Source organism: Pocillopora verrucosa, chromosome 11, assembly GCF_036669915.1.
Source record: "Pocillopora verrucosa isolate sample1 chromosome 11, ASM3666991v2, whole genome shotgun sequence".
Classification (NCBI taxonomy): domain Eukaryota; kingdom Metazoa; phylum Cnidaria; class Anthozoa; order Scleractinia; family Pocilloporidae; genus Pocillopora; species Pocillopora verrucosa.
Window position 1 is genome coordinate 3,346,794 of NC_089322.1, and position 72,089 is coordinate 3,418,882.

Consider the following 72,089-nt stretch of genomic DNA (forward strand, 5'->3'; position numbering starts at 1 on the left):
GAGCGGTCGAACGAAAAAAATTATTTCTCGAAAACTAAAATAAATTTTTACAAAAAAACTACACCACAATTATTAGAACATATTGGGCTACAAAATATGAAAGTAGGAGGGAAAATAAATTTGGGTGACTTGCCGCTGTTTGTTTCATGCATGCTGACATTAGCTCTTAAATACTTGACTTCTATGAAGCGCCGCCGAGTCATTCAAATGGTTTTTACATCTTGGAGAATTCCTTTTCTTTTCACTCTTACTTTTGTTTTATTTTCGATGAGACTCGATTCATTCTATCCTGCGGTGACTATCGTCGGCTATTTGTATTTGCTTTTCGAGATAATCTTGTGCGTAATTTTAATCTTATTTCTTGCATCCATGTTTCTTGTTGTTTACAAGCAGAACTCTCGAGATCGCACGTTAGCTAAGCAATTGAATTTTAATCATCGTGTCGTTAAAGTTCAAACTCGAAACAATTCAGCCGTAAAATGGGTGGTTTTGGTAACGTGTGTGTTTCTATTGTGTTTCAGAATATTCTTGCATTGTAGTTTATTATTTTTAACTGGTCATAAACGTGGTAACGATTTTTATTACAATGTACCTGTACAAGTTATTAATTCCGGAATAAACCCAATAGTTTACGCTTTCTTCAAAAGAGATAGAAAGCAAGAATACAAAAAACATCTCTTCAGAAGGCGTCGTTAATTATATTAACAACTTAGTAGTTCAAGCAACGCAAGAAAAACTTAAACTGATGCATCAACTTAAAACCCTTCTATATTCCGAGGACATCCGATTCTGGATCTATCAGTGATGTCTTAATTAATTTTCATCCTAATTACTTTTCAATTAAAGGCTCTAAAAAGCTCTAACGAAGAGTAGTCACCTGTTTAAGAAATACAATGTTGATATTGCATTTATTTCCAAGATTTAAGACCACATATCGAATACATTGAGGCCATACTTCTTAGATTATAGAAGCTTATTTGCATTTTAGTCTTTGAAATGCCTGGGTCTTGCGTTGTATATTTTAATGAAATAGAGTTTAAAAATATCATTTTCCTCCGCAATTTTGCTGTGTTTTTACAACAGTGCACCAGTCCGCTGTATGTTCCCTTCAGTGGTTTAGAGTATTATATTCTGGTTGATGAAGTACATCAATAATAACTTTGAAACGATAAATGCTGAAAAACAAGAGCTGAATTGTCTGAATTTTGTCTATGACAGTCGATTTGCATACGTGCAACTTCCCCATGAGCTGTGTTTGATTTAGCGTGGAGTTGACCATCACCTTCGATATTTTAGTTTCATTGATATAAATACCTTTAATTTCCCCTGTTCGTTTGGAGATTTTTCACATTTGGTCGCGTAGTTGACAACAATATAACATTTTCAGCACTTTTTTATTCTATAGAAACTTTTCTCGGAGATTCTTATTAAAGAGACTTCGTTCGTCTTAAAATGAATTATTTGTCTATATTTTAGTCATTTTAGTAATTCGTCGGTCTACGTCATCAAATGCAAAAAGTTTTCAGGAAATTTTAGAACGTTACATTTTCTTGATAAGTCTTTGTGAAACATTTTTAATTTCTGCTTGTGTATTAGCAAACAGTTTTTCATAGAAGAGTGACGCACTTGACTCACAAGCCTTGCACATGATGTCCTTTAAAACGAGCATGAATGATGTACACGGAGATAAAAAGTGAAATTTTGGCAAAGTAACCGACGAAAACACCAAGCCGGCAAGTAGCAATGGCAAAGGCAAAAAAGGGTCTGGATTGAACATTGAATTGCCGCGCGCTGAGAGGTAGGGAAACATTCCACTACGTTTCGTGTTTTTCCCCATATTACTTTCGCGCCATAGTCGCTCCCGAAGTACTTTACGACAAAACAGAGCTTCGAGGCTTCTTTACTTGTTAAAAAGTCTTTAACTTGATAGTAAAGGGAGACGATCTACACTTAACACTGACCGATTGATAATTTTGTTATTATTGTTATTTAAAATATTTGGCGTTGGCTAAGTTTCGTTTATTCGCATATTTGAACCATCATGCCGTATTGTTATTCTCAAAAAAGAACTGCCGTAATTTCCTTTGAATTAAAACATCAGAAGATGAAATAAAAAATTTTCCGTGTTTGTTATTAGTTTCTGATTGGTTCGTTCTTCTTGGAAACCAATAAACAGACGTCAAACTCCGTGCACGAAGCGTCTGACAAGAACGTTATAAAGTGATTGATGTCTGCAGCCCAGAATAGGACTTAATTAAACAATATATATCTTGCCTTAATTAACTCTTGCATAGGTTAGATGAGGCCAGATGGTTGAATACACACTCTATATGTACACAGTTAAATTTTCCATCCTTAAAACCTTCCAAAACATTCTTGGCTTGCCGAAGAAAGCAATTGTCCTAGACAGGCATTTAGAAGAAATTCCATGGAAACGCGGGTCGGGGTTCACGGCTGGTTCCTCAGCATTCTCACGATGGTTCTAAATGGATTTGTCATCTTCCTCGTCTGCAGTAAACGTCACCTTCGCACCAAAACCAACGCATTTGTCGTGTCTTTAGCAGTGGCTGATTTTGGTGTTGGGATGATTACCGTTCCTTCATACTTTTTCTGCAGCCTTGCAACCGAATGCCCTCAAGGCTCAAATGAGGAATTAATTGAGGCATTTTTAAATTTGTTCACTCTTTACGCCTCTGGAACAAACTTGCTTAGTTTAGTACTAGAACGTTATGTTGCTATTGTGAAACCTTTGAAATACTTGACTTTTATGAAGCGCCGTCGAGTCATTCAAATGGTTCTAACATCTTGGGGAATTCCTTTTCTTTTCTCTCTTACTTTAGTGTCGATTAAACATAGTGCAATCGATCGTGCCTGGACTATAGGCGGCTACTTACATTTGCTTTGCTTACATTTGCTTCTCACCACAAATTAAACGGAGATTGAAAATTAAATTTTGGCAAAGTAACCGACCAAAACACCAGGCCGGCAAGTAGGAACAGGAAGGGCAAACAAATGTCTACAAAAATACTAAGTGCTAAGAAGTAAGGAAAACATTCTACTACTTCTCGTGTCTTTCCCGTACATCACTTTCGCGCTCTAGCCGCTTCCGAAGTGCTTTACGACAAAACAGAGCTTCGAGGCTTCTTTATTTCTTAAAATGTCTTTAACTTGATAGTAAAGGGGGGCGATTTACGCTTAACACTGACCGATTGATTTATTTGAAATTATAGTTATTAAATATATTTAGTGTTGGCTAAGTTTCGTTTATTTTCATATTTGAACTATCATGCTGTACTGATATTCTTATAAAAGGAACGCCGTAATTTCCTTTGAATTAAAACACACTAGAATATGAAGTCAAAAAAGTTCCGCGTTTGTTATTTGGTTTATTCTTCTTGAAAACCAATTAACGGGCGTTTAACTCCGTGGACAAAGCGTCTGACGCTCTGTCATTAAGTGATGGATGTTTGCAGCCCTGAATATGACTTAATTAAACAGCATATATATTGCCCTACTTGTATTTTCTTTTGGAGATAATGTTGTGCATAATTCTAGTCTTTTTTCTTGCATCCATGTTTCTTGTTGTTTACAATCTGAACTCTAGAGACCACAATTTAGCTAAGCAATTGCGGTTTAATCAACCGGTCTCTCTCTCTCAAAATACCTCTGCAAGTTATTAACTCTGGGATAAACCCTATATCTTATGCTTTCTTCAAAAGAGATATAAAGCATAAATGTGGTAACGATTTTTATTCAACATAACTCTACAAGTTATTAACTCGGGAATAAAACCTAAAGTTTACGCTTTCTTCAAAAGAGATATAAAGCAAGAATGCGGAAGGCTTCTCTTCAAAAGAAGTCGCTGTTTAACAGCAGAGTAGTTCTGACGCAAGAAAAACATTAGCTGATGCAACTTTCTTAGATCCCGAGGACTTCCGGTTCAGAATCTATTCGTGACATATTGATTCTTATCTAAACTGCTGTTCAGTTAAAAAGCTTCCGATGGAACGAAGTTACCTGTTTAATAGAAGTACTGTTGATAACACACATGTCTCGAATATTTAAGACCGCATGTTGATTGTTTGGAGGCCGTACTTTACTGGAGAAAATGTTTTTCTTAACTTAATAATTTTAGCTGGCATGGCATATATTTTAGTCTTAAAACATCTGGTTCTTATAACTATGAGCTTGCGTAACTATGAGCTTGAGTTGTATATTTTAATGATATGCAGTAAAAAATACTATTTTCCTCCTCAATTTTGCTGTGTTTTTTACTGTATGTTCTCTTCAATGTGTTAGAGTATTAAGAGTGAATGTCTCTAAAAATCAAAGAAAAATAACAAAATCGCGGACATGGTTAAAAAATCGTTTCGTCCCATTTTTTGTCTACAGGTAGCTATAGGTACTACTTAAAGTGAAGTGAGGTTAGTTTGTGTAAATATTCATTTTAACGGAAATAAACCGTTACTAATTGCATGATCGAAAATGAGTGCGTGCGAGCTCTAAATTATGCAGTTTTCAGGCCGTCCTTGCATGAACTAAAATGCAACAGCAGGACTTCTCTAGGTATAAATATATAGACGTGGCCTTCCATTACCAAGATATAGTGATATTTTTTGTACCGTGTCCTTCCTGACGAAACCACGGGTTAATTACCAGTGGAAGTGTTCGCCATTTTTAATTCATGCCAAACCCGGCCTAATGTAGTGTGGCAAAAATGAATGTGGTAGTTTCTCAAAATCTCCAGCAATACTATCACGAGGGCTTATAAGGTGGGTCTTCAAATTCATCGTTTCATTTTTCTGGTATCTTCTGCTGTTTTGATGTACCAACCAACCAAACTTCACTAAAATTGTAAATGGCGCTATATTGAAATGAACACTGAAATCAACATTGCAATGACACAAGCAAAGCATTGTTTGAGTCGCAGCCGCACTTAGCTTTTTATGTTTGCTTTGACATCAATAGTTCCTTACCTCAGAAATCTTTTATAGGCCCTTGTTATTTCGCTTGGAAGATATTTTCGAAATACTGTCCTTTGCAATTTCGTGCGGGGGGGGGGGGGGGGGGGGGGGGGCGACCGGCTAACTCATTGAAGCCACTGAGCCGGGATGAGTAAAATAAAGTTACTTGTTCTTGTTATTTTCTACAGCGTGTCACAACCCAGTTACGTTTAGTCTACTTTGATCCTAATGTTGGTTTTTTTGACGTCCCACATAAAAAGGGTCCCGTACAAAACGGCAGGTAACGCTAGGGATTTGTCGGATTTTAATTTTTCACAGGTTCCTGTTACTCTGCGTGACATATGATAATCTGTCACGTAACGAGATCAACAGACAATTCATTCTGCCTCACATAAGAAATCTAAACAAATATATTGCCATCATGAACGAAAACGATACAACAAAGAAATAGACTTTACAAAATTTCACAAATATAAACCGTACAGTGAAAACCCTATGGAACGAAAATACCGATACAATTTTCCCGCGGAAAACAAATGTGATCAGTTAACGAAAGTAAACAAAAAACAAAAGCGTAATAATCGTCGGTGAAGGGAATAAAGACAATGGTTGCTTTAACTCCAGCAGAAAAGGAATGTCTTGTTCTTTACTTGATATTGTAGGTGGCGTTTGTAGTGCAGAGGAAGCCACAAGCGTTTTTTACAATTTTCAGGTGTTGAGACAGAGATTGAACTTATCTTAGCAAGAAGCGGGATTTTCATGAAGCCTGATACACGGAAGAGCTACTCCTCTCCCAAACCAGGAGAAAAGGAGAATGAGAATTAAACCTGTAAAATTAGAGCATTTTGTTTCTTTCATAACGAGTCCACACGTTATTCAAGATGTTCCTTTCGGGGAAAAACTTCTAAAATTGTCGACTGGCGAGATCATAAAAACACCCAATGTTATTAGAACAATTATACCAGAGCGTATTGTCCAACAGTATCAACGATACTGCTATGAAACCAACTTTGAGCCTATGAGTAAGAGAACTCTACAGAGAGTTTGGGCCGTGTGTTCTTCATCTGTTCGCAAGTCTCTGCAAGGACTTGATAACTTTTCAGCATCAGGAATGGAAGCAGTTGATGCTTTAGAAAAACTCGTAGACAAGCTTGTTGACTGTGGCAAGACTCAGCAATGAGCGAGGGAAATTAAGCAGCAATTTCGTTTTTCGAAGCAGTACCTAAAAGGCGACTACAAGGTGCGTGCATATTTTATAATTATGCGTTGCCTTCGCAGAAGTGATGCAGAAAACTTCTTACTATGATTCACGGCTACCTCTTTCTTTCCCTCCAAGTCTTCTTTATGCTTAATTTATGAAACAACAGTTTACAATTCACAGTAATACGCTTACACACAAGCATACAACGCTGAGAATCGGTTAAGTTATCTTTTTGAAATGTCGATCATGAAGATGCGCATGCAATGCTTTGCAGATATACACAGAATCACGCGCTTGTCATTTTACTTTTTATTTTAGGTACATGCAGTGGAGGCCTCAAAGGTTCCCGATCATTATCGAATTTACGCGCTAAGTGACCCAAGCAATGCTGAATTTCGGGGCTCCTGTGACCATCTCCACAATGAGTCATATGTCATATGTGTCATATGTGTTTTGAATTACAGGAAGTATTGTGTACTATAGAAGATGAGTGTTAAAGTGCGCTTTCGTCAGCAGAAGATCAAGCTGACATGCAGCATACAATCATACAGGTAAGGGATGATATCATTAGCTGGAAAGCCCATCAGCTTCGTTCAGTCCACCAAACTGAGGCGAAGCATTCAGTTTTAGCCAAACTCGACAGCCGATCGGTGTTGTTAGTCCAGGACTGGACAATGAAATATATGCCCCGAAAATATCGAGAGGCACAGTCAGATTGGTTTGCAAAGCGAGGTGAATCGCAGACACCTGTTCACGTATTTCAAAGCTCCGTCCAAGACAGTGTGACTGTGGCTTCGATAATGCTTGACTGCCTCACTACCCTGAAAAAGGAAATTCCAGAGCTGGAAATGGCTTATTACAAACAAGATAACACTGGCTGTTATCACAGCGGAAATTCAATCATCTCAGCTAAGCTGGCCGGTGATGCCATCGGAGTGGCTGGTGTAAGAAACGACTTTTCGAAGGTAATGATGTCATCAACACTCTACAGTTCAAAACAGCCATTAAATCTGGCCAAGAAACCACAGGAGTGAAAGCAAGTCATGTTGCTGCCAAACCGTCAAGCACCTCAGTTTAATATCAAATGGGATGGCATAAGCTTACTCAACAATTTTGAGTACGATGAAAGTGGCGCACGAGTGTGGAGAGCATTCACTGTGGGTTCTGGTAAAGTAGTGCCATGGGCCAAGTTCGAAGGAGTCATGAAGTAGCCCGAAAAAATTGGAAATCCTAGACTCGCCATCGCAGAATCCAAGTGGCGCACCGACGTTCAAGATTGTGAGACACCGGCATATTAAGGAAAGCTCTGTTAAAGCAAATTTCTCAACTGAAAGCGAAAACCAAGATCGAAGCTGTATTGGGGAATATAAGCCAGCTGACATGCTTTTCCCGTGTCCAGAAGAAGGATGTGTAAAAGCCTACAGTCGCTTTGCAAACCTCCAGACACACCCAGATACTGGAAAACACCAAATGATTCTCGAACAGGAAACTCTCTAAGATAAAGCTAAAAGAGAATATTCTTCCAAGCTGATGGAGGGACGCAGTCGAATACCAATGTTCAAGTTGCTGCACAATCAAAGAGTGACGGCTTGCCGCCTCTTCCAATGGGTTTGGCCCTGAAGACAATTAAGAAAAAGGTGCGTTTTACAGGGAAACAGACCCAATTCTTAACTGACCAATTTCAAAAAGGAGAGTGGACGGAAAAGCGATCCATAGAAAGTTTCGAAAACCATAAGCCTAGCAAGAGACCAAGCGGGGGGACGCCGATTTCAACCTGATGAAGTCCTTACGTCGCAGCAGATTAGTGGCTTCTTCAGCCGTCTTTCAGCAAAGACGCGATTAGAAGTTACAGCCGCCTGTAACCAAGCAAAAGCTTGTGAAGTCTCAGAAGTGGACATGGAGAGCGTCGACGAGGACGAGGACGAGAGTTATCTATCTGCAGTGTGTGCAAATGTGATGAGAGATGTGGCTATTCAACATCCGATTGTATCTTTCGATCTAAACATCTGCGAACTTGTATAAAAAACGTACACTCTCAACTTTAAGAGTGGATAGGCTAAGAGACATGTGCATCGACCTTGGGCTGGATATTTCTGACATTTCACCTCAGAAGAGGAAAAAGCCATTCATCGCACGACTCACACAATTAGTCCAGGAGTTTACATGCTCTTCCAAGTAACTGAGCACTGAACGTTTTACGAATAACTGATCCGCTGATTATAAAAGTGGTGCGTGTATTATTTACATGAAGGCGTTGCGTGACAGCAGAGTCCTACATGTCGGATTTCAGTCACTCGAGCTCGCCACTGCTTGTGAAACCTCCTTATCTTTGTGTTGGACGATTTTCAGTATATTCGAAACTGGCGAGTGCAGAAGGCGAAGTTCACCGGATTAGAAGTAAACGTAAACTAACGGTTTGTGGCAAAGTTAACCCGTTGAGTGCATTTCAACTGTTTAACCTGTTGTGTGTAGAATTATGCAAAATTATGGCGTGATTCTCAGGGTAGCAAAAGTCGAGAATTGTTTCTCCTGTCTCCGTATATAAAAATCAAGTGTAGTTATAGACATTTTAATATGTTTCCAGTCATTTTAACGGCCAGTGGAGATATAACTGACCAAAACAGTTATTTGTGTCCGACACGTTTAATTTTGTTATTATGCATCTCGTTATGGCGTCATGGTAATTTAACCAAAATTCGGCTGGTGGTCATCTTTTGATAGTCAAAGGTCCCAAAGAAATAAAACCCAAATCGTAAAGAACTATCTTTCAAGGCTTCTCTGTAGTGTTATTGTAAACTTTGAGACACTACCACATGTATTTTTGCCAAGCTATTCTAGGCCACCTTCGCCTTAATTTCAAAAGGCCGAAGATGTAGTTTCTTAATAGGGACGTAGCTCCGCCAAGAATAACATGAGACAAAAACTATCACTTTGTCTCGATAATGCAAGTCCAACTCAATAAATAAATAACTAGAAAGTCCTTCCGTTGCATTTTTGTTTCCACGACAAGTGCCCGAAAAGTGCATAATTTCAGGATCGCGCTTGGTGAAATTTGAGCTATTTACCCCCGGAAATGTTAAAACAAATTATTCCCGTTAAAGTGCATCTTTCAAAAATCCAACCCCATTTCCGTTTGTTTACTAGATAAGGCTACCCACAGGCAAAAAATAAACCAAATCGATTTTTGACCTTGTCCGCGACTTTTTCGATAATATGTGATTTTTATTGACATTTACTCTTAAGCTCTTGTTGATGAATTACATGATAACTTTGAAAAGACAAATGCTAGAAAAAAAGTGCTAAATTGATTGAATATTTGTCAACGACAGTTGATTTGCATATGTGCAACTTCCCCATGAACTGTGTTTAATTTAGCGGGAATACATCATCACCTTAAAGAGTCAATACCGATGTAAGATTCATGATATAAATACTTTTAATTTCCCCGTTTTCATTTGGAAATTTTTTTACATTTGGTAGCGTAGGTAACATTTCCAACACTTTTTTATTCCATGAAAACTTATCTTGGAGATGCTCGTCAAGGAAAACCTTCGACTAAAAATGAAAGACTTGCCAACTTGTCAGTGACAAGTATTCAAGTCATGTAATCCACCGGTCGTATGTCAAGAGAGATTGCCAAAGGCAAAATCCTTCAGGAAACTTTATAACATTACGTTTTCTTGATAAGTCTTTGTGAAATGCTTTTAATTTCTGCTTGTGTGTTTAGCAAACAATTTTTCAAAGAAAAGTGACACACCTGACCCACAAGTCTTGCATGCACATGATGACCTTTAAAACGAGTGTGAAAACGGGTTATTTGGTTTCAACTGATGCAAAACAAGTTGTGGATAAAATCATCTTATAAGACGTTTTGGTGTGTAGTATCGCTGAGTATTTTTACGAGTTGTGCCGTATTTTGACCAGCCCCAAACAACGCCCCTTCCGAAGTACTTTACAAAAGAACAGTGCTTCGAGGCTTCTTTATTTGTTAAAACGTATTTAACTTGATGATAAAAGGAGGCGATTTACGCTTAACACAGACTGATTGATAATTTTGAAATTATTGTTATTTGAAATGTTTTGTTGGCTAAGTTTCGTTAATTCGCATCTTATTTGCACTGTCATGCTGTACTGATAGTCTAAAAAAAGGACTGCCGTAATTTTCTTTGAATTGGCATACATTAGAAGATGAAGTTAATAAATGTTCCGCGTTTGTTAACAATTTCTGATTGCAATTTGCTCATTATTATTGAAAACCAATAAACAGACCTCAAACTCCGTGCACGAAGCGTCTGACAAGAACGTCATTAAGTGATGGATGTTTGCAGCCCTGAATATGACTTAATTAAACAGCATACATCGCCGTATTAACTTTTACGTAAGTTGGATAGGGCCAGATGGTTGAATAAAAGCTCTATATAAACACAATTAAATTTTTCATCCCTAAAAACCTTTCAAAACACTCTTGGCATGACCGAAGAAAGCAATTGAAAAGTCCTAGACAGCCATTTAGAAGAAATTCAATGGAAACGTGGTTTTGGGTTCTCGGCTGGTTCCTCAGCATTCTCACGATGGTCGTAAATGGATTTGTCATCTTCCTCGTCTGCAGTAAACGTCAGCTTCGCACCAAAACCAACGCATTTGTCGTGTCTTTAGCAGTGGCTGATCTTGGTGTTGGGATGATTGCCGTTCCTTCACACTTTTTCTGCAGCCTTGCAACCGAATGCCCTCAAGGCTCAAATGAGGGATTAATTGTGCTGTTTGTAAGGGTGTTCATTGTTTACACCTCTGGAACAAACTTGGTTAGTTTAGTACTAGAACGTTATGTTGCCGTTGTGAAACCTTTGAAATACTTGACTTTTATGAAGCGCCGTCGAGTCATTCAAATGGTTCTAACATCTTGGGGAATTCCTTTTCTTTTCACTCTTAGTTTAGTGTCGATTGAACTTAGTGCAATCGACCGTGCCGAGATTATACGCGGCTACTTGTATTTGCTTTTCGAGATAATCTTGGGCGTAATTCTAATCTTTTTTCTTGCATCCATGTTTCTTGTTGTTTACAATCTGAACTCTAGAGATCGCACTTTAGCTAAGCAATTGGGGTTTAATCATGTGGTCATTAGAGCTAAAACTCAGAACACGTCAGCAGTAAAATGAGTAGTTTTAATAACGTGTGTGTTTCTATCGTGTTACGGAATAATGATGCGTTGCAGTTTGTTACTTTTAACCGGTCATAAATATTGTTATGATTTGCATTACAAAACACCTCTAACAGTTATTAACTCTGGAATAAACCCTATAGCTTATGCTTTCTTCAAAAGAGATATAAAGCAAGAATGCAAAAGGCTTCTCTTCAAATGGCGCCGTTAATAAACAACAGAATAGATCCGACGCAAGAACAACAGAGTAGTTAAGGACAGCCATTAAAAAGAAATTCAATGTAAATGTGGTTTTGGGTTCTCGGCTGGTTCTTCTGCATCCTCACGATGATTGTAAATAGATTTGTCATCTTCCTCGTCCGCAATCAACGTCAGCTTCGCACCAAAACCAACACATTGGTCGTTTCTTAAGGGGTGGCTGATTTTGGTGTTGGGATGATCGCTGTTCCTCCTCGCTTATTCTGCAACCTTACAACAAAATGCACTCCACGCTTTGAAACCTTTGAAAGAATTGACTTTAATTTGCGCCAAAATTTACTTTGAAGTAATGTTTTTTTCTTTAAACCATAGAAGCTGACTTGTATTTTGATGTAAGAAACATCTGCTTCTTAAAGTTATGAGCTTGCCTTGCCGTCCAGTTCTATAACAGATCGCTTGATCCACGCGTAGCTCAATCCGACGATACCATACAAAAAATGGTTAGAATCTTAACGTTGACAGAGAACTACGCGCATCATTTCGTTGGAATAGTATCTGACAGTTCCTAGACAGAGGTCGTGCTTCGGGGACTTTCGACCGTCAACAATCTATTTGAAAACTTGACCTAGAGGATTTTCTTGCCCCGTTTTGTTATTACCTTTCGCGCGGCAATTTTTATGTTTGTAGCATCGATTATGGCCATTGTTGCCATCTGTATCGTCCTAACTCCTCTCCCTCCCACTACAAGGGATAAATGACGACCAGTCTCTTGGAGCCAATTTTTGTTCTAGAGAAGTCAAGAGAGTAAGTCAACAGTTGATATTATCTTTAGAGGTTGAAGTACGTACGGGTCGTCCGCTGGTACCCCGAAAGAAATGACCCTCGTGAGGATGAGCGAGAGGTTGTTAGTTGATGCTCGACTGCACGTTTCTTTCTCCTTTGCCTTCCTTCTCTTTCACCCTTTATCGAAAATTGGAAAAAGTACACCCATTCGTTCAACCATAATTTTCTTCGTCGAGACAGGTGTAGTTTGAAATAAAGGAGAAACCTCGCGAAATTGCAAGGGAATCGAAAAAAAATTATCGCGATTACAGGGAGTTTGAGCGAGCTGATAGTTGATAAAATAAAACAGAAGTAAGTGAGATAATCTGGAATTTAGCCGTGGCTCTTCGCAGGGCTACTGTTCAAGCGCTGTTTCCGAGTCTAAGTTGAATCTGGACAACGATTTTAATAACTGAGGAGTTATCTACAAGCAACAGTTGTGGTACTGCTACGGTTGCAATGATATTTTTACCTCTTTATTTGAGTCTATTAAGTCTTATAAATAGCCAATTACTGCTTACGATTGCACATCCGACCATAAAAATTGTCGTTAGTATTCAACCCGTTGTTCAAAGTCGGAAAACTCATTTGAATTACAAATCATTTTCAAAGATTAAAATTTATGAATTTTCTATCAGTCTTGCACGTGGAAAGAGCTTACGAACTAAAAAAGAAGGAAATTTCAGCGTCTTTTTCAGCCAGTTTGGGATCAAGAAAGAGCTCATTTCGATCTTATTAACTTGGATCGTCAGTTCTGCCGAGGGCGGCGACTGTTTCTTTAATTCTGCAGATAAGAGTGTTGAAAATTCGACGTCGCGAATTGATGGATGACACTCTGTCCCGACTTTTCCCAATGTAAATAACTCATGTATTAATACATATTACATAAGTTTGGTCTGCATTGAAAGCTCGAACCTTTATTAAGTGCGTGAACGTGTGCGATTCAAAACAAATCGCACTCGAAAACGAAAGAAAATCACAAACAAAAAAAACAAGTTCGATTTCTAGTATAGTTGATGTTTTGAATACCTATCAAGAGACTTTTTGCAATCTCCTGTAAGGCTATCTAATTTCACTGGAAGTTAAAACACGGCTCCTCTTAATTAATCGATTCTAAGGTTAACTTCGAGGGCTGAATGGTGGAAAAATGCTCAAAAATTTATTTGTAAACAAATTTTCATCAATAGCTGAAATTGTATAATTTTTGAACAGAAATCGCTAAAGAAGAAAAAAGAACTCGGAGCCGAATTGATAAATATCTTGGCTTTTGAGGAGAAAACCAAATTGAAATAGAGCGGTCCTACGTTGCTGCTTTTCAAGTTTTCTCTGGAATTTATTTTCTTAAAAATGTACGTACGTGTATAGGTCGGGTAGTTTGTTCATTTTCTTTCTCTTCTTTTTCGGTAAAAATAAGATTTTTTTTTTGCTATGCAGCCTGATAATCATCTGTCTTAGCTCTTGAGCCTAAAAAACCCAAGAAGTATTTTTCAAAGATTGGTCTCTCTCTAAATCGTTCCTATACCCATTATATAAGTCTTATACTCTGATAATAGTCGCTTTCTAAATTCGAACGTTTTTAGGTAATTTCAACAACACTCTTGAGGTCCAACTGCTGATGTTCCAAGCCCTAGGACCAAACTCAAAATGCCACCAAAATTGGCAGTATCTATTTGTACTCATGGGTGGAGAGGAACAGTATCTATTTATACTCCTGGGTGGAGAGGGACAGTATCCATTCATACCCTTGGGTGGAGAGGGACAGTATCTATTTATACTCTTGGGTGGAGAGGGACAGTATCCATTTATACTCTTGAGTGGAGAGGGACAGTATCCATTTATACACCTGGGTGGAGACGGACGGTACCCATTCATACTTCTGGGTAAGGGGGGACAGTATCTATTTTTACTCGTGGGTGAAGACGCACTGTAAGAATTTAAAAGCTTTACACAAGAACTCAATACAATGCCCTGGCCAGGCCTTGAACCCGACCCTTAAGATCAACCGCGTTTACCGTAGAGAGGATGGGAGCTTGCGGTCAGGTTCTCTTGATTAGCGTCGCAGGACGCGCGTTTCTCAGTCCGCCGTAAGATTTGAGAATAGCTGTATTTGCAGGGCTAGTATTTCAACTTTGCAAAGATATGGTAGACGACTCTCAGACTATGAACAACTGGCGACTTTGAGCAGTGTTACTTTTATGAGTAAAAGAGAGAAAAATACTTCTAGGAAAAGATATGGAGTGAGAGATGATCATGCGCACCTTTGATTTTTGTCGCAAATTTTGTCATCTAACGCTATTTTCGCCTCACCCCCTCCCCCCAACCTATTTACTCACCGAACCGAACCGATAGAGGTTTATTTCAGTCTTCCCACTTGTTTGAAACTAGGTGTTTTGTTAAGGTCGTCTCGATAGGTTTACATAGAAATGATCTACACGGCAGTGCTATCTCTTTTGAGCTTAGTTTCTTAGCCTCAAATGACACGTAACAACCTGTAGGTAACATCACAAAGTAGTACTGACACAATTTCAAAAAAAAAACAACAACAACAACAACAAAAAAACGACAAAAAATCGAGTAATTTTATCAAAGACCAAATATTTCACAAGCCCGTAGCAAATTACGAGTGCAATTTGTGGTCTTTGAAAATTTTTCAAGTGCCCCTTTACAAGAAACTGCACGAGAAATCATGTTGTTACCTAGTAATAATATACATGAAAAAGGCATCTCTCAAAGGCAAGGCAAACGAAATTTTGACAGCGTGCGCGCTAGTTGTAATTTGTATTCATGTTTCAGCTTTGGACTCATGTTACTTGACAAATGCACTTGGTTTCAGCCAATCAGAAGCGCGTAAATTTTTCGTGTGTATTTTTAGTATAGGTAACAACATGATTTCGAGTGCAATTTGGTGTTAACGAGCACAAGTAAATTTTTCAAAGACAACAAATTGCATTCGTATTACAACTTTGCACTCGCATTACATGAAAAATGGACTTGTCAGCCATTCAGAAGTGCGTAATTTTTTCAGGTATATTATAACACGCAGGTAAAGAGTGAAATTTCGGATCAAGTTACCGACGAATACGCACCGACCCGACAAATAGCACGCGTCTCGTGTTTCCCCCTTTGTGCTCCAGCTGCTTGCTGCTGCTTTACAACAAAACAAAGCTTCTTTATTTGTTAACGTCACTCATTTGATATTAAAAGGGGGAGATTTACGCTTGAAATTATTGTCACAGGCTAATTTCCACTATTTCACATCTTATCTGCACTCTGCTGTAGTTTTGAGAATTGAAACACATCAGATGATGAAGTAAAAAATATTCCGCTTTTGTTTTCAACTTCTGATTGGTCCATTCTTTTTTGACACCAACGACTGGCGTCAAATTTATGTGCAGAAGGCGTCTGACAGATTATTCTAGAATGATAAATGTTTGCAGGCTTGAATGCGACTTAACTAAACATTATCTATTGTCCTAAGTAAATTTAAAGAGTTGATGGGAGCGAGATGGTTCTATAAAACCCTTGTATAAACAATTCTTTTTGCCTAAAACGTTTTTGCTTAAAAATTTTTCTTAAACAAGAAATTCAATAAAATTGTGATCGTTATTTAACATCAGAGTAGTTCCGACGCAAGAAAAACATTAGCTGATGCATATACTTAAAACTTTCCTAGATCCAGAGGACTTCCGGTTCAGAATCTATTCGTGACATATTGATTCTTATCTAAACAGCTGTTCAGTTAAAAAGCTTCCGATGAAACAAAGCTAAGTCACTTGTTTAAGAGAAGTAGTGTTGATATTACATACGTCTCTATTATTTAAGAGCACATATTGATTATTTTGAGGCCGTACTTTACTGGAGAAAACATCTTTCTTGAATTACTCATTTAAGCTGGCATGTATTTTAGTCTTAGAAACATCTGGTTCTTATAATTAGGAGCTTGCGTTGTATATTTTGATGATATAGAGTAAAAACATTGCATTTTTCTTCTTAATTTTGCTGTGTTTGTTACTGTATGTTCTCTTCAATGTTTTAGAGTTTTAAGCTCTTGTTGATGAATTACACGATAATTTTTAAACGATAAATGCTGGAAAAAATTGCTGAATTGCCTGACTTTTCGTTAATTACAGTCGATTTACATACGTCCAACTTCCCCACGAGCTCTGTTTAATTTAGCGGGGAATTGATCATCACCTTAAATAGTCAATACCGATATAAGATTCAATGATATACATACTTTTAATTTCCCCGTTTTCATTTGGAAATTTTTTCACATTCGGTACCGTACGTAACAATGGTATAACATTTCCAACACTTTTTTATTCCATGAAAACTTATCTTGGAGATGCTCGTTGAGGTAGACCTTCGTTCGACTAAAAATGAATTACTTGACAAGTATTCAAGTCATGTAATCCATCGGTCGTATGTCAAGACAGATTGTCAAAGGCAAATACCTTCTGAAAAATTTATAATATTACGTTTTCTTAATAAGTCTTTGTGAAATGCTTTTAATTTCTGCTTGTGTGTTTAGCAAACAATTTTTTAAAGAAAAGTGACGCACTTGACCCACAAGTCTTGGACATGATGACCCTTATTTGGTTGCAACTGAGACAGAACAAGCTGTGGATAAATATATTTTATTATACGTTTTGGTGTGTAGTATCGCTGAGTATTTTTGCGAGTTGTGCCGTACTTTGACAAGCCCGTATGGCGAGTAAAAATACAAACAACGCCGCTTCCGAAATTCTTTACAACAGAACAGTCCTCCGAGGCTTCTTTATTTGTTAAAAACGTCTTTAACTTGATAATAAAAGTGGGCGATTTACGCTTAACACTGACCGATTAATAATTTTGAAATTATTGTTATTCAAAATATTTGTTGTTGGCTAAGTTTCTTTAATTTGCATCTCATTTGCACGATCGTGCTGTGCTGTTAGTCTAAAAAAAGGACTGCCGTAATTTTCTTTGAATTAAAACACATTAGAAGACGAAGTCAAAAGAAGTTCCGCGTTTGTTTTCAATTTCTGATTGCAATCGGTTTATTCTTCTTGAAAACCAATAAACAGACGTCGAACTCCGAGCACGAAGCGTCTGATAAGAACATTGTTAAGTGATCGATGTTTGCAGTCTCGAATATGACTTAATTAAACAGCATATATATTGCCATATTAACTTGTACGTAGGTTGGATGGGGCCAGATGGTTGATTAAAAACTCTATATAAACACAATCAAATTTTTCATCCTTAAACCTTTCAAAACACTTGAAAGAAAGCAATTGAAAAGTCCTAGACAACCACTTAGAAGAAATTCAATGGAAACGTGGTTTTGGGTTCTCGGCTGGTTCCTCAGCATTCTCACAATGGTTGTAAATGCATTTGTCATCTTCCTCGTCTACAGTAAACGTCAGCTTCGCACCAAAACCAACGCATTTGTCGTGTCTTTAGCAGTGGCTGATTTTGGTGTTGGGATGATTATTGTTCCTTCACGCTTTTTCTGCAGCTTTGCAACCGAATGCACTCCACCTTCAAGAGAGGGATTAATTGTGGAATTTGTAAGGATTTTCACTTTTTACGCCTCTGGAACAAACTTGGTCAGTTTAGTTCTTGAACGTTATATTGCTGTTGTGAAACCTTTGAAATACTTGACTTTTATGAAGCGCCGTCGAGTCATTCAAATGGTTGTAACATCTTGGGGAATTCCTTCTCTTTTCACTCTTACTATAGTGTGGATTACACTTAGTGGAATCGATCTTGCCAGGACTATGCTCGGCTATTTGTATTTGCTTTTCGAGGTTATCTTGTGCGTAATGCTTATCTTTTTTCTTGCATCCATGTTTTTTGCTGTATACTCTAGAGATCGCACTTTAGCTAAGAAATTGCGGCTTAGTCAACCGGTCGCCAGAGCTAAAACTAAAAACAAGGCGTCAGCGGTAAAATGGGTGGCATTGGTAACGTGTGTGCTTCTATCTTGTTACGGAATAATGATGCGTTGTAGTTTGTTACTTTTAACTGGTCAATCATGTAACGATTATCATTACAAAATACCTCTAGAAGTTATTAACTCTGGAATAAACCCTATAGCTTATGCTTTCTTCAAAAGAGATATACAACAAGAATGCAAAAGGCTTATCTTCAAAAGGCGTCGTTAATAAACAACAAAATAGTTCCGACGCAAGTAAAACATTACTGAGCTGAAGCATATGCTTAAAACTTTCCTAGATCCCGAAGACTTCTGGTTCACAATCTATCCGTGACATATTAATTCTTGTCTTTATCGCTGTTCAGTTAAAAAGCTTCCGAAAAAAAAAAGTAGTGCTGATATTACATCTGTCTCTAATATTTAAGACCAAATACTGATTATTTTGAGGCCATATTTTGCCGGAGAAAATGTTTTTCTTAAATTAATTATTTAAGCTGGCATGTATTTTAGTCCTAGAAACATCTGGTTTTTATAACAATGAGCTTACGTTGCATAATTTAATGATATAGAATAAAAAATATCATTTTCCTCCTCAATTTTGCTGTGTTTTTTACTGTATGTTCTCTTTAATGTTTAAGAGTATTAAGCTCTTGTTGATGAATCACATGATAACTTTGAAACGATAAAAGGCTTCTCTTCAAAAGGCGTCGTTAACAAACAACAGAGTAGTTCCGACGCAAGAACAACAGAGAAGTTGAGGACAGTAATTAAAATGAAATTCAATAGAAACGTGGTTTTGAGTTCTCGGCTGGTTCCTCAGCATTCTCACTATGGTTGTAGATGGATTTGTCATCTTCCTCGTCTGCAGTCAACGTCACCTTCGCACCAAAACCAACACATTTGTCGTTTCTTAACTGAAGGCTGATTTTGGTGTTGGGATGATTGCTGTTCCTCCCCGCTTTTTCTGTAACCTTACAACCGAATGCACTCCACGCTTTGAGACCTTTGAAATTCTCAACTTTAATTTGCAAGAAAATTTACGTTGGAGTAATGTTTTTCTTTAAACGAGAGAAGCTGACTTATATTTTGATGTAAGAAACATCTGCTTCTTAAAATAATGAGCTTGCCTTGCATAATAAAATAAAAAGAGTAAAAACATATCATATTCCTTGTCAATTGATATGTCCGGTTCTGTAAGAGATCGCTTGATCCACGAGAAGTTCAATCCGACGACACCGTACAAAATATGGTTAGAATCTTAACGTTGACAAAGAGCTGTGCACAACATTTCGTTGGCATAGTATTCGTCAGTTCCTTGATAGAGGTCGTGCTTCGGGGACTTTCGACCCTTAACAAACCCGTTTGAAAAGTTGACCTAAAGCAATTTCTTGCTTAGTTTTATTATTGATCTATGAACGAAGATTTTGCAAGGCAGCCGTTCGTGTGGCAATCTTCATGTTTGTAGCCTTCCCTATGGCCATTATAGCCGACTGTATCGTTCAGCCTCCTTTCCCTCCGCCCACAGGGGATAAATGACGACCAGTCTCTTGGAGCCAATTTTGGTTACAGAGAAGTCAAGAGAGTAAGTCAACAGTTGATATTCTCTATTGTTGGAAATGACACAGTTTTATCTCAGTGCCAACAATTACAGGAAGGATAAGCTCAACTGGTTTGGGAAGCAAGAGGGAACTTTTAAAGTTGCCATAGCGGGGGATGGTACACCCTTTGGAAAGGATGACCGAGCATTGGCTTGGTTAGTTAGTTTCCTAAACCGTGGTCAGCGTGTGTATAGCTCTGCAGAGAACTTTCTCTTAATTGGGGCCAGTTGCTCTGAAGACTGTGAGCCTGTTCGCAGATATGTGGTTCTGCTTGAAAGGCAAATGACTGAAATTGAGGGGAAAATGATTTCAGTAGAAACTGGTGGTAAGAAGAAGTTTGCGTCCTTTCAATTTGAACTGCTACCAAATGACATGAAATATATATATACATATATATATGTTTTATATATGTGAAAGAATCAGAGAGGACGCATCGATTCTGTTACTCTCAGTTTCGCGCCTAAGCGCTCGTCAGACAGAAAAAAATTCTGTCCGAGGAGCGCTTAGGTGCGAAACTCAGAGTAACAGAGAATCGATGCGTCTTCTTTGATTCTTTTACTAATATATACTCAGCTCTGTTACCACAGCATTGAGCACTTTATGCCAAGGCAGACTCTACCCCCACATTTATATATATATGTTATAGATATATTCAGAGATTACAAAAGATAATTTACTATTTCAATTTTTCATTAATATCCACTAGTGCATTGAATATCATTATGAAGAGTTTACAGTAATATATAGACATGTATCTTATCGATATATACAGAGATTACAAGAAATGATTTGCTCTAATCTAAATTTACATTAATATACAAAACGTTGCATGCTGAATGCATTGCCATCAGAAATTATTATTGTCTTGAATGTTACCATTACAATCGTTGATATTAAAATTATATTAAAAGTATTAGACTAAAAGGAGTGATCGTAGTTACTGTTCATTTCACACATGCCGCGGCCAGTCATGCTCATTCCAGAAGCTATAATGAAAAATCAATGGTGATTAATTCTTTCTGTAGGAATATTTTATTCCAAACTGTTTTTCAGAACTTATGATTGCCTCTACACGGTTGTTACCTTTGATTTTTCTTTTCAAAAAGGTATTTTTACTCAGATTTTGATTAGTACAATCAGAAAATACCTTTCTCACTCTGTCATGAGAGATGAAAGCAAACACACAGTTCTTTCGCGTTCGGTCAGCTATAACTCCGAAATTTGTCCGCGAAACAATAGCTTCCAAAATTTGAAAAAGCTCTCTGTGCAGCTTTTCCTCCACGACCACCTTCCAGGCGTGTCTGACGGAACATCGTGAAGACATTCGTCGCTGAAATGTCTTAGGCCAATCTATGGCTTGTCTTTGAAACATTGGAAAATAATCTCCCAAGATGTGCTTAAATCCGGTTCAGTTATTGAAGTGTCGAACGGAAACTGGTGCCAGCAACCCTCTTAAATCATCTAGGGCTTCGCTTATATTATTAATTTGACCATCTTTGCCCGAAAGTTCAGCTTCTACGACTACAAGCGCACCACGAACAGTGTTCAAAAACACTCCACTAGCGTCCGCCATGTTTTGTTAGAAAAAAGCCAGTTTGAAGTTAGCCGCTGACGCATTACTTGAGCCCGTCGATTTGGCCAAATTAGAGCCGAAAAATCCCCGGCGTGGTTGAACATTCAATTACAGAGTAACATGTGGAAGGGAGAACTTATATATTAGACAGTACAGCACGTACACTGTAAGACGACCTCATTCCCATTCGTAACCGTAATGAAAGTTTTCATTGAACCAAGTAACTCCTGAGGCAGCAGCGAGAAAATTGTTCGTTCATTGTTGTTGTATTGATCGCTTAATTTACTTATTCGGTTCCTATTTTCATTTTTAAACGTATTTAAATAATATACACAGTACATCGTGCTCGTAGTTTTAGTATTAAGGTAGCTGAAGATGGTTTTGATAACTTTAAACCAATTATATAATGTATTGACAGAATTGATAAATATCTTGGCTTTTGAGGAGAAAACCAAATTGAAATAGATCAGTCCCAATTTGATGTTTTTCAAGTTTTCCTTGGAGGTCATTTCTTCAAAAATGTACATACGTGCATAGGTCGGGTAGTGTGTTTATTTTCCTTCTCTTATAATTTTTTTAGTAAAAATAAGACTTTTTTGCCGTGCAGCCTGATTATCAACTGCCTTAGCTCTTGAGGCTAAAAAAAGCCAAGAAGAAATTTTCGAACATTGGTCTTTCTCTAGGTCTTTTCAAAACTCATTTCTATATCCATTATTAGTCTTGTACTCTGATGATATACGTTTTCTAAATTCGAAAGTTTTTGGATAATTTCAACAACACTCTTGAGGTCTGATTGCTAAAGTTCCAAGCCCGAGGACTAGACTCAAAATGCCACCAAAATTGGTATTTCGCCACATTGTTCAGATTTATATTTTAGGTTTCCTAATTTATTTTTTATCGTATTATAATGTTTTTTTTTTTTTTAAAGAGCTTTATTGCTCTCAGAGCCTCATTGTCAAATGTATCAGCTTTTGGCACTGTAACCAAACTGGAAGAGTTTGGTTCAAAAATTGATTTTCAAGAAGTTTTTTCTTTTCCATAATTCATTTACATATTTTTAATTCAAAAGAAAACTTGGAGTTTAATTGATTTTAAAAATATTCAAACTATTGAGACTAAAACCAAACCCTAGGAGTGTGCTCCAAACGTTGGTATTCCTCAAATTATTTCACACTTAATATATGTATCTCTCACCAACCGAATTCAACGCGCGCCAACGAATTGAACTTTCCCCAATATTTTCCTAGAGTCAAGTTTCTTTTGTTTTTTCTCAGATAACAACTTTTCTAAAATAGACCTATTTTACTTAATTCAATAGAAACCTTGAATATATTTTTGATATGAAGTTAGGAGCCTGGAGGCTAGTTGGCAAAGTATGTTAGAGCAGCTTTCAATTGGGTGTCGAAAAACCGAAACCAAATTTATCACAAAGACCAATCAATAAATTATTTACCCATTACACACTGTAATGACCATAGGAAACACATTCATCCAAGGCTAAGATAAATTTATTTTACATCTATTTCATGCTTTTTTATTAATTTCATACTTACTGTGTAAAAGGTTTCAATTCTTTTGCCAGATTGTCTCAGATGAAGCAAATTATCAGCCTATTTTGTCAGCTCAGTTTTTCAAAGCTATTTACTAGCAAATAATTTGAAAAATGAATTTTGTGACGAAAACGGCTTTTTTCTTTAAAAAACATCTTCAGGGACTCTATCTATTTACCAGCTTTCACGAATTTTCAGGAGCCCGGACTCATAAACTTTTTTTTATTTAGTTCGATGCGAAAAGAAACTTGCAAAAATGTTTTGGTTCATCACTTATTTGGAATTCCCGTCAAAACTTTGAATAAAAGCAGAGTATGTTGTCGCTTTAAAGGTTACCATAGATTTGGTAAAATGAATGACAAGAGGCATGAGTTTGATTTTCAGAAACCTAATTAATGTGACCATTTTCTACGCTATAACAGGGCTGTCAATGAATCTAATGAAAGGGTAATAAGGTGAGGTCTGTTCATGAGGCAAGTTCCCCATCCTACCCTGAACTTGGTTTTAAGAGCATGAAGCGACAGGAAGTACTGATGTTTCTCTTAGACCGGATTAGTCTATCGTTGATTACGTCATCTCGTCTTCTTGTATCCAGTGAATAGCGTTATCCAACCTTTGAACAACCGGTTCTTAGGTGGAGAGGGACAGCATCCATTTATACTCCTGGATCGGGAGGGAACGTATCTATTTAAATTCCTAGGTGGAGAGGGACAGTATCTATTTATACTCCTGAAAAGAGAGGGACAGTATCCATTCATACTCTTGGGTGGAGAGGGAAAGTATCCATTTATACTCCTAGGTGGAGAGGGACAGTATCTATTTATACTTTTGGGCGAAGGGACTCCCTGTGAGAATTAAGTGTTTTCCTCAAGAACTCAACACAATGGCCCGACCAGGCCTTGAACCCCGTTTCCCGTAGCGAGAGGATGGAAGCGTTACAGGACGCGCGTTTCTCAGCCTGCCGTAAGACTTTTTCGTGATGTTAGTTATAGGTACCCAGTTGTCGGCTGATTTGGTAGATTGAGGTGTCTCGTAGTTTTTTACGATGCTGTGATCACGTCTTTGTTGTTGCTTTTTTCAAGCACGAAATGCAACACTTTGTGCATAATCTTGAAGGATACCTGTCATATCAAGTTCTAAACGTTACATAGTCAGAGTTTCAAGAAGGACTTTTGAGTGTACGTGACTTGGGAAGGAATTAGCTGCATTACACTATACAAAATAAGCTTAATTATTAAGCATTGTGATTGGTAAAGCGTTCGCCTTTTCACGGCGATTCATTTTTTTTTTTTTTAGGATAGAGATTGCATAGTTTAGAACGTTCACCGCTGTTCACAGCAATTCTTGATTTTCTTTATCCAGGTAAGAAACTTGGACGACTTGCACAACCAACACACGGACTACCTCCGAAAAGCCATTTTCCGTTCCCTTCTCAGTCGAAATGCAGCGCCTGTGATGACCATCGTTAGTGACCTGGGCACGCTTATACTCAAATGACGCACGCAGCTGTTGGCGTCCCCATGGCAACAACACCCTGGCCCAGGGTACGTGACATTTTTGTCGTTTTGTCATCTAACGCGTTTTTTGCCTCACCCCCTCCCCCCAACCTCTCTACTCACCGAAACGAACCGATAGGGGTTTATTTCAGTCTTCCCACCTTTTTTTAATTTAGGTGTTTCTAAAAGTCGTCTCGATGGATTAGATAGCCATGATCTACACGGAAGTGGTATCTCTTTTGAGCTTAGTTTTTTTTCTTTTTTGTCCTTAAAAGTTACGTCAAACTAAGACCTTAAAAATAGTCTTGACGGTCGTTCGCTCGAGTAAACTTTGACTTCCAATAAAATTCGGGGAAAAAAAAAAGATCCAATCAGACGGATTGAGGTTTTCATATAAGTACATAGCTGTCTTGCAACACACAAGAAATGAACGAAATCTGTTTCTCGAGCGAAATCGGCCGGACCGCTCTTACGGAGAAAGGCGAGCGCTTTCAGGAAAGTTCACAATAAATTTTTAGTGGAAAGTCTTCGTGACAGGTTTTGCTCGTGTTTTTAACACACAACTTTTTATTGAAAAGTGGCGTACATGACCCACACCTCTTGCACGACGTTTAAAACGAATATGGAAACGAGCTCTTAGCCTCAAATGACACGGAACAACTTGTAGGTAACACAACAAATTAGTTCTGACATGATTTCGATTGAAATTTGGTGTTAAAAATCGAGTAAGAAATCGACGCAAGAAAAAATGCATAAACTTCGAGGCTTCTTGATTTGTTAAAACGTATTTCACTTGATAATAAAAGGGGGCGATTTACGCTTAACACCGACCGATTGATAACTTTGAAATAATTGCTATTGGAAATATTTGTTGTTGGCTAAGTCCCGTTAATTCGCATCTTATTGAAACTATCATGTCTCAAAAAAGGACTGCCGTAATTTTCTTTGAATTAAAACACATTAGAAGATGAAGTCAATGAATGTTCCGCGTTTGTTATCAATTTCTGATTGCAATTGGTTTATTCTTCTTGGAAACCAATAAAGAGACGTCAAACTCCGCACACAAAGCGTCTGACAAGAACATTGTTAAGTCTTGGATGTTTGCAGCGCTGAATAGGACTTAATTAAACACAATTACTTAATTAAAAATTAATTTACGTAGGTTGGACGGGGCCATATGGTTGATTAAAAACTCTACATAAACACAATTACGTTTTTCATTCTTAGAACCTTTAAAAAAACTCTCTTGGCTTGACCGAAGAAAGAAATTGAAAAGTCCCAGACAGCCATTTAGAAGAAATTCGATGGAAACGTGGTTTTGGGTTCTCGGCTGGTTCCTCAGCATTCTCACGATGGTCGTAAATGGATTAATCATCTTCCTCGTCTGCAGTAAACGTCAGCTTCGCACCAAATCCAATGCATTTGTCGTGTCTTTAGCAGTGGCTGATTTTGGTGTTGGAATGATTGCTGTTCCTTCACACTTTTTCTGCAGCCTTGCAACCGAATGCCCTCTAAGCTCAAAAGAGAAATTAATTGTGATATTTGTAAGGGTTTTCATTGTTTCCACCTCTGGAACAAACTTGGTTGGATTAGTACTGGAACGTTATGTTGCCGTTGTGAAACCTTTGAAATACTTGACTTTTATGAAGCGCCGTCGAGTCATTCAAATGGTTGTAACATCTTGGGGAATTCCTCTTCTTTTCATTCTTACTTTAGTGTCGATTGCACTTAGTGCAATCGATCTTGCCTGGACTATAGGCGGCTACTTGTATTTGCTTTTTGAGGTAATCTTGTGCGTAATTCTAATCTTTTTTCTTGCATCCATGTTTCTTGTTGTTTACAATCTGAACTCTAGAGATCGCACTTTAGCTAAGCAATTACGTTGTAATCATGTGGTCACTAGAGCTAAAACTCAAAACACGTCAGCAGTAAAATGGGTGGCTTTGATGACGTGTGTTTCTAGCGTGTTATGGAATAATGATGCGTTGTAGTTTATTAATGTTAACCGATCAAAAGTGTAACGATTTTCGTTACAAAATACCTCTAGAAGTTATTAATTCTGGAATAAACCCTATAGTTTACGCTTTCTTCAAAAGAGATATACAACAAGAATGCAAAAGGTTCCTCTTCAAAAGGCGTTGTCATTTAACAACAGAGTAGTTCCAACGCAAGAAAAACATTAGCTAATGCATATACTTAAAACTCTCCTATGTTCCGAGAACTTCTGGTTCAGAATCTATCCGTGACTTATTAATTCTTACCTTTATTGCTGTTCAGTTAAAAAGCTTCTGATGAAACAAAGATAAGTCACCTGTTTAAGAGAAGTACTGTAGATATTACATGTCTCGAATATTTAAGACCACATATTGATTATTTTGAGGCCGTACTTTACTGGAGAAAATGTTTTTCTCAAATTAATCATTTAGGCTGGCATGTATATCAGTCTTGGAAATATCTGGTTCTTATAACTATGAGCTTGCGTTGTATATTTTAATGATATAAAATAATAACAATATAATTTTCCTCCTCAATTTTGCTGTGTTTTTTACTGTATGTTCTCTTCAATGTTTTAGAGTATTAAGCTCTTGTTGATGAATTACATGATAACTTTGAAACGATAAATGCTGGAAAACAACTGCTGAATTGCCTGACTTTTCGTCAACGACAGTCAATTTGCATACGTGCAACTTCCTCATGAGCTGTGTTTAATTTAGCGGGGAATTGATCATCATCTTTGATAGTCAAAGCCGACATAAGATTCATTGATATAAATACTTTTAATTTTCCCGTTTTCATTCGGAAAATTTTCACATTTGGTAGCGTAGGTAACATTGAAGTAACATTTCTAACACTTTTTTAAATCTATGAAAACTTTTCTTAGAGATGCTCGTTAGGGAAGACCTTCGCTCGACTAAAAATGAATTACTTGACGAGTATTCTAGTCATGTAATCCATCGGTCGTATGTCAAGAGAGATTGTCAAAGACGAACGCTTTCAGGAAATTTTACAATGTTACCTTTTCGTGAAAGTCTTAGTGAAATGCTTTTAATTTCTGCTTGTGTGTTTGGCAAACAGTTTTCAAAAAAGAGCGACGACCCACAACTCTTGCACATGATGACCTTTAAAACGAGTATCAAAACCAGTTATTTGGTTGCAACGGATGCAGAACAAGCTGTAGATAAATATATTTTATTAGACGTTTTGGTGTGTAGTATCGCTGAGTATTTTTGTGAGTTGTGCCGTAATTTGACGAGTCCGTATGGCGAGTCAAAATACAAACAACGCCGCTTCCGAAATGCTTTGCAACAAAACATGGCTTCCAGGCTTCTTTATTTGTTAAAAACGTCTTTAACTTGATAACAAAAGGGGGCGACTTACGCGTAACACCAACTGATTGATAGTTATTGTTATTTGAAATATTTGTTGTTGGATAAGTTTCGTTAATTCGCATCTTATTTGCACTGTCATGCTGTACTGACTGGGGCCAGATGGTTGAATAAGAACTCTTTATAAACACAATTAAATTTTTCATCCTTAAAACCATTTAAGAAAGCAATTGAAAAGTTCTAGACAGCCATTTAAAAGAAATTCAATGGAAACGTGGTTTTGGGTTCTCGGCTGGTTCCTCAGCATTCTCACGATGATTGTAAATGGATTTGTCATCTTCCTCGTCTGCAGTAAACGTCACCTTCGCACCAAAACCAACGCATTTGCCGTTTCTTTAGCAGTGGCTGATTTTGGTGTTGGGATGATTGTTGTCCCTTCATTTTTTTTTCTGCAGCCTTGCAACCGAATGCACTCCACGCTCAAAAGAGGGATTAATTGTGCTGTTTGTTAGGGTGTTCATTGTTTACACCTCTGGAACAAACTTGGTTAGTTTAGTACTAGAACGTTATGTTGCTGTTGTGAAACCTTTGAAATACTTGACTTTTATGAAGCATCGCCGAGTCATTCAAATGGTTCTAACATCTTGGGGAATTCCTTTTCTTTTTGCTGTTACTCTAGTGTCCATTAAACTTAATGGAATCGATCGTGCCCGGACTATTAGCAGCTACTTGTATTTGCTTTTCGAGATAATCTTGTGCGTAATTCTAATCTTTTTTCTTGCATCCATGTTTTTTGCTGTATACTCTAGAGATCGCACTTTAGCTAAGCAATTGCGGTTTAATCAACCGGTCGCTAGAGCTAAAACTCAAAACAAGGCGGAATAATGATGCGTTGTAGTTTTTTATTGTTAACTGATCAAAAGTGTAACGATTTTCTTTACAAAATACCTCTAGAAGTTATTAACTCTGGAATAAACCCTATAGCTTATGCTTTCTTCAAAAGAGATATACAATATGAATGCAAAAAAGCTTCTCTTCAAAAGGCGTCGTTAATTAACAACAGAATAGTTCCGACGCAAGAACAACAGAGTAGTTAAGGACAGCCATTAAAAAGAAATTCAATGGAAACCGTGTTTTGGGTTCTCGGCTGGTTCTTCTGCATCATCACGATGATTGTAAATGGATTTGTCATCTTCCTCGTCTGCAGTCAACGTCAGCTTCGCACCAAAACCAACACATTTGTCGTTCTTAAGCGGTGGCTTATTTTTTCATAGTTAAGTTACCTGTTAAAGAGAAGTAATGTTGATATTACATCTGTCTCTAATAATTAAGACCACATGTTGATTATTTTGAGGCCATACTTTACTGGAAAAAATGGTTTTCTTAAATTAATCATTTAAGCAGGCTTGTATTTTAGTCTTAGAAACATCTGGTTCTTACAACTATGAGCTTGCGTTGTATATTTTAACGATAAATAGTAAAAAATATCATTTTCCTCCTCAATTTTGTTGCGTTTTTTCAACAGTCCGCCAGTCCACTGTATTACGCTCTTTTTGATGAATTACATGTAAATTTGAAACGATAAATGCTGGAAAACAAGAGCTGGATTCCCTGAATTTCGTATTGATGTAATTTGATACCTTGCATAATAAAATGAAAAGAGTAAAAACATATTATATTCCTCCTCGATTGATGTGTCCGGTTCTGTAACAGATCGCTTGATCCACGTGTAGTTCAACCTGACAATGCCATACAAAATATGGTTCTATAGAATCTTAACGTTGGCAGAGGGCTGTGCGCAATATTTTGGTTGACATAGTATCCGTCAGTTCCTAAATAAAGGTCGTGCACCGAGGGTTTTTGACCCTCTACAATCCCTTTGAAAAGTTGATCTATGAACGAAGGTTTTGCAAGGCAGCCTTTTGCGCGGCTATCTTCATGATTGCAGCATTACTTATGACCATTGTAGCCATCTGTATCGTTCAACCTCCTCTCCCTCCCCCCACAGGAGATAAATAGCGATTAATCTCTTGGAGCCAATTTTTGTTCTAGAGAGGTCAAGCGAGTAAGTCAACAGTTGATATTCTCTTGAGAAGTTGAAATGCGTACGGGTCGTCCGCTGGTACCCCAAAAGAAATGACCCTCGTGAGGATTAGCCCGAGGTTGTTAGTTGATGCTCGATTGCACGTTTCTTTCTCTTTTCCCTTTCTTTTCTCTTTTCCTTTCATCCTTTATCGGAAATTGGAAAAAATACACCTATTCCTTGAACCGTAATTTTCTTCGTCGAGAAAAGTGTAGTTTGAAATAAAGGAGAGGCCTCTATCGCGAAATTTTAAGGGAATAGAAAAAAAAATTATCGCGATTCCAGGGAGTTCGAGCGAGCTGATAGTTAATAAAATAAAACAGATGTAAGTGAGCTAATTTGGAATTTAGCAGTGGCTCTTCGCAAGGCTACTGTTCGTGCACTGTTTCCGAGTCTAATTTGAATCTGGACAACGATTTTAATAGCTGAAGAGTTATCTACAAGCAATAGTTGTGGTATTTCTACGGTTGCAGCGATATTTTTACCTCTTCATTACAGTCTACTAAGCCTTAAAAAATAGCCAATTATTGCTTACGATTGCACAAAACTAATCGAAAAGCTCGTCGTTGGTATTCAGACCGTCGTTGAAAGTTGGAAAACTCATTTGAATTACAAATCATTTAAAAAATTAAAATTCATGAATTTGCTATCAGTCTTGCACGTGGAAAGAGCTTATGAACTAAAAAAAGAAATTCAGCGTCTTTTTAAGCCAGTTTGCGGCCAATTGATGAACGACACTCTGTCCCGACTTTTCCCAAGGTAAATAACTCATGTATTAATACATATTGGATTGAAATACAGTGGTTTTCTTGTTTTCGTTATCGTCGAACATTAAATTACAGAGTGACAAGTCGAAGGGGGCACTAATTAGACAGTACAGCATGTACACTGTAAGACAAACTCCATCCCATTCGTAGCCGCCATGACAGTTTTCATTGAACCGAGTAACTCCTGAGGCAGCAGTGAGAAATTTGTTCGTTCATTGTTGTTGTAATGATCGCTTATTTAGTTATTCAGTCCCTATTTTTATTTTTAAACTTATTTTAACAATATACACAGTTTATCGTGCTCAGAGTTTTAGAATTAGGGTAGCTGAAGATGGTTTTGATAACTTTAAACAAACATTCTATAATATATCGACACAAACACACTTTTGTGCTGTGCACTCTGAGTAAAGGTGTTCTCCTTAATGTGAGCAGAAGAGGAAAAATAAATTTTCAAACTGGTAGAGCAATCTGTTCAATTTTTACGGATTTTAAGCGATTTTAGGCACTAATAAGAGATACTACAGGCGGTAAATTTTGCCGGTTACCGCTCTAAAGGAGAACGCTATATGCTAAAAAACCGTTAGATTTAAATAAACACTAATGTTTTTCTAATTTTTTTTTCAGTTGTTGGTAAACTTGTTCGCAGAGGTTATTAATTGCACTTGGCCGACTTTCTTCTAAGAATCAACTTTAACAACTTCTACAATGCAGAATGAATTCCTCACCACTGGACCTCGACGTCACAAACAAATATATTCTTAGGACTTGTGTTATCAGGGCCGTAGCTAACATGAGGCGATTGCCTCGTCTTGATTTTGACTTTTTAAAATTTTTTTTTGGAGAAACGTTTAATTGAGAAGATAATCTCTAGAAAAAATTGGATTGGTTAAAAGAGCATTTCTGAGCCTCTAGATTTCAAAATTTCTCGGGGGGGGGGGGGAGGGGGGGGGGAGGGGGGGCATGCCCTCAGAATCCCCTAGCGGCTCGCGCCTTCGGCGCTCCAAACTTGCCTCGTCTTGTTCTGGCTACGGCCCTGGTTATTTATTATGTAGTGCTTTGAGACACGTAACAAACACATAAAAAGGAAAGGAAAAGGTATGGAGTCAGAGATGATCATGCGCACTTTCGATTTTTGTCTCAAGTTTTGTCATCTAACGCTATTTTCGCCTCACTCCTCCCCTCAACCTATCTACTCACCGAACCAAACCGATATAGGTTTATTTCAGTCTTCCCAATTGTTTGAAACCAGGTGTTCCTGAAGGTCGTCTCGATGGGTTCAGATAGACATGATCTACAGGGTAGTGCTATCTCTTTTGAGCTTAGTTTCTCAGATTTGTTTGTTTTGTTTTGTTTTGTTTCCTAAATTATCCTTCAAAGTTACGTCGGGAAAATAAAGAGATCCGATCGGGCGGACTTTGGTTTTCATATAAGTACATAGCTGTTTTGAAATCTCTTTCTCAAGCGAAATCGACCGGATCGCTCTTACGGAGAAAGGCGAGTGCTTTCAGGAAAGTTCACAATAAAGTTTTCGTGAAAAGTCTTCGTGACAGGTTTTGCTCGTGTTCTTAACACACAACTTTTCTTTGAATAGTGACGTACTTGACCCAAACGTCTTGCATGACGTTTATAACGAATATGGAAACGAGCTCTTAGCCTCAAATGACACGGAACAAACTGTAGGTAAAAGCACAAAGTAGTACTGACATGATTTCGAGTCAAATTGGTGTTAAAAATCGAGTAAATTTATCAAAGACCAAATATTTCACGTGCCCGTAGCAAATTGTGAGTGCAATTTGTAGTCTTTGAAAATTTATTAGGTAAGTCTTTGCACGAGAAATCATGTTGTTACTTAGTAATAATATACATGAGAAAGGCATCTCTCAAAAGCAAGGCAAACGAAATTTTGACAGCGTGCCCGCTATTTGTAATTTGTATTCATGTTCCAGCTTTGCACCAGTGTTACATGACAAGCGCACTCGGTTTCAGCCAATCAGAAGCGCGTAAATTTTTCGTGTATATTTTAAGTATAAATAACAACATGATTTCGAGTGCAATTTGGTGTTAGTAAGCACAAGTAAATTTGTCAAAGACAACAACATTGCATTCATGTTACAACTTTGCACTCGTTTTACATGAAAAATGGACTCGTTTCAGCCAATCAGACGCGCGTAATTTTTTCATGTACATTATTACACGCAGATAGAGAGTGAAATTTCGGATCAAGTTACCGATTGAAATGTTTGCTGCCTTGAATGCGACTCAACTAAACATTATCCATTGTCCTGAGTACATTTTAGGAGTTGAAAGGAGCGAGATGGTTTTATAAAACCCTTATATAAATAATTCTTTTTGCCTAAAACGTTCTTGCTTGAAATTTTCTTATACTAGAAATTCAAAGAAATTGTGGTTTTGGATCCTCGGCTGGTTCCTCTGCATACTCACGATGGTTGTAAATGGATAAATTGCCGTTTAAAACCTTTGAAACACTTGACATTGATGAAGCGCCGCCGTGTCATTCAAATGGCTTTTACATCTTGGTGAATTCCTTTTCTTTTTACTCTTACTTTTTCTTTATTGTCAGTTAGACTCAATTCATTCGAACATGCGATGACCATCGTCGGCTACTTGTATTTGTTTTTCGAAAAAATCTTGTGCTTGATGCTAATCTTTTTTACATCCATGTTTCTTGTTGTTTACAATCTGAACTCTAGAGATCGCACTGTAGCCAGGCAATTGAATTTTAATCATCGGATCGTTAAAGTTCAAACACAGAACAAATCAGCTGTATAATGGCTGGTTTTGGTAACGTGCATGTTTCTATTGTGTCACGGAATATTCTTGCGTTGTAGTTTATTATTTTTAACTGGTCATAAATATGGAAACGATCTTTATTGGAAAATAACTCAACAAGTTATAATCTCCGAATTAAACCGTGAAGTTTACGTTTTCTTCAAAAGAGATATAAAGCAATGATGCGGAAGGCTTCTCTTCAAAAGGCGTCGTTATTTAACAACAGAGTAGTTCCGACGCAAGAAAAACATTAGCTGATGCATATACTTAAAACTTTCCTGAGATCCCGAGGACTTCCGGTTCAGAATCTATTCGTGACATATGAATTTTTATCTAAACTGCTGTTCAGTTAAAAAGCTTTCAATGAAACAAAGATAAGTCACCTGTTTTAGAGACGTAGTGTTGATAAGGCCACATATTGATTATTTTGAGGCCGTTTTTTAGTTACCAGAGAAAATGTTTTTCTTAAATTAATCATTTAGGCTGGCATGTATTTTAGTCTTAGAAAGAAAGATGTGAATGAACAGTTGCGCATGCCTCTTAAACAGCTAAATCACATACCATAGGTATGACTCAGATCAGAACCTTTCTCGTTCGGCATCTGTTTAGAAAGTAACACCACACCTTCTTTAGCTTCTTCCTCCTGCAAAACCTGCCGTCGCTCTTCGATTGCCTGCGCGAGACTCTCGCATCCCATCCCCCCAGAATCGATTTCAAGGTTACCATCCGTTGATTCACGTTCTGTGATATTCGTGGCGTCACCCTTCGTCTCCTGAGTCCCTGATGAAGCTATTTCATTTCCTGTATTGCCTGACTTTTCGTCAACGACAGTCGATTTGCGTATGTGCAACCTCCCCATGAGCTCTGTTTAATTTAGCAGGGAATTGACCATCATCTTTGTTAGTCAAAGCCGATATAAAATTCACTGATATAAATACTCTTAATTTCCCCGTTTTCATTTGGAAATTTTTCACATTTGGTAGCGTAGGTAACAATGATATAACATTTCCGAGATGCTCGTTACAGAAGATCTTCGTTCGACTAAAAATGAATAACTTGACAAGTATTCAAGTCATGTACTTCATCTGTCGTATGTCAAGAGAGATTGTCAAAGGCGAACGCTTTCAGGAAATTTATAACGTTACGTTTTCTTGATAAGTCTTTGTGAAATGCTTCTAATTTCTGTTTGTGTGTTTAGCAAACAATTTTTTAAGAAAAGAGACGCACTTAATCCACAAGTGTTGCACTGCAATTAACTCTTGCGTGGGCTAGATGAGGCCAGATGGTTGATTAAAAACTCCATACAAATACAATAACATTCTTCATCCTTAAAACCTTTCAAAATACTCTTGGCTTGACCGAAGAAAGCAATTGAAAAGTCCAAGACAGCCTTTTAGAAGAAATTCAATGGAAACGTGGTTTTGGGTTCTCGGCTGGTTCCTCAGCATTCTCACGATGGTTGTAAATGGATTTGTCATCTTCCTCGTCTGCAGTAAACGTCAGCTTCGCACCAAAACCAACACATTCATCGTGTCTTTAGCAGTGGCTGATTTTGGTGTCGGGATGCTTGCTGTTCCTTCACGCTTTTTCTGCAGCCTTGCAACCGAATGCGCTCCACCCTCAAGAGAGGAATTAATTGTGAGATTTGTAAGGGTGTTCATTGTTTACACCTCTGGAACAAACTTGGTTGGATTAGTACTGGAACGTTATGTTGCTGTTGTGAAACCTTTGAAATACTTGACTTTTATGAAGCGCCGTCGAGTCATTCAAATGGTTCTAACATCTTGGGGAATTCCTTTTCTTTTCATTCTTACTTTAGTTTCGTTGATTAAACTTTGTGCAATCGACCGTTGCGGGACTATACGCAGCTACTTGTATTTGCTTTTCGAGATAATCTTGTGCGTAATTCTTATCTTTTTCACTGCATCCATGCTTCTCGTTGTTTACAGTCTAAACTCTAGAGATCGCACTTTAGCTAAGCAATTGAGGTTTAATCAACCGGTTACTAGAGTTAAAACACAGAACACGTCAGCAGTAAAATGGGTGGCCTTGATAACGTGTGTGTTTCTAGCGTGTTACGGAATAATGATGCGTTGTAGTTTGCTAATTTTAACTGGTCAATCGAGTAACGATTTTCATTACAAAATACCTCTACAAGTTATTAACTCTGGGATAAACCCTATAGCTTATGCTTTCTTCAAAAGAGATATACATCAAGAATGCAAAAGGCTTCTCTTCAAAAGGCGTCGTTATTTAACAACAGAGTGGTTCCGATGAAAGAAAAACATCAGCTGATGCATATACTTAAATATTTGTTAGATCCCGAGGACTTCCAATTCAGAATCTATCCGTGACACATTAATTCTTACCTTTATTGCTATTCAGTTAAAACAAAGATAAGTCACCTGTTTAAGAGAAGTAGTATTGATATTACATATGCCACTAATATTTGAGGATTATTTTGAGGCCGTACTTTACTGGAGAAAATGTTTCTCTCAAATTAATCATTTAGGCTGGCATGTATTTTAGTCTTAGAAACATCTGGTTCTTATAACTATGAGCTTGCGTTGTTTAATGATATAGAGTAAACAACATCATTTCCCCCTCAATTTTGCTGTGTTTTACACTAGAGCTAAAACTCAGAACACGTCAGCAATAAAATGGGTGGCTTTGATAACGTGTGTGTTTCTATCGTGTTATGGAATAATGATGCGTTGTAGTTTGTTACTTTTAACTGATAATCTATCATGTAACGATTATTATTACAAAATACCTCTACAAGTTATTAATTCTGAAATAAACCCAATAGTTTACACTTTTTTCAAAAGAGATAAAAAGCAAGAATGTAGAAGGCTTCTTTTCAAAAGGCGTCGTTAATAAACAACAAAATAGTTCCGACGCAAGAAAAACAGAGTAGTTCTGGACAGCCATTAAAAAGAAATTCAATGGGAACGTGGCTTTTGGTTCTCGGCTGGTTCTTCTGCATCCTCACGATGGTTGTAAATGGATTTGTCATCTTCCTCGTCTGCAGTAAATGTCATTTTCGCACATAAACCAACACATTTGTCGTTTCTTAAGCGGTGGCTGATATTTGTGTTGGGATGATCGCTTTTTCTCCTCGCTTTTTCTTCAACCTTACAACCGAATGCATTCCACGCTGACTTGTATTTTGATGTAAAAAACATCTGCTTCTTAAAATTATGAGCTTGCCTTGCATAATAAAATCAAAAGGGTAAAAACATATCATATTCCTTGTGAATTTATGTGTCCAGTTCTGTAACAGATCGCTTGATCCACGCGTAGTTCAATCCGACGATACCGTACAAAATATGGTTAGAATCTTAACGTTGACAGGGAGCTGTGATCAACACTTCGTTGACATAGTATCCGTCAGTTCCTCGATAGAGGTCGTGCATTGGAGACTTTCTACCCTCGAAAATCCCTTTGACCTAAAGCAATTTCTTGCCTAGTTTTATTATTGATCTATGAACGAAGGTTTTGCAAGGCAGCCTTTTGCGCTGCAATCTTCATGTTTGCAGCATCGCTTATGACCATTGTAACCATCTGTATCGTCCAACCTTCTATCCCTCCCCCCACAGGGGATAAATGACGACCAGTCTCTTATAGCCAATTTTTATTATAAAGAAGTCAAGAGAGTAAGTCAACGTTTGATATTCTCTTCAGAGGTTGAAATGCGCACAGGTCTTCCGCTGTTACCCCAAAAGAAATGACCCTCGTTAGGATGAGCGCGAGGTTGTTAGTTGGTGCTTGACTGCACGTTTCTTTCTCCTTTCCCTTTCTTTTCTCTTTTCCTTTCACCCTTTATCGGAAATTGGAAAAATACAACTATTCCTTCGACCGTAATTTTCTTCGTCAAGACAGGTGTAGTTTAAAATAAAGGAGAGATCTCTATCGCGACACTGCAAGGGAATCGAAAAAAATTGTCGCGATTCCACGGAGTTCGAGCGAGCTGATAATAAAATAAAATAAAAATATATGAGATAATTTGGAATTTAGGAAGAGCTCTTCGCAAGGCTATTGTTCGAGCGCTGTTTCCGAGTCTAATTTGAATCTGGACAACGATTTTAATAACTGAAAGGTTATTTACAAGCAATAGTTGTGGTAATGCTACGGTTGCGAAGGATATTTTTACCTCTTTATTAGAGTCTACTAACTCTTAAAAATGGCGAACTATTGCTTACGATCGCACAAAACTAACCGAAAGCTCGTCGTTAGTATTCAGCTCGTTGTTCAAAGTCGGAAAACTCATTTGAATTACAAATCATTAAAAAATTAAAATTCATGCATTTGCTATCAGTCTTGCACGTGGAAAGAGCTTACGAACTAAAAAGAGAAATTTCAGCGTCTTTTTCAGCCAGTATGGGGTCAAGAGAGAGGTCATTTCGACCTTATTAAATTGGATATCGTGAGTTCTGCCAAGAGCGGCGACTGTATCTTTAAATCTGCAAATTAGACTGTTGAAAATTCAACGTCGCGATTGATGGATGACACTCTGTCCCGACCTTTCCTAAGGTAAATAACTTATGAATGAATACATATTGGATTGGAATACAATGTTCTTCTTCTTTTTGTTACCGTTGAACATTAAATTTTATAAAATAATTCGAATAGTACGCGCGCTCTGATTGGCCATAAAACCATTTTACATGAGCGTATGTAAACACGGTTTTCGTTCCTCTTTCATTAGTTATTTTAGGGTAACTGAAGATGGTTTTGATAACTTTAAACTTTTGCTAACCTTAAACTTTTAATATTATACAAATATCAGCCACCGCTTAAGTTTTTATTTGCTCGGTAACCCCCTATTATATATAAAATTGCCGCTGTAAGATTTGAGAAGTGTCGGGGATAAGTTTGCCTTAGGCCTGTTACTAATAATGAGGTTACCAGTGCCAGACCCCTTTCAGACCTCTGGCTAGCTCGCGTTGCTTAAGGCCTTTTACTTCCCAGCGGGCAAAGAAAAGCCCGCGCCGAAGCGATAACAATGATAGCGTGCACGCATATCTTTCTCCATTTTAGTGTTAGATATCCAGAGGTTGTTCGCCTTTTCACGGCAATTCATTTTTTTTTTTTAGGAAAGAGATTGCATAGTTTAGAACATTAACCGCTGTTCACAGCAATTCTTGATTTTCTTTATCCAGGAAAAAAGCCTGGACGACTTGCACAACCAACACACGGAGTACCTCCGAAAGGCCTTTTTCTGTTCCCTGCTCAGTCGAAAGGCAGCGCCTGTAATGACCATCATAAGTGACCTAGGTACGCTTATACTCAAACTGCGTGCGCAGCTGTTTGCGTCCCCATGATATCATGACCCTAGTGCAGGGCACGTGACTCATCCCGCGCATGACATCATGCCTAATACCCATAACGTGTTCAAAGAATACTCTACCTTTCTCTTCACAGGTGAGATGTTTCGATAAATGACATTTTTCTTAAGGAATTCTTCGTTCACAGCACTTGGGACTGGAGAATGTGTTCATATTGTAAGTATTTAACCAAGAAATAACCGAAAGCCAAAAGTTTTTAGTGTAAGTACAGCTGATTAGAAGATGCTCAAGAGTTTCTTCGTGATCTCCACAAAAGGTACACATCGGAGAAGGAACCAAATTCATTTTATATAGGATTTTATTGGTGCAGAGAATACGATTTAAGATTTTGTATTGAAAGGCTCTCGTTCTGGTGTCAAGAGTGACTCGACCCGGCAATAGATAAATATTTTTCCAGTCTATATTACCTGAAATATTATATACGGAATTAAACTTAGACTTAAGAACTAAGAACTAAAGAACTTAGAACTAAGTTTAATTCTCCTTATTTTAAGCAGAAGTGGAAAAATAAATTGTCAAACTGATAGAGCAATCTGTTCAATTTTTAAGGATTGTAAGCGATTTTAGGCACTAATAAGAGATACTATAGGCGGTAAATTTTGCCGGTTACCGCCTTAAAGGAGAACACTATATGCTAAAAACCGCTTGATTTAAATTAACACTAATGTTTTTTCGAATCTTTTTTTTCAGTTGTTGGTAAACTTGTTCGCAGAGGTTATCAATCGCACTTAGCCGACTTTCAACTAAGAATCAACTTTAACAACTTCTACAATGCGGAATGAATTCGTTACCACTGGACCTCGACGTCACAAACAATATATTCTTATCACTTGTGTTATTAGGGCCGTAGCTAGCATGAGGCAAGACGAGGAGATTTCCTCGTCTTGATTTTGGCTTTTTTTAACTTTTTTTTGAAGAAACGTTTAATTGAGAAAATAATCCCTAGAAAAAATTGGATCGGTTAAAAGAGCATTTCTGAGCCTCTAGATTTCAAAATTTTCTCGGGGGGGGGGGGGGGGGGGCATGCCCCCAGACTCCCCTAGCGGCTCGCGCCTTCGGCGCTCCAAACTTGCCTCGTCTTGTTCTGAAGTCTGGCTACGGCCCTGGTTATTTATTATGTAGTGCTTTGCAATACGTAACAAACACATAAAACAGGGCTGTATTTACAGGGCTAATATCTCAACTTCGCAAAGATATGGTAGACGACTCTCAGACTATTAACAACTGGCGACTTGGAGCAGTGTTATTTTTATGAATGAAAGAGAGAAAATTCCTTTTAGGAAAAGATATGGAGTCAGAGATGATCATGCGCACATTTGATTTTTGTCTCAAGTTTTGTTATATAACGCTTTTTTCGCCTCACCCCTCTCCTCAACCTATCTACTCACCGAACCGAACCGAGAGGGGTTTATTTCAGTCTTCCCAATTGTTTGAAACCAGGTGTTTCTGAAGGTCGTCTCGATGGGTTCAGATAGACATGATCTACACGGCAGTGCTATCTCTTTTGAGCTTAGTTTCTCAGATTTGTTTGTTTTGTCTTGTTTTGTTTCCTAAATTATCCTTCAAAGTTACGACGGAAAAATAAAGCTGTCTTGAAATTTGCAACACACAAGAAATGAACGAAATCTGTTTCTCAAGTGAAATCGACCGGACCGCTCTTACGGAGAAAGGCGAGTGCTTTCAGGAAAGTTCACAATAAAGTTTTCGTGAATAGTATTCGTGACAGGTTTTGCTCGTGTTCTTAACACACAACTTTTTCTTTGAATAGTGGCGCACTTGACCCACACGTCTTGCATGACGTTTATAACGAATATGGAAACGAGCTCTTAGCCTCAAATGACACGGAACAACCTGTAGGTAACAGCACAAAGTAGTACTGACATGATTTCGAGTCAAATTGGTGTTAAAATCGAGTAAATTTATCAAAGACCAAATATTTCACGTGCCCGTAGCAAATTGCGAGTGCAATTTGTAGTCTTTGAAAATTTATCAGGTAAGCCTTTGCACGAGAAATCATGTTGTTACTTAGTAATAATATGCATGAAAAAGGCATCTCTCAAAGGCAAGGCAAACGAAATTTTGACAGTGTGCCCGCTATTTGTAATTTGTATTCATGTTCCAGCTTTGCACCAGTGTTACATGACAAATGCACTCGGTTTCAGCCAATCAGAAGCGCGTAAATTTTTCGTGTTTATTTTAAGTATAAATAACAACATGATTTCGAGCGCAATTTGGTGTTAGTAAGCACAAGTAAGTTTTTCAAAGACAACAATATTGCATTCGTGTTACAACTTTGCACTCGTTTTACATGAAAAATGGACTCGTTTCAGCCAATCAGACGCGCGTAATTTTTTCATGTACATTATTACACGCAGATAGAGAGTGAAATTTCGGATCAAGTTACCGATTGAAATGTTTGCAGCCTTGAATGCGACTCAACTAAACATTATCCATTGTCCTGAGTACATTTAGGAGTTGATGGGAGCGAGATGGTTTTATTAAACCCTTATATAAACAATTCTTTTTGCCTAAAACGTTCTTGCTTAAAATTTTCTTAAACTAGAAATTCAAAGAAATTGTGGTTTTGGATCCTCGGCTGGTTCCTCTGCATACTCACGATGGTTGTAAACGGATAAATTGCCGTGGGAAACCTTTGAAACACTTGACATTGATGAAGCGCCGCCGTGTCATTCAAATGGCTTTTACATCTTGGTGAATTCCTTTTCTTTTTACTCTTACTTTTCCTTTATTGTCAATTAGACTCAATTCATTCGAACATGCGATGACCATCTCGGCTACTTGTATTTGTTTTTCGAAAAAATCTTGTGCTTGATGCTAATCTTTTTTACATCCATGTTTCTTGTTGTTTACAATCTGAACTCTAGAGATCGCACTGTAGCCAGGCAATTGGATTTTAATCATCGGATCGTTAAAATTCAAACACAGAACAAATCAGCTGTAAAATGGGTGGTTTTGGTAACGTGTGTGTTTCTTTTGTGTTACGGAATATTCTTGCGTTGTAGTTTATTATTTTTAACTGGTCGTAAAAATGGAAACGATTTTTATTAGAAAATAACTCAACAAGTTATAATCTCCGAATTAAACCGTGAAGTTTACGTTTTCTTCAAAAGAGATATAAAGCAATGATGCGGAAGGCTTCTATTCAAAAGGCGTCGTTATTTAACAACAGAGTAGTTCCGACGCAAGAAAAACATTAGCTGATGCATATACTTAAAACTTTCCTAGATCCCGAGGACTTCCGGTTCAGAATCTATTCGTGACATATGAATTTTTATCTAAACTGCTGTTCAGTTAAAAAGCTTCCAATGAAACAAAGATAAGTCACCTGTTTTAGAGAAGTAGTGTTGATAAGGCCACATATTGATTATTTTGAGGCCGTTTTTTAGTAACTGGAGAAAATGTTTTTCTTAAATTAATCATTTAGGCTGGCATGTATTTTAGTCTTAGAAACATCTGGTTCTTATAACTATGAGCTTGCGTTGTATATTTTAATAATACAGAGTAAAAATATATCATTTTCCTCCTCAATTTTACTGTGTTTTTCACTGTATGTTCTCTTCGATGTTTTAGAGTATTAAGCTCTTGTTGATGAATAACATGATATCTTTGAAACGATAAATTCAGGAAAAAAAGTGCTGAATTGCCTGACTTTTCGTCAACGATAGTCGATTTGCATATGTGCAACTTCCCCATGAGCTGTGTTTAATTTAGCGGGGAATTGATCATCATCTTTGTTAGTTAAAGCCGATATAAGATTCTCTGATATAAATACTCTTAATTTCTCCGTTTTCATTTGGAAATTTTTCACATTTGGTAGCGTAGGTAACAATGATATAACATTTCCGAGATGCTCGTTAAAGAAGATCTTCGTTCGACTGAAAATGAATTACTTGACATTTATTCAAGTCATGTACTCCATCTGTCGTATGTCAAGAGAGATTGTCAAAGGCGAACGCTTTCAAGAAATTAATAACGTTACGTTTTCTTGATAAGTCTTTGTGAAATGCTTTTAATTTCTGTTTGTGTGTTTAGCAAACAATTTTTTAAGAAAAGAGACGCACATAAGCCACAAGTGTTGCATAGGATGAATTTTTAAACGAGTATGAAAACAAGTTATTTGGTTGCAGTTGATGTTGAACAGCTTGTGAATAAATATAGTTTCTTAGATGTTTTGGTGTGTAGTATTACTGAGCATTTTTGCGAGTTGTGCCGTATTTTGACGAGCCCGTATGGCGAGTAAAAATACAAACAACGCCGCTTCCGAAATGCTCTACAACAGAACATGGCTTCTAGGCTTCTTTATTTGTTAAAAACGTATTTAACTTGATAATAAAAGGGGGCGATTCACGCTCAACACTGACCGATTGATGATTTTGGAATTATTGCTATTGAAATAAATTATTTGTTGTTGGCTAAGTTTCGTTATTTCGCATCTTATTTACACTATCATGCTGTCTGATAGTCTCAAGAAAGGACTGCCGTAATTTCTTTGAATTAAAACACATTAGAAGATAAATTAAATAAATGTTCCGCGTTTGCTATCAATTTCCGATTGCAATTGGTTTATTCTTCTTGGAAAGCAATAAAGAGACGTCAAACTCCGCGCATGAGGCGTCTGACAAGAACGTTATTAAGTGATGGATGTTTGCAGCCCTGAATATGACTTAATTAAACAGCATATATATTGCCGTAATAAACTTTTACGTAGGTTGGATCGGGCCAGATGGTTGAATAAAAACTCTATATAAACACAATTAAATTTTTATCGTTAAAACCATTCAAAACACCCTTGGTTTGACCGAAGAAAGCAATTGAAAAGTCATAAACAGCCATTTCGAAGAAATTCAATGGAAACATGGTTTTGGGTTCTCGGCTGGTTCCTCAGCATTCTCACGATGGTTGTAAATGGATTTGTCATCTTCCTCGTCTGCGGTAAACGTCAGCTTCGCACCAAAACCAACGCATTTGTCGTGTCTTTAGCAGTGGCTGATTTTGGTGTTGGGATGATTGTTGTTCCTTCACTTTTTTTCTGCAGCCTTCCAACCGAATGCACTCCACGCTCAAAAGAGAGATTAATTGTGCTGTTCGTAAGGGTGTTCATTGTTTACACCTCTGGAACAAACTTGGTTAGTTTAGTACTAGAACGTTATGTTGCTGTTGTGAAACCTTTGAAATACTTGACTTTTATGACGCGCCGTCGAGTCATTCAAATGGTTCTAACATCTTGGGGAATTCCTTTTCTTTTCATTCTTACTTTATTGTCGATTAGACTTAGTGGAATCGATCTTGCCAAGACTATGCTCGGCTACTTGGGTTTGCTTTTCGAGATAATCCTGTGCGTAATTCTAATTTTTTTTCTTGCATCCATGTTTTTTGTTGTTTACAATCTGAACTCTAGAGATCGCACTCTATCTAAGCAATTGCGGTTTAATCAACTGGTCACTAGAGCTAAAACTCAGAACATGTCAGCAGTAAAATGGGTGGCTTTGATAACATGTGTGTTTCTATCGTGTTACGGAATAATGATACGTTGTAGTTTGTTACTTTTAACCGGTCTTAAATGCGGTAATGATTTTCATTACAAAATACCTCTACAAGTTATTAACTCTGGAATAAACCCTATAGCTTATGCTTTCTTCAAAAGAGATATACAACGAGAATGCAAAAGGCTTCTCTTCAAAAGGCCACGTTAATAAACAACAGAATAGTTCCGACGCAAGAACAACAGAGTAGTCAAGGACAGCCATTAAAAAGAAATTCAATGGAAACGTGGCTTTGAGTTCTCGGCAGGTTACAACGGAAGAACTCCATGCTTTGAAATACTTGACTTTAATTTGCAGCAAAATTTATTATGGAGTGATGTTTTTTCTTCAAACCATTGAAGCTGACAAGTATTTTGATGTAAGAAGCATCTGGTTCTTAAAATTACAAGTTTGCCTTGCATAATAAAATAAGAAGAGTAAAAGCATATCACATTCCTTGTCGATTGATGTGTCCAGTTTTGTACCAGATCGCTTGAACCACATGGCTTGAACCACATGTAGTTCAATCCGACGATACCCCTATACAAAATATGTTTAGAATCTTAACGTTGACAACGAGTTGTGAGCAACATTGTTGATATAGTATCCGTCAGTTCTTAGATAGAGGTCGTGCTTCGGGGACTTTCGACCCACAACAATCCCTTTGAAAACTTAACCTAAAGCAATTTCTTGCCTAGTTTTATTATTGATCTATTAACGAATATTTTGCGAGGCAGCCTTTCGTGGGCAATCTTCATGTTTGTAGTATCGCTTATGACCATTGTGGCCATCTGTATCATCCAGCCTCCTCTTCCTCCTCCCACAGGGGGGATAAATGACGACCGGTCTCTTTTTTCGAAATTGCAAGGGAATCGATTATCGCGATTCTAGGGAGTTCGAGCGCGCTAATTGTTAATATGAGACAATTTGTAATTTAGCAGTGGCTCTTCGCAAGGCTACTGTTCGAGCGCTGTTTCCAATTCTAATTTGAATCTGGACAACGATTTCAATAACTGACAAGTTATCTACACGCAATAGTCGTGGTATTTCTACCGTTGCCGCGATATTTTTATTAGAGTCTATTGCTCACGATCGCACAAAAATAACCGAAAAGCTTGTCGTTAGTATTCAGCCCGTCGTTCAAAGTCAGAAAACTCATTTGAATATCAAATCATTTCCAAAGATTAAAATTCATGAATCTTGAATCAGTCTTGCACGTGGAAAGAGCTTACAAACTAAAATCGATACAAACATACTTATCACGTTCCTTTGAAAATGGTTTCAAAATATGATTATCAAATTATTCTTAACATTTGAGGTTATTTTTTTGTCATGGACATAAATGGTTACCATAGTAACACTACAGCCTCACTTTTGCCTTGGTTTGCTCGATGACCCCCTTTTTCATATATATAAAATTGCAATAAGCATGTTATGATTCATCTTTTTGGGCGCTTTCTCATCGAAAGAAAGGCGTTTAATCAAGGGGGCTCTTATTAACAAACTATCAATCTGTTCTGATTTAGCTGTAGATAAAGTTTAACAAGTTACAAGTTCGAGTAAACTTTGACTGCCGAAAAAAATCGGGAAAACAAAAAGATCCAATCAGGCGGATTGTGGTTTTCATATAAGTACATAGCTGTCTTGCAACACACAAGAAATTAACGAAATCTTTTGCTCGAGCGAAATCGACCGGACCGCTCTTACGGAGAAAGGCGAGCGCTTTCAGGAAAGTTCACAGTAAAGTTTTCGTGAAAAGTCTTCATGACAGGTTTTGCTCGTGTTTTTAATACACAACTTTTCATTGAAAGGTGGCGCACTTGACCCACACGTCTTGCATGACGTTTAAAACGAATATGGAAACGAGTTCTTAGCCTCAAATGATACGGAACAGCCTGTAGGTAACAGCATAAATTAGTACTGACATGAGTTCGGGTGAAATTTGGTGTTAAATTCGAGTAAACTTATCAAAGATCAAATATTTCACGAGCCCGTAGGGTGAGTGCAATTTGTAGTCTTTGAATATTTTTCAAGTGCCCTTTTACAAGAAATTGCACGAGAAATCATGTTTTTCTTAGTAATAATATACATGAAAAAGGTATCTCTCAAAGGCAAAGTAAACGAAATTTTGAAAGCACACGCGCTATTTGTAATTTGTATTAATGTTCCAGCTTTGCACCCGTGTTACATGACAAATGCACTAGGTTTCAGCCACTCAGACGCACATACTAATTAGTATAGGTAACAACATGTTGTCGAGTGCAATTTGGTGTCTGTAGTGTCGTCATTCAGACATAGAGAGACTATTCCTTCTTCATTGCCAAAGGCTAACTGAACTTTATTGATAAACACGTTACACATATACAAGTATAATAGTTTACTGACTTATAGTAATTTTACAGCATGCAGGTATTTCCAGTACAGTAGGATTACTGCGAGTAGTACATTTACTGAAGTAAGTACAAAGTGCTCACCTTAGAACCCATACTAAGGTTGTTGTCAATAATTAAGATAGGTACATGTATAATCAATACACTACAGTGTCAATAAGCACTAGTAAATTTTTCAAACACAACAAAATTGCACTCGTGTCGTGTTACATGAAAAACGCACTCGTTTTCAGCCAGTCAGACGCGCGTAATTTTTCCATGTATATTATTACACGCAGATAGAGAGAGAAATTTCGGATCAAGTTACCGACGAATACACACCTACCCGGAAGAAGCAACAGGATAGGCAAATGAGAGGTTTGCAGACATGCCAAGCGCCAAAAAGTTGAAAAAGAACTCGATTACGTCTCGTATTTCCCCTACATTTCTTTTGTGCTGCAGCTGCTTCCAGTTGCTTCTCGCTGCTTTACAACAAATCAAAGCTTCGAGGCTTCTTTATTTGTAAACGTCACTCATTTGATATTGAAAGGGGACGATTCGCGCTTGAAATTATTGTCATTTGAAATACTCTTTGCTCTCGGCCAAATAGGGGCTAATTCTCTCGATTTCACATCTTATCTGCACTCTGCTGTAGTTTGGACGAATGAAACACATCAGATGATGAAGTAAAAAATATTCCGCTTTTGTTTTCAATTTCTAATTAGTCCATTCTTCTTAAAAACCAATGACAAACGTCAAACTCTGTGCAGAAGGCGTCTAACAGAACGTTCTAAGATCATAAATGTTTCGGCTGGTTTCTCTGCATCCTCACGGTGGTTGTAAATGGATTTGTCATCTTCTTCGTCTACAGTAAACGTCAGCTTCGCACCAAAACCAACGTATTTGTGGTGTCTTTAGCAGTGGCTGATTTTGGTGTGGGAATGTTTGCTGCTCCTTCATGTTTACTCTGTAGCATGGTAAATGAGTGCATCTCCGATAAAATAGCAAGTTTACATGTAATGAGAGTATAGGTGTTCTTCATTTGTGCTTCAGGAACAAACTTGTTTAGTTTAGTACTGGAACGCTACATTGCGGTGGTGAAACCTTTGAAATACTTGACTTTTATGAAACGCCACCGAGTCATTCAAATGGTTTTTACATCTTGGGGAATTCCTTTTCTTTTCACTCTTATTTTTTCTCTATTTCGATTAGACTCGATTCATTCTATTGATGACTATCAGTGACTATCGTCGGCTATTTGTATTTGCTTTTCGAGGCAACCTTGTGCGTAATTTTAATCTTTTTTCTTGAATCTATGTTTCTTATTGTTTACAAGCAGAACTCTTGAGATCACACTTTAGCTACGCAATTGCATTTTAATCATCGTGTCGTTAAAGTTCAAACTCGAAACAGTTCAGTTGTAAAATGGGTGGTTTTGGTAACGTGTGTGTTTCTATTGTGTTACGGAATATTCTTGCGTTGTAGTTTATTATTTTTAACTGGTCACAAATGTGGTAACGATTTTTTTGTAAAGTAACTCTACAAGTTAGTAACTCTTGAATAAACCCAATAGTTTACGCTATCTTCAAAAGAGATATAAAGCAAGAATGCAAAAGGCTCCTCTTCAAAAGGCGTCGTCATTTATAACCGAATAGTTCCGACGCAAGAAAAACATTAGCTGATGCATATACTTAAAACTTTCCTAGACTCCAATTTTTGTCCTAGAGAAGTGAAGAGAGTAAGGCAACAGTTGATATTCTCTTGAGAGGTTGAAATGCGTAAGGGTTGTCCGCTGCTGGTACCCCAAAAGAAATGTTCCTCGTGAGGATGAGCGTGAGGTTATTAGTTAATGCTCGACTGCACGTTTCTTTCTCCTTTCCCTTTCTTTTCTCTAATCCTTTCACCCTTTATCGGAAATTGGAAAAAATACACCCATTCCTTCGACCATAATTTTCTTCGTTAAGACAGGTGTAGTTTGAAATAAAGGAGAGATCTCTATCGCGACACTGCAAGGGAATCGAAAAAAAAATTGTCGCGATTCCACGGAGTTCGAGCGAGCTGATAGATAATAAAATTAAAATATATGAGATAATTTGGAATTTAGCAGTGGCTCTTCGCAAGGCTATTGTTCGAGCGCTGTTTCCGAGTCTAATTTGAATCTGGACAACGATTTTAATAACTGAAAGGTTATTTACAAGCAATAGTTGTGGTAATGCTACGGTTGCGAAGGATATTTTTACCTCTTTATTAGAGTCTACTTACTCTTAAAAATAGCCAACTATTGCTTACGATCGCCCAAAACGAATCGAAAAGCTTGTCGTTAGTATTCAGCTCGTCGTTCAAAGTCGGAAAACTCATTTGAATTACAAATCATTAAAAAATTAAAATTCATGCTTTGCTATCGGTCTTGCACGTGGAAAGAGCTTACGAACTAAAAAAAGAAATTTCAGCGTCTTTTTCGACCTTATTAAATTGGATATCGTGAGTTCTGCCAAGAGCGGCGACTGTTTCTTTAAATCTGCAGATTAGATTGTTGAAAATTCGACGTCGCGATTGATGGATGACACATTTTCCCAAGGTAAATAACTTATGAATGAATACATATTGGATTGGAATACAATGTTCTTCTTCTTGTTGTTACCGTTGAACATTAAATTTTATAAAATAATTCAAATAGTACGCGCGCTCTGATTGGCCATAAAACCATTTTACATGAGCGTATGTAAACACGGTTTTCGTTCCTCTTTCATTAGTTATTTTAGCGTAACTGAAGATGGTTTTGATAACTTTAAACTTTCGATAACCTTAAACTTTTAATATTATATGATGTACCGACACGAACACCCTTTTATAATGTTCCTTTCAAAATGGTATCAAAATATTATCAAATTATTTTTAATATTTTGAGGTTATTCTTTTTCCATGACATAATTAGTTACCAAATGGACGCTACAGCCCCGATTTTGCCTTTTTTTGCTCGGTAACCCCCTATTATATATAAAATTGCCGCTGTAAGATTTGAGAAGAGTCGGGGATAAGTTTGCCTTGGGCCTGTTACTAATAATGAGGTTACCAGTGCCAGACCCCTTTCAGACCTCTGGCTGGCTCGCGTTGCTTAAGGCCTTTTACTTCCCGGCGGGCAAAGAAAAGCCCGCGCCGAAGCGATAACAATGATGGCGTGCACGCATAACTTTCTCCATTTTAGTGTTAGATATCCAGAGGTTGTTCGCCTTTTCACGGCAATTCATTTTTTTTTAGGAAAGAGACTGCATAGTTTAGAACGTTCACCGCTGTTCACAGCAATTCTTGATTTTCTTTGTCCAGGAAAAAAGCCTGGACGACTCTCACAACCAACACACGGAGTACCTCCGGAAGGCCTTTTTCTGTTCCCTGCTCAGTCGAAGGGCAGCGCCTGTAACGACCATCATAAGTGACCTAGGTACGCTTATACTCAAACTGCGTGCGCAGCTGTTGGCGTCCCCATGGCATCATGACCCTAGTACAGGGCACGTGACTCATCCCGCGCATGACATCATGCCTAATACTCATAACGTGTTCAAAGAATACTCTACCTTTCTCTTCACAGGTGAGACGTTTCGATAAATGACATTTTTCTTAAGGAATTCTTCGTTCACAGTACTTGGGACTGGAGAATGTGTCAGGTGTAACAGGGGTCTGTTGAATATCGTCAGTTGCAGAGCTAAGAACTGGTTTTTTTGGGGGTTTTTTGCTTTGTTTTGTTTTTTTGCGCTCAGTCCCTTCACGTTTTTCCGCGCTTCTGGCAATTTCCTTGTTTTTTGTCTGAATTCTCATTGGCTCCTTGTGATAGCTTTCTTGTCTCTGATTTGACGTGGTGATGTTTTCTGTGATGGTTTCATAACACGTTAGAGAAAAGCACTCTGATGGAATTTTTTTTACCTTTTGGTCATCTGCGAGTCAGCGATGGGTTCGTAATGCTGCACAAAAAGGGTGCATCCGGCGTGTCGTTCTCTCTGAATAAAGGTGTTCTCCTTATTTTAAGCAGAAGAGGAAAAATAAATTGTCAAACTGATAGAGCAATCTGTTCAATTTTTAAGGATTTTAAGCGATTTTAAGAGATACTACAGGCGGTAAATTTTACCGGTTACCGCCCTAAAGGAGAACGCTATATCCTGAAAAACCGCTTGTTTTAATTAACACTAATGTTTTTCGAATCTTTTTTTTCCAGTTGTTGGTAAACTTGTTCGCAGAGGTTATCAATCGCACTTGGCCGACTTTCTACTAAGAAGCAACTTTAATAACTTCTACAATGTGGAATGAATTCATTACCACTGGACCTCGACGTCACAAACAATTATATTCTTATGACTTGTGTTATTAGGGCCGTAGCTTGCATGCGGCAAGACGTGGCGATTTTGGCTTTTTTTTTTTTTGTTTTTTTTTTTGAAGAAACGTTTAATTGGATTGGTTAAAAGAGCATTTCTGAGCCTCTAGATTTCAAAATTTTCTCGGGGGGGGGGGGGGGAGCTTGTCCCAGACTCCCCCAACGGCTTGCGCCTTCGGCGCTCCAAACTTGCCTCGTCTTGTTCTGAAGTCTGGCTACGGCCCTGGTTATTTATTATGTAGTGCTTTGAGATACGAAATTTACAAACACATAAAACAGGGCTGTATTTGCAGGGTTAGTATCTCAACTTCGCAAAGATGTGGTAGACGACTCTCAGACTATTAACAACTGGCGGCTTGAAGCAGTGTTATTTTTATGAATGAAAGAGAGAGAAATATTTTTAGGAAGTGCACCTTTGATTTTTGTCTCAACTTTTGTCATCTAACGCTATTTTCGCCTCACTCCCTCGCCTCAACCTATCCACTCATCGAACCGAACCAGTACGAGTTTATTTCAGTCTTCCCACTTGTTTGAAACTAGGTGTTTCTGAAGGTCGTCTCGATGGTATCTCTTTTGAGCTTAGTTTCTCAGATTTGTTTGTTTTGTTTTCTAAATTATTCTTCAAAGTTACGTCGGGAAAATAAAGAGATCCGATCGGGCGGACTGTGGTTTTCATATAAGTACATAGCTGTCTCGAAACACACAAGAAATGAACGAAATCTGTTCCACGAGCGAAATCGACCGGACCGCTCTTACGAAGAAAGGCGAGCGCTTTCAGGAAAGTTCACAGTAAAGTTTCCGTGAAAAGTCTTCGTGACAGGTTTTGCTCGTGTTTTTACCACACAAATTTTCATTGGAAAGTGGCGCACCTAACCCACACGTCTTGCATGACGTTTAAAACGAATATGGAAACAAGCTCTTAGCCTAAAATGACACCGAGCAACCTGTGGGTAGCAGCACAAATTTGTACTGACATGATGTCGAGTGAAATTTGGTTTTAAAATCTAGTAAATTTATCAAAGACCAAATATTTCACAAGCCCGTAGCAAATTGCAAGTGCAATTTGTAGTCTTTGAAAATTTTTCAAGTGCCCCTTTACAAAAATTGCACTAGAAATCATGTTGTTGCTTAGTAATAAAATACATGAAAAAGGCATCTCTCAAAGGCAAGGCAAACGAAATTTTGACACCGTGCGCGCTATTTATAATTTGTATTCATGTTCCAGCTTTGCACCTGTGTTACATGACAAATGCACTCGGTTTCAGCCAATCAGAAGGGCGTACATTTTTCGTGTATATTTTTCGTATAGGTAACAATATGATTGATCGAGTGCAATTTGGTGTTAATAAGCACAAGTAAAGACAACAAAATTGCATTCGTGTTTAAACTTTGCACTCGTATTACATGAAAAATGGACTCGTTTTCAGCCAATCAGACGCGCGTAATTTTTTCATGTATATTATTATACGCAGATAGAGAGTGAAATTTCGGAATAAGTTATGGAGGAATACACACCGACCCGGCAAATAGTAACAGGAAAGGCAAATGAGAGGTGTGTAAGCATGCTAAGCGCCAAAAGTAGAGAAAGAACTTGATTACGTCTCGTGTTCCCCCCTACATTTGTTTTGTGCTCCCGCTGCTTGCTGCTGCTTTACACCAAAACAAAGCTTCTATATTTGTTAACGTCACTCCTTTGATGTTAAAAGGGGGCGATTCACGCTTGATATTATTGCCATTTGAAATATTTGTTGTTCTCGGCCAAATAGAGGCTAATTTTCACTACTTCGCATCTTATCTACACTCTGCTGTAGTTTTGAGAAATGAAACACATCAGATAATGAAGTAAAAAAATATTTCGCTTCAGTTCTCAATTTCTGATTGGTCCATTCTTTTTTGAAACCAATGACTGGCGCCAAATTCTGTGCAGAAGGCGTCTGACAGAACATTCTAAGATGATAAATATTTGCAGCCTTGAATGCGACTTAAATAAACATTATCCATTGTCCTAAGTAAATTTTAAGAGCTGATGGGAGGGAGAAGGTTTTATAAAACCATTATATAAACAATTCTTTTTGCCTAACACGTGTTTGCTTAAAATTTTCTTAAACAAGAAATTAAATGAAATTGTGATTTTGGATCTTCGGCTGGTTCCTCTCCATCCTCACGATAGTTTTAAATAAACGCATTGCCGCGGTGAAACCTTTGAAATACTTGACTTTTATGAAGCGCCGCCCAGTCATTCAAATGGTTTTTACATCTTAGGGGATTCCTTTTCTTTTCACTCTTACTTTTTCTTTATTGTCAATTAGACTCAGTGCATTCGAGCATGCGATGACCATCGTCGGCTATTTGTGTTTGCTCTTCGAGATAACGATCTTGTGCCTAATGCTAATCTTTTTTCTTACATCCATATTTCTTGTTCAATCTGAACTCTAGGGAGTGCTCTGTAGCCAAGCAATTTAATTTTTATCATCGGGTTGTTAAAGTACAAACTCAGAACGAATCAGCTGTAAAATGGGTGGTTTTGGAATCGTGTATGTTTCTATTGAGTTCGGGAATATTCTTGCGTTGTGGTTTATTATTTTTAGCTGGTCATAAATGTAGTAACGATTTTTATTGCAAAATAACTCAACAAGTTATTAACTCCGGCCTAAACCGTAAAGTTTATGCTTTCTTCAAAAGAGATATAAAGCAAGAATGCGGAAGGCTTCTCTTCAAAAAGCGTCGCTATTTAACAGCAGAGTGATTCCGACGCAAGAAAAACATTAGCTGATGCATATACTTAAAACTTTCCTAGATCCCGAGGACTTCCGGTTCAGAATCTATCCGTGACATATTGATTCTTATCTAAACTGCTGTTCAGTTAAAAAGCTTCTGATGAAACAAAGCTAAGTCACCTGTTTAAGAGAGGTAGTGTTGATATTACATACGTCTCTATTATTTAAGACCACGTATTGATTATTTTGAGGCCGTACTTTACTGGAGAAGATTTTTTTTTCTTAAATTACTCATTTAAGGTGGCATGTATTTTAGTCTTAGAAACATCTGGTTCTTATTATTATGAGCTTGCGTTGTATATTTTAATGACATACAGTAAAAAAAACTCACTTTTCTTCTTAATTTTGCTGTGTTTTTTACTCTATGTTCTCTTCAGTGTTTTAGAATATTAAGCTCTTGTTGATGAATTACATGATCACTTTGAAACGATAAATGCTGGAAAAAAGTGCTGAATTGCCTGACTTTTCGTTAACGACGGTCGATTTGCATACGTGCAACTCCCCCATGAGCTGTGTTTAATTTAGCGGGAATTGATCATCACCTTAAATAGTCAATACCGATATAAGATTCAATGATATACATACTTTAATTTCCCCGTTTTCATTGGAAATTTTTTCACATTCGGTAGCGTAGGTAACAATGGTATAACATTTCCAACACTTTTTTATTCCATGAAAACTTATCTTGGAGACGCTCGTTAAGGAAGATCTTCGTTCGACTAAAAATGAAATACTTGACAAGTATTCAAGTCATGTAATCCATCGGTCGTATGTCAAGAGAGATTGTCAAAGGCAAACGCTTTCAGAAAATTTTATAATACTACGTTTTCTTGATAAGTCTTTGTGAAATGCTTTTAATTTCTGCTTGTGTGTTTAGCAAACAATTATTTAAAGAAAAGTGACGCACTTGACCCACAAGTCTTGCACATGATGACCATTAAAACGAGCATGAAAACGAGTTATTTGGTTGCAACTGAGACAAAACAAGCTGTGGATAAATATATTTTATTAGACGTTTTGGTGTGTAGTATCGCTGAGTATTTTTGCGAGTTGTGCCGCATTTTGACGAGCCCGTATGGCGAGTAAAAATACAAACAACACCGCTTCCGAATTGCTTTACAGCAGAACAGTCCTTCGAGGCTTCTTAATTTGTTAAAAACTTCTTTAACTTGATAATAAAAGGGGGCGATTTACGCTTAACACTGACCGATTAATAATTTTGAAATTATTGTTATTCAAAATATTTGTTGTTGGCTAAGTTTCGTTAATTCGCATCTTATTTGCACTATCATGCTGTGCTTATAGTCTCAAAAGTGAGAAAAAGTGACGGATGATTGCAGCCCTGAATATCACTTAATTAAACAGCATATATATATTGCCCTAATTAACTTTTACATAGGTTGGATGGGGCCAGGTGGTCGAATAAAAAACTCTAGATAAACACAATTAAATTTTTCATCAATCTCATTTGCACGATCGTGCTGTGCTGATAGTCTAAAAAAAGGACTGCCGTAATTTTCTTTCAATTAAAACACATTAGAAGACGAAGTCAAAAGAAGTTCCGCGTTTGTTTTTAATTTCTGATTGCAATTGGTTTATTCTTCTTGAAAACCAATAAACAGACGTCGAACTCCGAGCACGAAGCGTCTGATAAGAACATTGTTAAGTGATCGATGTTTGCAGCCTCGAATATGACTTAATTAAACAGCATATATTGCCATATTAACTTGTACGTAGGTTGGATGGAGCCAGATGGTTGATTAAAAACTCTATATAAACACAATCAAATTTTTCATCCTTAAACCTTTCAAAACACTCTTGGCTTGACCGAAGAAAGCAATTGAAAAGTCCTAGACAACCACTCAGAAGAAATTCAATGGAAACGTGGTTTTGGGTTCTCGGCTGGTTCCTCAGCATTCTCACGATGGCTGTAAATGGATTTGTCATCTTCCTCGTCTGCAGCAAACGTTACCTTCGCACCAAAACCAACGCATTTGTCGTGTCTTTAGCAGTGGCTGATTTTGGTGTTGGGATGATTATTGTTCCTTCACGCTTTTTCTGCAGCCTTGCAACCGAATGCACTCCACGCTCAAAAGAGGGATTAATGGTGATGTTTGTAAGGACTTTCATTATTTACACCTCTGGAACAAACTTGGTTGGCTTAGTACTAGAACGTTATGTTGCTGTGGTGAAACCTTTGAAATACTTGACTTTTATGAAGCGCCGTCGAGTCATTCAAATGGTTCTAACATCTTGGGGAATTCCTTCTCTTTTCACTCTTACGTTAGCATGGATTACACTAAGTGGAATTGATCGTGCCAGGACTATGAGAAGCTACTTGTATTTGATTTTCGAGGTAATCTTGTGCGTAATTCTAATCTTTTTTCTTGCATCCATGTTTTTTGCTGTATACTCTAGAGATCGCACTTTAGCTAAGAAATTGCGGCTTAGTCAACCGATCGCCAGAGCTAAAACTCAAAACAAGGCGTCAGCGGTAAAATGGGTGGCATTGGTAACGTGTGTGTTTCTATCGTGTTACGGAATAATGATGCGTTGTAGTTTGTTATTTTTAACTGGTCAATCGTGTAACGATTATCATTACAAAATACCTCTAGAAGTTATTAACTCTGGAATAAACCCTATAGCTTATGCTTTCTTCAAAAGAGATATACAACAAGAATGCAAAAGGCTTCTGTTTGAAAGGCGTCAGTTAATAAACGACAGAATAGTTCCGACGCAAGTAAAACATTGCTGAGCTGAAGCATATGCTTAAAACTTTCCTAGATCCCGAAGACTTCTGGTTCACAATCTATCCGTGACATATTAATTCTTGTCTTTATCGCTGTTCAGTTAAAAAGCTTCCGAAAAAAAAAAGTAGTGCTGATATTACATCTGTCTCTAATATTTAAGACCAAATATTGAGTATTTTGAGGCCATACTTTGCCGGAGAAAATGTTTTCCTTAAATTAATTATTTAAGCTGGCATGTATTTTAGTCCTAGAAACATCTGGTTTCTATAACAATGAGCTTACGTTGCATAATTTAATGATATAGAATAAAAAATATCATTTTCCTCCTCAATTTTGCTGTGTTTTTTACTGTATGTTCTCTTTAATGTTAAGAGTATTAAGCTCTTGTTGATGAATCACATGATAACTTTGAAACGATAAAAGGCTTCTCTTCAAAAGGCGTCGTTAACAAACAACAGAGTAGTTCCGACGCAAGAACAACAGAGTAGTTGAGGACAACCATTAAAACGAAATTCAATAGAAACGTGGTTTTGAGTTCTCGGCTGGTTCCTCAGCATTCTCACTATGGTTGTAGATGGATTTGCCATCTTCCTCGTCTGCAGTAAACGTTAACTTCGCACCAAAACCAACACATTTGTCGTTTCTTAACCGAAGGCTGATTTTGGTGTTGGGATGATCGCTGTTCCTCCTCGCTTTTTCTGTAACCTTACAAGCGAATGTACTCCACGCTTTGAAACCTTTGAAATTCTCAACTTTAATTTGCAAGAAAATTTACGTTGGAGTAATGTTTTTCTTTAAACGAAAGAAGCTGACTTATATTTTTATGTAAGAAACATCTGCTTCTTAAAATTATGAGCTTGCCTTGCATAATAAAATAAAAAGAGTAAAAACATATCATATTCCTTGTCAATTGATATGTCCGGTTCTGTAAGAGATCGCTTGATCCACGAGTAGTTCAATCCGACGATACCGTACAAAATATGGTTAGAATCTTAACGTTGACAAAGAGCTGTGCACAACATTTCGTTGGCATAGTATTCGTCAGTTCCTTGATAGAAGTCGTGCTTCGGAGACTTTCGACCCTTAACAAACCCGTTTGAAAACTTGACCTAAAGTAATTTCTTGCTTAGTTTTATTATTGATCTATGAACGAAGATTTTGCAAGGCAGCCGTTCGCGCGGCAATCTTCATGTTTATAGCCTTCCTTATGGCCATTATAGCCGACTGTATCGTTCAGCCTCCTTTCCCTCCGCCCATAGGGGATAAATGACGACCAGTCTCTTGGAGCCAATTTTGGTTACAGAGAAGTCAAGAGAGTAAGTCAACAGTTGATATTCTATATTGTTGGAAATGGTGCGGTTTTATCTCAGTGCCAACAATTACAGGAAGGATAAGCTTAACTGGTTTGGGACGCAAGAGGGAACTTTTAAAGTTGCCGTAGCGGGGGATGGTACACCCTTTGGAAAGGATGACCAAGCATTGGCTTGGTTAGTTAGTTTCCTAAACTGTGGTCAGCGTGTGTATAGCTCTGCAGAGAACTTTCTCTTAATTGGGGCCAGTTACTCTGAAGACTGTGAGCCTGTTCGCAGATATGTGGTTCTGCTTGAAAGGCAAATGACTGAAATTGAGGGGAAAATGATTTCAGTAGAAACTGATGGTAAGAAGAAGTTTGCGTCCTTTCAATTTGAACTGCTACCAAATGACAGAAAAAAGTTCTGTCCGACGAGCGCTTAGGTGCGAAACTCAGAGTAACAGAGAATCGATGCGTCCTCTTTGATTCTTTCACTTATATATACTCAGCTCTGCTATCTCAGCATTGAGCACTATATGCCAAGGCAGACTCTACCCCCACATTTATATATATATATATATACATATATATATATATATATATATATATATATATATATGTTATAGATATATTCAGAGATTACAAAAGATAATTTACTATTTCAATTTTTCATTAATATCCACTAGTGCATATATTATCGGCTTATCGATATATTCAGAGATTACAAGAAATGATTTGCTCTAATCCCAATTTACATTAATATACAAAACGTTGCATGCTGAATGCATTGCCATCAGAAATTATTATTGCCTTGAATGTTACCATTACAATCGTTGATATTAAAATTATATTAAAAGTATTAGACTAAAAGGAGTGATCGTAGTTACTGTTCATTTCACACATGCCGCGGCCAGTCATGCTCATTCCAGAAGCTATAATGAAAATCAATGGTGATTAATTCTTTCTGTAAGAATATTTTATTCCAAACTGTTTTTCAGAACTTATGATTGCCTTTACACGCTTGTTACCTTTGATTTCGCTGAAATGTCTTAGGCCAATCTATGGCTTGTCTTTGAAACATTGGAAAATAATCTCCCAAGATGTGCTTAAATCCGGTTCAGTTATTGAAGTGTCGAACCGAAACTGGTGCCAGCAACCTTCTTAAATCATCTAGGGCTTCGCTTATATTATTAATTTGACCATCTTTGCCCGAAAGTTCAGCTTCTGCGACTACAAGCGCACCACGAACAGTGTTCAAAAACACGCCACTAGCGTCCGCCATGTTTTGTTAGAAAAAAGCCAGTTTGAAGTTAGCCGCTGACGCATTACTTGAGCCCGTCGATTTGGCAAAATTAGAGCCGAAAAATCCCCGGCTTGGTTGAACATTCAATTACAGAGTAACATGTGGAAGGGAGAACTTTTATATTAGACAGTACAGCACGTACACTGTAAGACGACCTCATTCCCATTCGTAACCGCCATGGAAGTTTTCATTGAACCAAGTAACTCCTGAGGCAGCAGCGAGAAAATTGTTCGTTCATTGTTGTTGTATTGATCGCTTAATTTACTTATTCGGTTCCTATTTTCATTTTTAAACGTATTTCAATAATATACACATTACATCGTGCTCGGAGTTTTAGTATTAAGGTAGCTGAAGATGGTTTTGATAACTTAAAACCAATTATATAATGTATTGACAGAACTGATAAATATCTTGGCTTTTGAGGAGAAAAACAAATTGAAATAGACCAGTCCCAACTTGATGTTTTTCAAGTTTTCCTTAAGGGTCATTTCTTCAAAAATGTACATACGTGCATAGGTCGGGTAGTGTGTTTATTTTCTTTCTCTTATAATTTTTTTAGTAAAAATAAGACTTTTTTGCCGTGCAGCCTGATTATCAACTGCCTTAGCTCTTGAGGCTAAAAAAAGCCAAGAAGAAATTTTCGAACATTGGTCTTTCTTTAGGTCTTTTCAAAACTCGTTTCTATATCCATTATTAGTCTTGTACTCTGATGATATACGTTTTCTAAATTCGAAAGTTTTTGGATAACTTCAACAACACTCTTGAGGTCTGATTGCTAAAGTTCCAAGCCCGAGGACTAGAATCAAAATGCCACCAAAATTGGTATTTCGCCACATTGTTCAGATTTATATTTTAGGTTTCCTAATTTATTTTTTATCGTATTATAATGTTTTTTTTTTTAAAAAAAAAAGAGCTTTATTGCTCTCAGAGCCTCATTGTCAAATGTATCAGCTTTTGGCACTGTAACCAAACTGGAAGAGTTTGGTTCAAAAATTGATTTTCAAGAAGTTTTTTCTTTTCCACAATTCATTTACATATTTTTAATTCAAAAGAAAACTTGGAGTTTAATTGATTTTAAAAATATTCAAACTAGTGAGACTAAAACCAAACCCTAGGAGTGTGCTCCAAACGTTGGTATTCCTCAATTTATTTCACACTTAATATATGTATCTCTCACCAACCGAATTCAACACGCGCCAACGAATTGAACTTTCCCCAATATTTTCCTAGTGTCAAGTTTTCTTTTGTTTTTTCTCAGATAACAACTTTTCTTAAATAGACCAATTTTACTTAATTCAATAGAAACCTTGAATATATTTTTGATATGAAGTTAGGAGGCTAGTTGGCAAAGTAAAACTATTGCCTGTTGGAGCAGCTTTCAATTGGGTGTCGAAAAACCGAAACCAAATTTATCACAAAGACCAATCAATAAATTATTTACCCATTACACACTGTAATGACCATAGGAAACACATTCATCCAAGGCTAAGATAAATTTATTTTACATCTATTTCATGCTTTTTTATTAATTTCATACTTACTGTGTAAAAGGTTTCAATTCTTTCGCCAGATTGTCTCAGATGAAGCAAATTATCAGCCCATTTTGTCAGCTCAGTTTTTCAAAGCTATTTACTAGCAAATAATTTGAAAAATGAATTTTGTGACGAAAACGGCTTTTTTCTTTAAAAAACATCTTCAGGGACTCTATCTATTTACCAGCTTTCACGAATTTTCAGGAGCCCGGACTCATAAACTTTTTTTTATTTAGTTCGATGCGAAAAGAAACTTGCAAAAATGTTTTGGTTCATCACTTATTTGGAATTCCCGTCAAAACTTTGAATAAAAGCAGAGTATGTTGTCGCTTTAAAGGTTACCATAGATTTGGTAAAATGAATGATAAGAGGCATGAGTTTGATTTTCAGAAACCTAATTAATGTGACCATTTTCTACGCTATAACAGGACTGTCAATGAATCTAAAGGGTAATAAGGTGAGGTCTGTTCATGAGTCAAGTTCCCCATCCTACCCTGAACTTGGTTTTAAGAGCATGAAGCGACAGGAAGTACTGATGTTTCTCTTAGACCGGATTAGTCTATCGTTGATTACATCATCTCTTCTTCTTGTATCCTGTGAATAGCGTTATCCAACCTTTGAACAACCGATTCTTAGGTGGAGAGGGACAGCATCCATTTATACTCCTGGATCGGGAGGGAAAGTATCTATTTCAATTCCTAGGTGGAGAGGGACAGTATCTATTTATACTCCTGAAAAGAGAGGGACAGTATCCATTTATTCTCTTGGGTGGAGAGGGAAAGTATCCATTTATACTCCTAGGTGAAGAGGGACAGTATCTATTTATACTTTTGGGCGAAGGGACGCCCTGTGAGAATTAAGTGTTTTCCTCAAGAACTCAACACAATGGCCCGACCAGGCCTTGAACCCCGTTTCCCGTAGCGAGAGGATGGAAGCGTTACAGGACGCGCGTTTCTCAGCCCGCCGTAAGACTTTCTCATGATGTTAGTTCTAGGTATCCAGTTGTCGGCTGATTTGGTAGATCGAGGTGTCTCGTAATTAATTACGACGCTGTGATCACGTCTTTGTTGTTGCTTTTTTCAAGCACGAAATGCAACACTTTGTACATGATCTTGAAGGATACCTGTCATATCAAGTTCTAAACGTTACATAGTCAGAGTTTCAAGAAGGACTTTTGAGTGTACGTGACTTGGGAAGGAATGAGCTGCATTACACCATACAAAATAAGCTTAATTATTAAGCATTGTGATTGGTAAAGCGTTCGCCTTTTCACAACGATTCATTTTTTTTTCAGGATAGAGATTGCATAGTTTAGAAAGTTCACCGCTTTTCACAGCAATTCTTGATTTTCTTTATCCAGGTAAGAAACTTGGACGACTTGCACAACCAACACACGGACTACCTCCGAAAAGCCATTTTCCGTTCCCTGCTCGCTCGAAATGCAGCGCCTGTGATGACCATCGTTAGTGACCTGGGCACGCTTATACTCAAATGACGCACGCAGCTGTTGGCGTCCCTATGGCAACAACAGGCAACAACACCCTGGCCCAGGGCACGGACATTTTTGTTGTTTTGTCATCTAACGCGTTTTTTGCCTCACCCCCTCCCCCCAACCTCTCTACTCACCAAAGCGAACCGATAGGGGTTTATTTCAGTCTTCCCACCTTTTTTAATTTAGGTGTTTCTAAAGGTCGTCTCGATGGATTAGATTGAGCTTAGTTTTTTTCTTTTTTGTCCTTAAAAGTTACGTCAAACTAAGATCTTAAAAATAGTCTTGACGGTCGTTCGCTCGAGTAAACTTTGACTTCCAATAAAATTCGGGAAAAAGAAAAGGTCCGATCAGGCGGATTGAGGTTTTCATATAAGTACATAGCTGTCTTGCAACACACAAGAAATGAACGAAATCTGTTTCTCGAGCGAAATCGGCCGGACCGCTCTTACGGAGAAAGGCGAGCGCTTTCAGGAAAGTTCACAATAAAGTTTTAGTGAAAAGTCTTCGTGACAGGTTTTGCTCGTGTTTTTAACACACAACTTTTTATTGAAAAGTGGCGTACTTGACCCACACGTTTAGCATGACGTTTAAAACGAATATGGAAACGAGCTCTTAGCCTCAAATGACACGGAACAACTTGTAGGTAAGACAACAAATTAGTTCTGACATGATTTCGAGTGAAATTTGGTGTTAAAAATCGAGTAAGAAATCGATGCAAGAAAAACATTAGCTTATGCATAAACTTCGAGGCTTCTTGATTTGTTAAAACGTATTTCACTTGATAATAAAAGGGGGCGATTTACGCTTAACACCAACCGATTGATAATTTTGAAATAATTGCTATTTGAAATATTTGTTGTTGGCTAAGTCCCGTTAATTCGCATCTTATTGAAACTATCATGTCTCAAAAAAGGACTGCCGTAATTTTCTTTAAATTAAAACACATTAGAAGATGAAGTCAATGAATGTTCCGCGTTTGTTATCAATTTCTGATTGCAATTGGTTTATTCTTCTTGAAAACCAATAAAGAGACGTCAAACTCCGCACACAAAGCGTCTGACAAGAACATTGTTAAGTCTTGGATGTTTGCAGCGCTGAAAAGGACTTAATTAAACAACATATATTGCCATACTAACTTTTACGTAAGTTGGATGGGGCCATATGGTTGATTAAAAACTCTACATAAACACAATTACGTTTTTCATTCTTAGAACCTTTCAAAACACTCTTGGCTTGACCGAAGAAAGAAATTGAAAAGTCCTTTGGGTTCTCGGCTGGTTCCTCAGCATTCTCACGATGGTCGCAAATGGATTAATCATCATCCTCGTCTGCAGTAAACGTCAGCTTCGCACCAAAACCAATGCATTTGTCGTGTCTTTAGCAGTGGCTGATTTTGGTGTCGGAATGATTGCTGTTCCTTCACACTTTTTCTGCAGCCTTACAACCGAATGCCCTCTAAGCTCAAAAGAGGGATTAATTGCGACATATGTAAGGGTGTTCATTGTTTACACCTCTGGAACAAACTTGGTTGGATTAGTACTGGAACGTTATGTTGCCGTTGTGAAACCTTTGAAATACTTGACTTTTATGAAGCGCCGTCGAGTCATTCTAATGGTTATAACATGTTGGGGAATTCCTTTTCTTTTCACTCTTACTTCAGTGTCGATTAAACTTAGTGCAATCGACCGTTCCAATACTATACGCGGCTACTTGTATTTGCTCTTCGAGATAATCTTGTGCATAATTCTAATCTTTTTTCTTGTATCCATGTTTCTTGTTGTTTACAATCTGAACTCTAGAGATCGCACTTTAGCTAAGCAATTACGGTTTAATCGTGTGGTCGCTAGAGCTAAAACTCAAAACACGTCAGCAGTAAAATGGGTGGCTTTGATAACGTGTGTGTTTCTATCATGTTACGGAATAATGATGCGTTGTAGTTTATTAATGTTAACCGATCAAAAGTGTAACGATTTTCGTTACAAAATACCTCTAGAAGTCATTAACTCTGGAATAAACCCTATAGTTTACGCTTTCTTCAAAAGAGATATACAACAAGAATGCAAAAGGTTCCTCTTCAAAAGGCGTTGTCATTTAACAACAGAGTAGTTCCAACGCAAGAAAAACATTAGCTGATGCATATACTTAAAACTCTTCCATGTTCCGAGAACTTCTGGTTCAGAATCTATCCGTGACATATTAATTCTTACCTTTATTGCTGTTCAGTTAAAAAGCTTCTGATGAAACAAAGATAAGTCACCTGTTTAAGAGAAGTACTGTAGATATTACATATGTCTCGAATATTTAAGACTACATATTGATTATTTTGAGGCCGTACTTTACTGGAGAAAATGTTTTTCTCAAATTAATCATTTAGGCTGACATGTATACCAGTCTTGGAAAATCTGGTTCTTATAACTATGAGCTTGCGTTGTATATTTTAATGATATAGAATAAAAAAAATATCATTTTCCTCCTCAATTTTGCTGTGTTTTTTACTGTATGTTCTCTTCAATGTTTTAGAGTATTAAGCTCTTGTTGATGAATTACATGATAACTTTGAAACGATAAATGCTGGAAAACAACTGCTGAATTGCCTGACTTTTCGTCAACGGTAGTTGATTTGCATATGTGCAACTTCCCCATGAGCTGTGTTTAATTTAGCGGGGAATTGATCATCATCTTTGTTAGTCAAAGCCGACATAAGATTCATTGATATAAATACTTTTAATTTTCCCGTTTTCATTCGGAAAATTTTCACATTTGGTAGCGTAGGTAACAATGATGTAACATTTCCAACACTTTTTTAAATCTATGAAAACTTTTCTTAGAGATGCTCGTTAGGGAAGACCTTCGCTCGACTAAAAATGAATTACTTGACGAGTATTCTAGTCATGTAATCCATCGGTCGTATGTCAAGAGAGATTGTCAAAGACGAACGCTTTCATGAAATTTTACAATGTTACCTTTTCGTGAAAGTCTTAGTGAAATGCTTTTAATTTCTGCTTGTGTGTTTGGCAAACAGTTTTCAAAGAAGAGCGACGCACTTGACCCACAACTCTTGCACATGATGACCTTTAAAACGAGTATTAAAACGAGTTATTTGGTTGCAACGGATGCAGAACAAGCTGTAGATAAATATATTTTATTAGACGTTTTGGTGTGTAGTATCGCTGAGTATTTTTGTGAGTTTTGCCGTAATTTGACGAGTCCGTATGTCGAGTCAAAATACAAACAACGCCGCTTCCGAAATGCTTTACAACAGAACATGTCTTCCAGGCTTCTTTATTTGTTAAAAACGTCTTTATCTTGATATGAGAAGGGGGCGATTTACGCTTAACACTGACCGATCGATAATTTTGGAATTATTGTTATTTGAAATATTTGTTGTCGGCTAAGTTTCGTTAATTCGCATCTTATTTGCGCTATCATGCTGTGCTTATAGTCTCAAAAGTGAGAAAAAGTGACGGATGATTGCAGCCTTGAATATCACTTAATTAAACAGCATATATATATTGCCCTAATTAACTTTTACATAGGTTGGATGGGGACAGGTGGTTGAATAAAAACTCTTTATAAACACAATTACGTTTTTCATCTTTAAAACGTTTCAAAACACTCTCAGCTTTACCTAAGAGAGCAACTGAAAAGTTCTAAACAGCCATCTAGAAGAAATTATATGGAAACTTGGTTTTGGGTTCTCGGCTGGTTCCTCAGCATTCTCACGATGGTTGTAAATGGATTTGTCATCTTCTTCGTCTGCAGTAAACGTCAGCTTCGCATCAAAACCAACACATTCATCGTGTCTTTAGCAGTGGCTGATTTTGGTGTTGGAATGCTTGCTGTTCCTTCACACTTTTTCTGCAGCCTCACAACCGATTGCACTCCACGCTCAAAAGAGGGATTAATTGTGACATTTGTAAGGGTGTTCACTATTTACGCTTCCGGAACAAACTTGGTTAGTTTAGTACTGGAACGTTATGTTGCTTTTGTGAAACCTTTGAAATACTTGACTTTTATGACGCGCCGTCGAGTCATTCAAATGGTTGTAACATCTTGGGGAATTTCTTTTCTTTTTCATTATTTCATAAAATATATCAATGAATTATGGGGAAAAAAACTTCTAGATAATCAATTTTTGAGGCAAACTCTTCGAGTTTGGTTATTGTGTCAAAAGCTGATACATTTGACAATAAGGCTCCAAAAGAAAAAATGTTTTTTTCTTTTTAAATAAAATAAGATAACAAATAAATTAGGAAACCTAAAGTAGAAATCTGAACAAAAGCAATCAGACTTCAAGACTGTTGTTGAAATTATCTATCTATTTAATTTACCAAAAAAATTAAAAAGAGAAGGAGAAATAAACACACTCAACCGTGTTTTAAACTTCCAGTTCAATCCATCTCAATTAGATAGCCTTACGGGAGACTGTAAAAATAATCTTTTGATAGGTATCCAAAACATTAACAATTCTAGAAATCGAAGTTGTTTTCTTGTTTGTGATTTTCTTTCGTTTTCGACTGTGCTTAGTTTTGAATTGCACACATTCACTTAATCAAGGTTCGAGCGTTCAATGCAGACCAAACATAAAAGCGCGGATAGCTAATTCCTTATCACAAAGGTAATAAGTAACTAACCTGGTGAGAAAGAATCTTGCTTCTCTTCTCTTTCCTTTCACTTCTTTACTTTCAAATTTTTTCGTGTTTGCTTGACGCCCCTCTAAAGAAAAATAAATTTTTAATGTGCGCATGCCTATCGTTTGGTGAGAACTCTTTATTTGTGAATGCAAATCATTATTATCCTGATCAAAAGCTCAAACATGGTGAGCAAATTTTCTATGGACGAACAAATATAGATACTTTTAATCACTTATTCTTTTTGTCGGATCTTGGCTCCCACACTTTTCATTTGTCTCCTTGAAAACAGAGCCACCTTAAATCATCGAAGTAAAGTAAGATGGCTCTGAACTGCATGTATCGTATTTCCTAGAATAAGAGTCCACATTCTAATAAGCACCCTCCCCCGGATAAGCACCCGCTCCCTTGGCCAACATATGAAACAACCACGCCCCTTCCCACGTCGAATAAGCACCCTCCTCTTGCCTCACTTCCTTTCTTAGATAACAGGGATACAAGGAAAACCTGTTGCTACTGACACTTATTTGTATCTTTTTAAACTTCAACTACAGCTAAATCAGAACAGGTTAATAGTTTGTTAATAAGAACCCCCTCGATCAAGCACCTTTCTTCCGACGAGAAAGCGCCCAGAAAGGTGAATCGTAGCATGCTTATGCATTAATATACATAAAATAGGGGTCACCGAGCGAATAAAGGCAAAGCGAGGCTGTAGTTTTACTATGATAACCATTTATGTCATGAAAAAAAAACCTTTAAATGTTAAGAATAATTTGATAATATTTTGATACCATTTTCAGGGGAACATGATAAAAGTGGGTTTGTGTCTTAAAATTACCAAAACCATCTTCAGTTACCTTAATACTAAAACTCTGAGCACGATGTGTGTATTGTATAAATACGTTTAAAATTAAAATAGGAATTGAATAAGTAAATAAGTGATCAATACAACAACAATGAAGGAAAACATTTCTCGCTGCTGCCTCAGGAGTCACTTGGTTTTAATAAAAACTGTCATGGCGGCTACGAATAGACAGAAGTTCGTCTTACAGCGCACGTGCTGTACTGTCTGATAAGTTCCCCCTTCTACATGTCACTCTGTAATTTAATGTTCAACAGTAACAACAAGAAGAAGAACACTGTACTTGAATCCAATGTGTATTAATACATAAGTTATTCACCTTGGGAAAAGTCGGAACAGAGTATCATCCATCAATTCGCGCCGTCGAAATTTGCAACACTCTGATCTGCAGATTTAAAGGAACAATCGCCGCTTTTCGCAGAACTGACGATATCCAAGTTAATAAGGTTGAAATGACCTCTTTCTTGTCCACAAACTGGCTGAAAAAGACGCTGAATTTCCTTTTTAGTTTGTAAGCTCTTTCCACGTGCAAGACTGATAGTAAATTCATGAATTTCAATTTTTTAAATGATTTGTAACTCAAATGAGTTTTCCGACTTTGAACAACGGGCTGAATACCAACGACAAGCTTTCCGGTTAGTTTTTTGCGATCGTAAGTAATACTTGGCTATTTTTAAGACTTAGTAGACTCCAATAAAGAGGTAAAAATATCGCGGCAACCATAGCAATACCACAACTATTGCATGTAGATAACTCTCCAGTTATTAAAATCGTTGTCCAGATTCAAATTAGACAGCGCACGAACACTAGCCTTCGAAGAGCCACTGCTAAATTCCAAATTATCTAATTTATTTCCATTTCATTTTATCAACTATCAGCGTGCTCGATCTTCCTGGAATCGCCATCCTTTTTTTTTCGATTCCCTTGCAATTTCACGATAGAGGTCTCTCCTTTATTTCAAACTACACCTGCCTCGACTAAGAAAATTACGGTCGAAGTAATAGGTGTATTTTTTCCAATTTCTAATAAAGGGTGAAAGCCAAAGATAAAAGAAAAAGAAAGGAGAAAGAAACGTGCAGTCGAACATCAACCAACAACCTCGCACTTATCCTCACGAGGATCATTTCTTTCAACCTCTCAAGAAAATATCAACTGTTGAATTACTCTCTTGACTTCTCTGTAACAAAACTTGGCTCCATGGGACTGGTCTCATTTATCCCCTGTAGGGGGAGAGAGAGAAGATTGGACGATACAGATGCTACACTGGTCATAAGCGATACTACAAACTTGAAGATTGCTGCGAAAGGCTTCCTTGCAAAATATTCGTTCATAGATCAATAGTAAAACTAGGCAAGAAATTGCTTTAGGTCAAGGTTTCAAGTGGACTGTTGAAGGTCGAAAGTCCTCGAAGCACGAACTCTATCTAGGAATGGACGGATACTATGCCAACGAAATGTTGCACACAGCTCTTTGTCAACGTTAAGATTCTAACCATATTTTGTATGGTATCGTCGGATTGAACTACGCGTGGATCAAGCGATCTGTTACGAAACCGGACACATCAATTGACAAGGAATATGATATTTTTTCACTCTTTTTATTTTATTATGCAAGGCAAGCTCATATTTTTAAGAGCCAGATGTTTCCTATATCAAAATACAAGTCAGCTTCAATGGTTTAAAGAAAAAAAATTACCCCAAAATAAATTTTGCTGCAAATTAAAGTCAAATATTTCAAAGGTTTCAAAGCGTGGAGTGCATTCGGTTGTAAGGTTGCAGAAAAAGCGAGGAGGAACAGCGAACATCTCAACACCAGAATCAGCCACCGCTTAAGAAACGACAAATGTGTTGGTTTTGGTGCAAAGCTGACGTTGACTGCAGACAAGGAAGATGACAAATCCATTTACAACCATCGTGATGATGCAGGAGAACCAGCCGAGAACCCCAAACCACGTTTCCATTGAATTTATTTTTAATGGCTGTCCTTAACTACTCTGTTGTTCTTGCGTCAGATCTGTTCTGTTGTTTATTAACGACGCCTTTTCGAAGAGAAGTCTTTTGCATTCTTGATGTATATCTCTTTTGAAGAAAGCATAAGCTATAGGGTTTATTCCAGAGTTAATAACTTGTAGAGGTATTTTGTAATGAAAATCGTTACATGATTGACCAGTTAAAAATAATAAACTACAACGCATCATTATTCCGTAACACGATAGAAACACACACGTTACCAATGCCACCCATTTTACCGCTGACGCCTTGTTCTGAGTTTTAGCTCTAGCCACCATATGATTAAACCGTAGTTTTTTAGCTAAAATGCGATCTCTTGAGTATACAACATGAAAGATGGATGCAAGAAAAAAAATTAGAATTACGCATAAGATTATCTCGAAAAGCAAATGTAAGAAGCCGCCTATAGTCCTGGCACGATCGATTCCACTAAGTTCAATCGACATCGTAGTAAGAATGAAAAGAAAAGGAATTCCCCAAGATGTTACAACCATTTGAATGACTCGACGGCGCTTCATAAAAGTCAAGTATTTCAAAGGTTTTACCACAGCAGCATAACGTTCCAGCACTAAGCCAACCAAGTTTGTTCAAGAGGTGTAAATAATGAATACCCTTACAAACATCACAATTAATCTCTCTTTTGAGAGTGGAGTGCATTCGGTTGCAAGGCTGCAGAAAAAGCGTGAAGGAACAACAATCATCCCAACACCAAAATAAGCCACTGCTAAAGACACGACAAATGCGTTGGTTTTGGTGCGAAGCTGACGTTTACCACAGACGAGGAAGATGACAAATCCATTTACAACCATCGTGGGAATGCTGAGGAACCAGCCGAGAACCCAAAACCACTTTTCCATTGAATTTCTTTTAAATGGCTGTCTAGAACTTTTCAATTGCTTTCTTAAATGGTTTTAAGGATGAAAAATTTAATTGTGTTTATATAGAGTTCGTATTCAACCATCTGGCGGCTTATACTATTTTGCGAAACGAAACGAAACGAAACGAAACGAAACGAAATCGGGTCAGATGAAATAAAACAAAAGAAATAATGCAGATATATTTTCTAATAAGGTAAAGATAACTTTCACAAGGATTTTGGAGTAATCGTTCATTAACAAGGAGGATTTTTATTCATTTCGCAAAATAGTAATTTTAGGAGAGTTACTATTTTGCGAAATGGACCATTTCCACCCCTGCGGTGACAACGTGACCTCTTTCATGTCACGAGAATACATCTAAACATTACAAATTAGTATATCAACGAACATTTTGGCCTCCTCTTATTTCTTAAACCGTATTAAAATATATTTGGCAAAATAGTAATTTTAGGAGAGTTACTATTTTGCGAAATGGACTATTTTCACCCTGAGGTGACAACGTGACCTTTTTCATAGATAGATAGATAGATAGTTTATTATCAAGAACCTTGCAGCCACAGGCTGAATTACGTTTGATTTACAATAAAATATATACTACAAAAAATACATGGCTAAGAAGAACTAATTAAAAAGACAAAAATATATAATTAAGAGAAAAACAATATTACATCATTGCTTTATGGACATAGTGATGGATAAAACTATTTCGAGTACGAATGGTGTGGAGGCGCCGTGTAGTAAAAGAGTGCTGACTCCTTAAATTGACTTCGCACTCATTCTTGGGAGGTAGTAAGCTATAGAGCTTGTGCGAGGGATTAGACAGGATGGAATTAAAAAGCTTATCACATAAGAACTCGCGGCGGTTGTGTAAGGGAACTAGACCAGTCAAAAGAAGCGCCTCATTGTACGAACAATCTGGATAGATAATACGTAAAGCTCGCCTTTGACATCTCTCAAGATCTACTGAAAGGTATTGCGGGAGGCTATGATGATAAACAGGGCATGCATATTCAGTGACAGGCCTAATACAAGTCAAATAGAAGAGCAAAAGTTCCTCCGACTTGACTTGTGCACGCTTAAGCTGACGCAAAAAATACAGGCGCTTGTTTACTTTCTTTACAACTTCGGATACGTGATTATTCCACGTAAGATCGCAAGATATCTGCAAACCTAAGATCTTTGCTTGCTCTACACACTCTAAGTCCTGATCATTAACCTTAATTGGATCAAAGTTCTTTCTAGAGTGACTGAAAGTTATGCGCAGTTCCTTGCACTTGGTTTCATTTAATTGGAACTTGTCAGCAGAAGCTTGCGTCGCGAGTTCGTCAACCGCTTGTTGGACTTTGCTGACCTCAGACTTCATGACTGTTTCAGAAATAGTGGAGTCATCGACATATTTCCACATGTCTGTACCCGGGATGATGAGGTCGTTTATCATAATAGTAAATAACCAGGGGCCAAGTTTTGTGCCCTGTGGGACCCCTGATGGGATGGC

General features: G+C 37.5%; 3 protein-coding genes across 3 annotated transcripts; 2 read left to right on the forward strand and 1 right to left on the reverse strand.

The window, feature by feature from the left end:
* The first annotated feature begins 17,703 nt into the window (after positions 1-17,703).
* LOC136276951 (neuropeptide S receptor-like) lies at positions 17,704-18,492 on the forward strand. The gene has a single exon (XM_066158476.1). It carries the CDS (start codon positions 17,704-17,706, stop codon positions 18,490-18,492), a length of 789 nt encoding a protein of 262 aa, XP_066014573.1.
* Positions 18,493-55,770: 37,278 nt separating this feature from the next.
* Positions 55,771-56,601, forward strand: LOC136276952 (trace amine-associated receptor 1-like). Its single transcript, XM_066158477.1, has one exon. The coding sequence runs from the start codon at positions 55,771-55,773 to the stop codon at positions 56,599-56,601; it is 831 nt and encodes a 276-aa protein (XP_066014574.1).
* A 14,657-nt stretch (positions 56,602-71,258) lies between these two features.
* LOC136276953 (uncharacterized) lies at positions 71,259-72,032 on the reverse strand. Its single transcript, XM_066158478.1, has one exon. The coding sequence runs from the start codon at positions 72,030-72,032 to the stop codon at positions 71,259-71,261; it is 774 nt and encodes a 257-aa protein (XP_066014575.1).
* Positions 72,033-72,089: the final 57 nt, after the last annotated feature.

Excerpts from the sequence above, each read along its gene's own strand:
- LOC136276951 (XM_066158476.1), top strand. The coding sequence starts at position 17,704 with ATGGTTGTAAATGCATTTGTCATCTTCCTCGTCTACAGTAAACGTCAG.
- LOC136276952 (XM_066158477.1), top strand. The coding sequence starts at position 55,771 with ATGGCTGTAAATGGATTTGTCATCTTCCTCGTCTGCAGCAAACGTTAC.
- LOC136276953 (XM_066158478.1), bottom strand. The coding sequence starts at position 72,032 with ATGATAAACGACCTCATCATCCCGGGTACAGACATGTGGAAATATGTC.